The sequence below is a fragment of the Caloenas nicobarica genome, chromosome 3 (assembly GCF_036013445.1).
Source record: "Caloenas nicobarica isolate bCalNic1 chromosome 3, bCalNic1.hap1, whole genome shotgun sequence".
In the NCBI taxonomy this organism is placed as follows: Eukaryota; Metazoa; Chordata; class Aves; order Columbiformes; family Columbidae; genus Caloenas; species Caloenas nicobarica.
In genome coordinates, this window is record NC_088247.1 from 92,292,564 (window position 1) to 92,353,835 (window position 61,272).

At 41.5% G+C, this 61,272-nt stretch overlaps 1 protein-coding gene across 2 annotated transcripts; it reads right to left on the bottom strand.

Annotated features, from left to right (window-relative positions):
* Window positions 1-6,587: 6,587 nt before the first annotated feature.
* Window positions 6,588-43,026, bottom strand: SOCS5 (suppressor of cytokine signaling 5). 2 transcript variants are annotated; one of them, XM_065632207.1, is made up of 3 exons: window positions 42,899-43,026; window positions 17,222-17,325; window positions 6,588-14,762 (listed from the first exon to the last, which is right to left on the bottom strand). In XM_065632207.1, the coding sequence occupies exon 3, from the start codon at window positions 14,748-14,750 to the stop codon at window positions 13,140-13,142; it is 1,611 nt and encodes a 536-aa protein (XP_065488279.1). In that variant the 5' UTR covers window positions 14,751-14,762; window positions 17,222-17,325; window positions 42,899-43,026; the 3' UTR covers window positions 6,588-13,139. The 2 variants fall into 2 exon arrangements, with proteins under 2 accessions (XP_065488279.1, XP_065488281.1); XM_065632209.1 differs by lacking the exon at window positions 17,222-17,325.
* Window positions 43,027-61,272: the final 18,246 nt, after the last annotated feature.

Sequence of the window (61,272 nt, forward strand, 5' to 3'; positions counted from 1 at the left end):
AAATTAATACAACAGTTACCCACGACGTCTCCCAAAGCCCATTTTGCCTGTTGGAAGACGCCAGGCTGAACCTTCGGTCACCTCAGCTCCACGGTAGGAGCTGACTGCTCTTGACAAGCGTGTTCCAGGATGACCACGTGCGTCATCCCCAAAAAGTTTGTTTGGCTGTAAATACCCATAGAAGACCTGGGAGCAACAGGGAATGCCGGAGCACAATCCAAGAGTGAGCGGAGTCAGCCCACAACGTGATAATACGACAGAGGATGAGCACACAGGCCACCGAACAGCACTGGCTCCCAGGCCAGATGTGGTAAGTGAGGAATAATGGGGGCTCAGGCTTTCCTCCAGCAAACGCACAACAAGAAATCTCTTATTTGGACGAGTGACCTAATGCTAACAGGGAACAAAGCACAACTGTGTTCCTGAAGGGCTGTGGCCTCACAGAGAGGGCCTGGGACAGCACGTCTGTGCCGCGACGTTTTGAGGGAAGAGGGGAGCACACGCCTTCCCCATCTCACGGCTTCCATGCAAACAACATAGCAACGCGGAGCCCAAAAGCTGCAATGATTTGACAGGCTGGGTGGCTGAGCGGGGACCTGGGGCTGTGGGGTGCACCCCAGAAGGTAACCCATGAACATTTCACATCCCCACAGGGACAAGCAGTGTCCCCAGTCCACAGTTCTCGAGTCTACTCGGAAGTAGTTACTCAAGTATCCAACATAAATCAATAGATCCTCTCAAAGCTTTCCTTTTAGTCCCCATTGTAAACTCATAGAATTTTTCCCGTCTTAAACAACAGCATTTAATCACTGTAGAATAAGTCATATAATACAAAAATAATTAAAACCCGCAGCTTCCAATTCCATATTTCTAGACCTAAAAGCTACCCTGCAGAAAACTGCAGGCGACACACTGATCCAGGTCTGCCTGGCACTCCCAGAATCTCATACAACTCAGAAGGAATCCCAGTCCTGTCATTTTTCCCCTCAGGTTCCAACACCTGTTGACCCATCACACATCCCGAGCCCGTCTGGCTTCCACCTAATGTGTATGCTGACCAACAACTGCAAAGCTATGGGACGGGAAAGGCAGAGATATACATACACATATATATATGCACAAGTACATTAGATTAAGCAAGCTGTAGAATGAAGATGCAGCTTTGGCAAGTCATTCTGCACATAAAAATATCGTAAGAAAGTTTTAAACTCCTTTTGCATATTTACTGATTAGTTCAAAAAGCTTTAAGTGAAGGCATTTTCTTGAAGTTTTCCAGCCTTTTCCTCATCCGTGTAAAGAGACTGATTTGGCACAGAAAAGCATCCCCTCGTGTATGAGTTCAGTAAGCTTGAAATTTTTCAGAAAATTAATTTAAAAAAAAAAAAGTATAAAACTGTCTGTTAAGGCACATACATGCTACATCCCAGCTGAAATGTATCAGAGTACTCCTGCAACCATCTACACAACACTCAGCCACATACGCTTTGCTTACCTTGTGTCTGGAACAGATGTAGCATACTTATTTTCCCCCTCATTAAAGTCACTCTGATTAAACGTATTTTCAGAACAGGTTACCGGAGTGTCGTTCCTGCAGGAGCGATGTCTGCACCCGTAGAAGACAAGCCTGCTACCCCCTGGACCTGAGCAAGTGATGTGGTGAAGTATTTTGCAGTCCTTAGGGCAGCAGTGGGCAGGGTACCAGTCTGCTGAAACCACACCGTACCTGGAAGCCCCTGCATCAGCACACTCCTCAATGAAGATGCAACCACAGTTCCAGGTAGCTGCTTTCCTCACCCGGTCCATCTGAGTTGTCCAGGCTTTGGTGGGTGGTATTTTAACCACATTTAATATTTCCGTCTGCTCACTTTCATTATGGATGGTGTCACAACCAGCTCTCTGGTACCACAGTCTTTAGATAAAATAGCTGAGCCCTGGACTCCTGTTGTGGAAGGTCCTCCCAACCAGTTTCATGGTGTTCAAACAGAAAACCAAAACATTCCTCAATATCCAAGATAAAATAGGATAATGCAGAAATGAACATCTGCAGTTTTGAAAAGAAAAAAAAGAAGTGTAATTGGCACAAATGAAACTCACCTCAGATAGAAAAGGCAAGTGCAAAAGGTAATTTCGTCAAGACAGAGACAGTACAGAGAGGACCAGCTGTAAGGACACGTTTTGCTCACTCTTTTCATCGATTTGACAGCCATCAGAATGTTTGGCATGGGCTCAGTGATCTGATCTTCATAGATGTCTAAACCAGTTTAAATATCCCCTAAGGAAAGGGATTTTAAAATAACACAGGGAGAGGAAAATTACAAGAGAATGAAGTGAAGGGTTTCTAAATCCTTAAGGTTTCTAATTGTTGCAGGATGAAGGAGAAAAGTTGTGTTTGAGCAGCAAAGATGGTTGTAGACAAACTCTTAACTAAGCAGCTCGGATACCAAACAGCATGCCAGAAGAAAAGGGGAGGAACACATTGCTGGGAAAAGAGATGACTAAACTTCAAGCAGAGAATCTAATTCCTTGGCTTTGGCATGCGTTCTACTGTTAATTACGGTATCTCCCAACAGAAAAGCAAAGCCCTGAATTACCAGAGGACCATGTGACTCACGGACTGAAGGCAACAAATGGAGCTTTGGGTGAAGGTGCCGATGTAAAAATCTGTGAGGTCTGAAACATGATGTTGATCGGTGCCTACTTGATCAATGCTAGTGATTAGTAAATTGCTTAGTTATTTTTGACAAAACTTGCTGTAGCAAAACAAAGACATTATAAGCTATCACTGACTTAAGTTACAATGGACATGATGAGACTAGACATTGTCTTGAGGAAAACAAGAGGAGTCCTCTGAAGGGATCTGAAGGGGACAGTAACGCTGTAGAAATTCTCCTTATGCAAAACTAAAGGCACCTCACTGCTCAGAGTGCAAATTGCTCATGGTATGGGTGCAGTATCTCTGTGCTCCAGAAAAGGCAGCCTGAGGAGAGCCCTGATCAACTATCATGCAGCTGGGCAGAATCTCTTGCTTTGCACATGACAAGGAGGTTGCCCAGACCGGCCCTGTTAGGACAGAAGGACTTGGTTCGCAGGCTCAGGCAGGAGCCAAGCCAGACTTACTCCTGTGAACCCAAGACTTCTGGCTGGAGGAGAGTAGTAAAAGCTCTCCAACTATAAGGGGTGGGAAGGAGGAGTGGCTGCTAAATCCATTCTCTGTCCGGTCTGAGATTGGGATCAACCCTTGTGCCTGGCCCTCTCTTTCCACCTGCAACAGGTCTCCCCAAGAAGCCAAGGAAGGTTGAGCCACGCTCGGAGCCTCAGGCCATCTCAGGTTGTTTCCTTAGGTAGCATCGGTCCCGAGAGGAGCACAAGGATTAGAAATGGGACCTTTGTTAAAATGTCTAAACTGCCAGAAACCAGAACATAGGGCAAGCTCCGGAGGGCACCAGTGTCTACTGAAGTATATAGTGCAGTAAGCGATGACTTGCTGGAAAGTGACTTCCAAGGCATTTACCAAGAGCTGCAGCCAAGTAGTGTTTCAAGGCACTACCCAACTTTTATGGGCAACTATCTCTGGAGCTGGTGCCAGTCTCAAATTCCTGTGAGAGGTACCAGACATCTGAGATATTCAGGAGGTCTTAAAGTGATACAGGTACCAGTCTTGGAAACGGCTCTTTCGAAGTTTGTGCTGGAGTTATTTACAAGTACCTTTTGCCGCCTTCTCCTCTCCAACATAAAAAAATCTAGTTGAGGTGAGCCAGCATAAGCCTTAAGAGTCCTTGAAGCTAAAATCTTCCAGAAAAAAAATAGCTGAAGCTGTTGATGCTTCTTGCAAACTCGTGGCTTAAAGGCCCTGCTCACAGAATGCTTCCCACCAGCTTTTTCCTGAACAGCACAAACACTGGCAGTACTCATCTGATGGTCAGCAGTGGCTCCGGCACAGCTGGAACAGCTTAAAGCCACAGCCTTTATGCAAAGACATGCCCACAAAAGACAAGAAAGCAAATTTTCTGTTAAAAAGACAAGCATCATAGCTGTGGCCCAACTGGACAGTTGGAAGAACAAGGATGAAAGCATCCTCCAACCAAAAGTAGGCAACACGTGCGCTAGACTTGGTAAAGGGGAGTACCCTTACAAACACTGCTAGGGCAGGAAAGTATTTGGCTTAAGTATCAGGCACCCACATGCCCAGGGTATGAATGGTTATACAAGCAATTCCTTGAAGGAAAAGTCTGGCTCTTTTCTTGGCACACAGGGAACTGGAGATAAATGGTTTATAAATACAAGGGGGTGCTTCTGTAGTACAGAATGATAAGAGTCTCAGTAATTCACTGGCTCATGCCAGGAAATTCTCCTTGCACACTGCTTGCAGGTTACCAGCTTTACCAGATCGGATACAAAAAATAAATGCAAGGAGGCAAAAATAGTGTCTCTACAACAGAGCTCACAAGGAGAAAACGCCACTTCACATGGGGAAAACCCAAGCTATGGCTTGGTAAAGGGCTGCGTTAATAAAAGGTGTATGGCCCCCAGTCCCCTACATATCTGTGTGTCATATATATTATGTCCACTTGAGCAAAACCACTGAATTACAAATACTGAGAGTGGACACACACCTACCTCAGGTGAAGGAAGTGCATCAGACAGTCCCAGATAACACAAACTAGTTCTATTATTCTGCTCAGCACTAGAGCGCAAAGTATTTGACAAACAGATCAAGGATCGTCATTCTTCTTCCACTAAAGGGAAACCCAAGCTAGTGAGCAGTAACATGTCCAACTCACCCCACATCTAGCAAGAGCAACTCCAAGCAGCTCTGCATGACCTTCTTACAAAGTCTGTGTCCCAGTTTTGAAATGGAGATGAAGTTACATATTGCTCCTAACGTAACAGACGAGAGCTACAACTAACACTATTCTGGAGATAAAGAGACTCTATAAATAGCAATTTTTATTCATCTGGTAAGTTTTAAGCAGAGGCTACAAAAGCCCTACTGAAGGTTTACAACCTTGACTTCCCAGATGCCACAGGACACCTGATGGGAAACCAGCGAGGACAGTCTCCCAAGCAGGTGATGCCATGGCTATTTCACCCACACCTGAGCTACCCCATTGACTGTTGGGAAGTCCAGATGTGGAACCGCACTCATGCTCCTCACACCACCAACCTTCCTTATGGATTGATTTGTCCAGGTCCTCTAGGTTCAGTGTCAGTGAAGTTGCTTCAGAAACCTCTCAGGTGAGGAAAGCTTTCGTGTTGCTTCTCAGCGTTTGATCTGGGCGGCAAAATAAATGCTTATGCAGACAGAAGCCCAAGAAAAATCACTACAGGTACATATTCTCTTCTGCACAACTTGCATTAGTGCCAGCAGTGTTCATCCTAGGGCCTGTCCTATAATTATTCTGTATACCTATAGATCCTATTCTAGATACCCATGTACTTTTGACAACCTGCAAACCCAGAACACAAAGGGTTTTCCAAGAGAGACTCCCAAAATTCCCTCCACCGGGGCCAAGTGACACAGAAGAGACTGTAGAAATCTCAGCTTCAGATCACCCAATGTTCTGAAACCCTTTGGAAATATTATTGTGCCTGCTTTTTCCTTACCTAAACACTCACAATACTTACTCATGTAATATTATGAAGTATAACCTCTGCTGTAAGTTTAACAGAATTAGAGCTTGATATTTCAAACATGTCATTGATATAGGTAAATTAACTCCCATAACTTTCATTTATTAATCAATTATGGATTTATTTTAGTCAAGTTTAAGACAGCTAACCTTTGGCATGTCTCAATGAAGCTAAAACTACAAAGGCAATCCTCATATAAAACAGCCAAACCCCCACAGTTTTGTTTTGAGGGTTTTGGTATCCTATTACTTCACTAGTGATGAAAGATTAAAAACTCCAAAGGAGCCTAGACTAAATGTATTTTTAGGAGCAGTGCTCTAGAAAATACATAATTAACAAATGAAGAAGCCTGAAATAGTTCCACAGAGCAGCCCACGATACTTTTTCAGCTCGTCACACGGTCACTGTTGTGCCCGGCTGTTATCTCCTCCCCAGCAGCATTTTGCCCAGTCTTCATCATTGACAGAGTTTGCACTAATTTGCTTTAGGAGCAGCTCCCACCAGGCACAAAGGAGAAACTCTCTCAGTTTACAGGATGACAGCTACATCTATTCTTTAGTTTGTGCTCATGGGGGCTGTGCTCTAGAATACACGTATGTATATCACAAAAACATGTACTCAGCCCACAAGCGGGGAGAAACGCTCTTGAGATTTAATTGAAAACTCACTAAATCAAGAGCTTGCTGGAATTTGAGTGTGATAGAACTTCTGAAGACTATAATTATCAGTCTCTGGATCTCTCCACTCAAGTTATTTTAGACGCAACAGAAATTGGCTGGAATAAACATGAGTTACTGATTACTTTGATCAAACTACTCATCCCTTTGACACGTACAACTAAATATTTGTAAAAATATGTATTTACAGTATAGACTTACACTCATTAAAACAACTTTTTGCTCCCAAACAAATATAAAAAGAAAACAATATGGTAGTTTATACCCCTTTTATTAAGACAGAGCCATCTATTACTTAATACACTGGCTGGGTAGGCATAAATCACATCATTTTCTTTACCATATTAAGATGCAAGACAGTTTGGCAACCAGATAACAAAGACAAATCAGGCAGGGGCTGGAGAAACATTGAAGCTGCAGCAGGTTAAAAGCCATCTAAAGGCAGGGAGACCCAAGGCAGCGCAGTTACACAAGGCGCTGGCCTCGGGCGACGCCAGGCAGGGCTGGGCTCGCTTGCCAGCCAACTCCTCGAGTGCCCGGCGGGCCTGCCAGGGCCCCCTCAGCTGGAATGTCGGGAAAAGGTCCAGGGACAGTCTGGGTGCTGCTTTTTTGGACACCTCTCAAAGAGCACAGCACCAAATCTACAGGGGTTTTTTTTCGTGCAGGGATCGCATAGTTTTTCGTAAGAATGAAGGCTTCTGGTAAGAAAGTTAATAGTGCAATCTGAATTAATTTGTGCCCACAGTGTCATTATTCATTCTCCCCAAACAGTTTAAATATAATCGTGTAGGAATCTGCTACCTCTGTAAAGACATTACAAGGTAGTGCTTATACAGTTGATGACTACATAGATTCAATTTTAATAAAGATATCTCTTCATGCTTTTACAGAACTACAAGTATGAAAGCAAGAAGTGACAAAGCAGCCAAGTACTTGTGTATCTCCCAAAAGCTATTAAAATTCTCAGGGCTCTAAAAAGTTAATTTACCTTATTGCACAGGAAGCACACACCATGTTCAATTTTACAGCTGCTCAGAGAAGAGCAAAACCTAATTCTGCTTCCTCTTCGCCAACATGCCACCAAGTTACAACTCCTGCGGAGAAGTCAGAGGGGTTGCTTTGCTCCAGACAAGCAAGTTCTGATATATTTCTGCTTGTCAGTGTAGCTGTGTGCTTAACAAGGAAATTTGCCATATTTGCTACATTACACATACACAGTTATAGTTTCATTTGTTTGGTTTTTTTATATTGAAGACAGAAAAAAAAAAAGGGTCAAGCACCAGGAGCTTCAGCTCATAAATAGGTTGTGTTGGCCCTAAGAAACCTAGCTGATAACAGCTGTAGCTTTAATGCAAATTTACAAAGTGAACATTTATTCAACTTGGAAAGCATATACACAATAGTTACCTTGATAACAATAGAATTAAAGACGGTTATCAGGTTAACACCCTATTGATACACAATTTTTGTAAATGGAATATTTTATAAAAGAAATAGCAATGCTTCATTGAAATAACAGATTTAAAATCTGCTTCTTGAAACAACCACTATTAAATCAGTATGGCAAAATGCAAGCAAAGTAAAAGCACCAGATTTCTTTTCAGTCTTTAAATGATTATAAGGTTAAAGTCATTAACAGGTGGTTTTTTTTCTTTTAAAGAGCCTAGATTTAAGACATAGCAAGAAGAGGAAAACTTCTTTAAAAGCATATTGGATATATCCTTACCTCACTGCAAGACATTTACTCTATGTATCTTGCTGCAAAAACACCAAGCCTTTTTCTTTTCAAAGCCCTCATCAGTAGCATTTTCAATTAAAAATACATTTTTCAAAAGCTTAAAATTCAGAGGTTTTAAGTCAAGTGCATTTGGTAGACACAACCCGCGGTCAAGCTAAGTGATTCTTTGTACATCAATATTGCAAAAAGGGAGAGCAATTAGCAGTGTTATACCATGCTAAGAGTTAACACTTTAAAAGCCAACTGATTTGATTTCTGTCTATTGTAAGATCTTCTTTTGAGCAACTATGAAGAAAATCTCCTTCAGTAACAGTCCATGACAACTGTTTAGGCAAGCGCGGCAATAGCAGGAAAACACATACCAATCAACTGGCTATAATATGTAAATACAGCTGAAGATACAAATAAAATAGTCTTTTTATCTGCAATGCATGCCATGCACAGATAAAGTTAGAGAATGTTTAGAATTCCAATATATTAATGCTCACCATATTGGTGTACTTCAGGTAGCTTCAAAACAGGCCATTAATGCACACATGCTTGGAGGCATCTTATTAACATATATATATATATACACACACACACACAAACACACATATGGGCTACGTAGATTCTTGCAGAATAGGGTTTGGCACATGATCGTTTCACAACAGCGCTTTTGGAAAAAGGAGACTCAAAGCACTTCCATAATTTTAAGCGTGAATGGTTCTAAAATGAGACAAATATTGTTATTTTAGAAAGAATCACAGAAGATTCAGTTCATGTTTTTCCATTAAATACTGTATTTCAAGGTAGGTTTGGAAAAAAAAAAGAAAGAAAAATAAGCACACTCCCTGCAGATTCATTTCTCTGGTACTCAGCAACTCCCAACTTGACAGCTTCAGTCTTACATGTAACTTTGCAGCAGAGACAAGCTTTAAAGCATTCTGCAAATGTTTTGGCTTGCACAGAGAGACTAAAGCAAACTGGGTTTGTACCACAGAAATTCAGAATCTTTGCTTGTTTCTAAATAGTGCAGAACTTTAGAGTCAAATACAGACTTAAGGGCGTGGGTGACTGCCAAGATGACGTCTAGCAAAGGCCTGAATTCATCTTATCAAACACTGTGGATAAACAGACCTTTCCAAAGATTGTCCACTTCTGATTTAAAGACTATTGTTTTGTAAGCAAGAAGTTTTCAAATACATACAAAGTTTAAAGTACATAAATGCAAACCATGGCTTTGTAACTTATTTTCTTAAGAGAAGTCTCATTCTGACACACAAATTATGTGGATAAGTGTCTCCATGCCCTTAAGAGTATTTTCAGGTCTTTAAAACTGGTAAAAAACCCCAACCCGTAGACACTCATATATAGTCAAAATATATTCTAGTTAGTTTACTCCATTTCCATGCGGACATAGATTTCTATAAAGTTTTGGATTTAATGCCCTAATGTTTTTAATTGTAATTCTGTTCTGTGATAACCCAGTTAAAGTAAAAAACCTCCATCCACTCTATGTCAATTAATTAGTGACACCGTTCTACTTACACAGTGATTTTTCCAATGTTAGAAAAAATGTGATGAAAATTAAAATATTTGTGATTTCCATATATCTTTGCAAAGTAGAACTGTTGCTTTCTATTGTGTATTTATGCACAACAAAACCACGAAGTTGTGCTAAGTATTCAAAGATCTTGATTCCCACATAGCACCACCACCCTGTTCTTTTCAAATAGGGTCAAAGATCTTTGTAAGATTTTTTTTGCAAAATAATCCCACCACATAAGCCCTTTCTACAGCCCTTTCTGCAGAAATGAGAATCACCTCGAAATAACACTTTACACGATTGAGGCTCAATACTTATCTGTCATGCAACCACCTTAGATTGGAATTACGCTAGCATACCTGATAACTTTGAATCCTGTCGTTAAAAACATATAAATCAGTGTCCTGTGCAAATCTTTTGAAGACACATATAAGACTTTTCAAACAAAATCAGAATGTTAAAGCACACTCCTCAAACAGAAGCAAGGAATCAACTACTCACAGTGTTAACATCCCAACTTTTTAGTGCCTCTAGAACTGAAAATAAATGTATTCATTAAGAACACTTCGACTTGAGTAGTCAGTGATCAAGTTTACTACAATTAAAAAAGTGATTATGTTTAGCATAACCACACTAGGAAGTTAGTCTGTATATTTCAGTGAAGCAAAGCTTGAAAAAAAGTCATAGAGAAACAGATAATCCTTTTTTGTGTGTTTTAAGGGAGCAATAAGTCATCTCCATAAAGACTATTCACACAAATGCAAGAGCAAGCTTTCTGAGATCAGGGTTTGGGGTTTTTATTTTTTTTTTTTTCTCCAAAGATTCCACCATATGATAAAAAAATTAAATGAATGTGTATTCCTGACCGCATTGATAGTGTCACAGCTAGAATCTCATCAGCTAGTTTATGACAAGCAACTGCAATGGGTGTAAACAAAAAATAGGTCCCTACCTTGGGACAAAGCTTGGCTGTAAGTTGACTCTATGATATGAATATTGAAAGCAAGATTTAAAGTAAACCGATCTGGAATTCAGATCCAATTGAGGGAACAGTGAGAACGACACAGTGAAGGTACACTTAGGTGCAATTTCATGCTGGTGACTTTTTTTTTTTCCTCTTTTTATGCTTAGAGCAGATTTTAACCCAGGAGTTGCATATCCAATGACATATACAATTCAAAACTTAAGTGACCATTAGCACATTTGTACACATACTTACATAAACTTAGTATTTACATATTCTGAACAAAGTTCCATTTTAACAGTTGAAGTCTTGTAACACATGAAAGAAGATAAGTTACCACAAAGACTGCATAACGGGATCACAATTTTTCCACAAGCATATAAACACATGTTTTAAAGTGCTTTCTGGGTGCTTCAGATTAACTCCTTGCAGTACGAGCTTCTCTGTAGTGCTGTTCCAGTCATTACAAAATTATTTAAATCATTCCCCTTCAGGTGCACTGCGAGTTCAAGAAAAATCACGACACCACTGATGGAAAAGTTTTAAGCTCTACCAACATAAACATATACATTACTTAAGTTCAGATGAAATTGTCAAACACTTTGGTTTATCATAGCTTGGGATAAATATTTGATAGAACAGAAACTGCACCTCTCCACTCTACGTTTTTCCACTAAAAAAGTAACCCAACGTAATTTGACAGTATTCTTTGGTAAAAACAGGACATTTGGCCAGTTTGCATGTATATCTATTTATTAAAATAGTCTAGAAGTGAACAAATGCCACTGCTGTACTGTCAATTTACAGGAATAACCATTCCTTACTCAGTGGGGAGTATCAAAACATTAAGCTTAGCAGCTGGCTATATAACAAGCTGAAACACCTTCAGCAACCATTACAGGGGATCAATAAAGTTTTAGAATATTTTCTGCTTAACAGTTGCCCTTAATGTTACAAAAACTGTAAAATGTTCTATGCCTGCAGACAAGTCCATTACTTCGCAGTGACTACAGAAACATTATTCAATGGTGTACACACTGTTAGAGTCCTGATAAGCATGTAACAAAGACCACGAATATGGTGTGCTGACCAACCAATATTCAGCTGCGCAGTATTTGTGCATTACCTATACTAAGTACTAAGAAAAGCCTATTAAAAATTCAGTTAACTGCTACAAGTTACGGGAATATATAAAAACAGAGCAGATATACAAGTATAACACTGAACATACTGTACTTTATTAGCACAAAAAGCCAGAACAAGGCACAGCAAGCAGAAAAATACATCAATTGAAGGGTTAGTGTAGCATACAAGAATAATGTTTATTGTACTTGCAGCCAAAATGTTCCCTACCTCGCACAGGTCACTGCCATAGAGAAGTAAGTAATAACGTACTGTAGCAGCTGGTAAAGAAACTAGGGAGCACTCATAATTGGTACAACACATTAAACAGAGGTCAGGGCATTCCAACAAAGTTTTAGTGCAAAAACGCCTAAGACAGAACTATTTTAAGTTCCATCTCCAATTAAATAAGCAAACAGAACTTAGAATCTTGTTTCCAAGCAATCTGTTGAAACTACAATCAGTGCATATTACTTTAAAACATTTTTAAAAGCGCAGATGGAAAGGTATTTACAAATAAAGTCTAACAGTACCTTTGAAACCTGACATTTATTTCAGATATGTCAGATTTTGTATTCTGATTATAATAATTAAACCACTTGCAATTTTATCCATAAAAATATCAGAGGACTTTAAATAATTAAACCTTTTTTTTTCTTTTTGCTGTTACTTTCCATTTTAAGTTACTAGCAGTCAGGCCACCGAATCCTGTGTTAGGAAAAAAGCGACCTTTTGTTTCATGGCAATAGTCTAACCCTGCATCCTGCCACTGAAATCCGTAATTCACACTGGAAGGTAGTTCACTGTCCAAGACAGTATTATTTTTGCTAACAATGCCACTTAAATCTCCAAGTGTTTAAAATAGAATTACAGTACTGAGCAGGCATATTCAAGTCTTAATGATTAGGAAACATTATACACTGAGAAAAGCACGATTCATCTGTTAGCATCACAACACCATTAACTCCTAATGGACTGCGCTTCTAATGAACTTCTCTTCATTAAAAGAAAATACTCTTCTTCTAGTATTTGGAAACTCGTTTGTGAGCTAAATTAGTAATTTGAGTAGTGGAAAGTTTTCAAGAAGATAATTTTAAAAAATACTTCAAATATTAGCAAAAATGCTCCTCTAATAAAGCCTTTCTTTATTAGCATTTCACAAATGCCCCATGGAAAATGCCTCATAGTTTCTTCATCCAATTACTACAGCTATAAAAGGGAAACAAAATATTTAGAAATTAGCAAAAATATTTTCATTAGGCCTTAATGAAAAACGTGCAGAATTGTGTCTGCTTATTGTTTCCGAGAGGCATCACAACTTAGTTTGATTTACAGCAGGCAGCATCTGACAGGATACTAACACTCAGCTTAAATAGGATATTGCAGAAAAGCCAGACGTCGGTGGTGCGCTCACTGCAGTTAAACTGTAACACACACACACACAAAAAGCATGTTCTATAAGCTTATTCTGGTTTGCGTTTACTTTGTTTTTATAGGTTCCCGCTCCAGCCATCGCACCCTGACTTTTTGTTTATAGTGATACTCCTTTAGAAAGTCTTGCAACATTGAGGGTAGAGGAAGGTCATCGATTCCATCATACGTAGTGCACCTGCAGATGACTGCCCGGCAGATGTACTGCAGGCTGAAGGGGAAAGTCCTGTTCAGAGACACAGTCAGCAATGGTTCAAAGAACATGCAAGAGCTGGGGTCTTTGTAGTGTTCCAGGAGCCCCGTGACAGTGGAGGAGTGAAACACACAGGGATCGTGGGCATCGAAACTGAAGTTGTGATTCCACTGCTCAATGCGTGCGTGTAGCGAGCGGTTGTAACGACGGAAGCTCACAGAGAAGAGGTAGTCCTCCTGCGCAGAATCCCTGAGCAAAAAAGTGCCTTCGGGTTTACCCTCCAGAAGCGCCTCGGCTTCGTAGCGGTCCATCACCCCCCAGTAACAGGGGTTACCTGTGATCTGGAGCAAGTCTGGCACCAGGCAATGGATGTAATCGATCTGAGTGTGCACTTTCCAAGCCCCCTGCCTGCCGATATGGCCGTGGCTCTCTCCAGACATCTGACGTTGCTTCTGCCTGCGCGACTGCAGACAAAGCGTCGTCGTGTCCTCTTCAGAGTCACAGTTTCCTGGAGGTGTGAGGTTTTTGTCCCCGGTCAGCTCAGTCATACCAGGGGCTAACTTTGGTCCCAGTTTATACAATGGATTAACCTGTGCTGTAGCTTCAAAAGTATGTATTTGGGCATTGGGAGGGGGATCAACCCCTTCTTCAATACTAAGTCTGCGTCTCTCTCTGAGCCTGTCTTCTTCATCTTCTGTGGAAACCAAGGAAGGATCAAATGTGTCAAAAAAAGTTGAATGAGGACTCACAGGTGCCGTGTGCTGTTTAATCAGATGCCACTTCTGAGCCAGATCTGAGCCTGCAGGAAAAGGGCATTTCTCAAGCATTAGCTCAGAGAGATGGATCTTTCTTTTGTTAGAAAACAGGGGTTTGGACTGTTTGCTGTAAGTTCTCATGGGAAAACACAGCCCAACAGTATCTTGTAGACGCTGTCGCAGAGAACGGCTACCTACTGTCCTGTTTGATACTGTATCCATATCATGGACAGAGCTCACCCCGTACCTTCTCTCCCTCCTCTGCAAACCACTTCGCGTTCTACCAAATCTTTTTTCAGTATCCAAGGAGCTCTGAGTTTTGGTAGAGCAGGAATGCTTCTTCTTCCCACCCCACGGAGCATGCCGAGAATAAGAGTCCCTTCGAGCAAGTCTAGCTCCCACCGCCACACACGAATCATTCTCTTTCTCAATGCTGATTTCAACAATCTGAGGAATTTCTGTGACACAGTTTTGGTTCCGTCTTGCCGAATTCTTTGAAGGACTTAAACCTAATTGCAAAGCAATGTTTTCTCTCAAAGGGCTGGTCGGTTGTTGTTGAGCCAAATCAGTTACCTGGATTGCTTTCTCTTTAGCAGATGAGCAACTACCGGAGTTCACAACTACATTTTCATTTTGGCTTCCACCCTCATGACTGAAGAGATTCTGGCACCTGTATTTGAAATTGTTCCACATCTTTCCCACTTTATCCATGGATTATGTTATCTAAATTTAAGAGGAAAAGAAACATTAAATATAGTTTTTAAAAAAATAAGGATACATCTTCAGTTATCAAGTTACAGACACAAGAACACTTTGTTAATTGAACACACTACCTTTGAAAAAGTGCCCTAGTGTTTGTACAGTTATGTGCGAGTGACACACATCACGTCATTTTGATATTTAGAAAAATCACCATGAAGTGACTACGTGGGAAACTGCAAACAAACATTATTTACAAGCAGGCCATCCCATTTTTCTATAGCATCATTACAAATGTAGGTAGGACTGCATAGTTGTTTTTAATGGAGAGGAAATTAGCAGTCTCAAATTCTTCATTTTAGGAAGAATTTGGAAGCCATATGTAAGGTATGACTTCATTATAAGCTTCCAATAAGAAGGAGTAAAACAAATCCTGAAAAAAACTATTCAAGTCACTCCAAACCACGAGAGCAGTTAGTGAAATCTAACAAGTGCACTGTAAATGTCCAGATACACCATCTAAAAGCAAAAGCTCCAGTCACAGGCCAGGCAAATTCCAAGCTATAACTGGCAAGATTAAAAAATATAGCACAAAAATAGAAATTTTTGGGGGGGGGAAAAAAGGCATTCTTAGATGAGGCAATCATCAGAAGACAGTGAGGCAGTGAGGTATCAGCAGAACTTTAGAATTATAAAATCTGATATATTAATGAAAGTCATATATACAAAACATCTTAAAAACCCCATTGTCTGGTTTTATTACTTAAGATATGAAAGAATGAAAGAGCCCAAGGAGATTTTCTATCTTTAGTAAAAGCACTTAAAAAGAAAGCAGCTCTGCAACAGAAACATGATGACAGTGGATCATGAACATACAGTAAGAAGATAAAAACATTAGCTGTGTGTATTCTGCAACTGCTTCTTCAGAAACAGAGTTTGATAATTCGAACAAGACTGCCAAAAACACAGGACTGCCCTAGGACAAAGAGAAACAGGCTAATTCCGCACTAAAAAAAGTCTGGCAATGCCAAGCTGAATTAAATCTCATTAAGTTCTGAGAGAAGTGCTAAACTGAAAGGACTAAAAGCTGCCATCTTATCTAATTTAACTCTTAATGGAAACTGCTCTGTTCTTTGGAAACATAATATTTTGAAGCAACTCTCCTCTGTTGCTGCAGTTCTTTTCTGTTCACAGCTAGAAAAGAATCTGAAGCAGTAATTGAATGCACTGGGTCTCACAAAATAATGTGGATGATAAACAAGTAGGCAATACTCTAGTGAGCCAGTCAAGAAGTCCCTTAAGACAGAAGCAAAGCTGCAAGCCCACGACTTTACAGCAGAATCCACTGAGACTGGGGAAAAGCCAGAGGAGAGCTTACTTGAGAATCACAAAAGGATAATAAACGGGAAACACCTAACTGTTATTGGAACAGAAAGCAAAAGGAGTAAAAGCTTTCCTACCCACCCCACCTCCTCAGATACCTAAGCAAAACCAGCAGTCGAGGTGTCTACATCCAACTGCATCAAATTAGACCTCAAGAACTTAGTGTGGATGGGGAAGGGGGAGGGACAACAGGCCTTAACAGTCTCTGTAGATTACTGGCACAAGTCACCTAGAACTCAGTGCTAATGACACCTGAACACTCCCTGAGTAGTTATTAAGGAGGGAGCCACTCGAGAAAAACTTGCAGAGAAATGTTACACATAGAAGATGCTACAGAGTTCTGTGCATACATAAAAAGTTAAAGTGCATAAGCAAATGAGCAAGGAATGTCTTCCTGGTTATAAATAAAACCCAAAATTCCTAAATTTCTTTTTTCCTGGAGTTGTCTGGACCAAGCTGAGGGACTGTGAGAGTTCTAAGAACAGCAGAACCAATTAAGTCAGGTCACGTACAGATTGGTAGGAACCATACAACCATGTATCATCCCATCGCAATAATCATAGCTGTTTGCAGTGTCTCAGAATACCCACACTGACCAAGAGGCAGTATATGTTTGCTGGCTGCCAGCCTGTCATCACTGTATCTGTACATAAAAGGTTGAATTCTACCTACTTTTCTGCCAAGCTGTACATTTCTTTCTCTTTCTAGTCACAGAGACATTTAAAATTTTGGGGAAGGGAAAAGGATGAGAGAGTATATAACCTCTGTTCCCTTGGGAAATCAGGCTAGAAACAGCACACATCTTTTTGACCATGAACCAGAATTACTTTTCTGACCAGTCACATACTACTCAGTGGCGTCTTTTATTCTAAAATTGCTCATTTTTGCTCTTCCTTCACACTATTAGTCTAGAATGTCTTTGGACTGTTAGATGGGTGGTAAGTTATCTATGTTTGCCCGAAAGTCTTCAAAAACAAAGAAAAAAACTCAGACATTTTGTGCTAGCCCCCCCCCCCCCACTGGCTTGACATACTGTACTTTCCAAAAGTTGAATTTAAAAGGTTAACTACTTTTTGTCACACTTAAGAGAATATAGATACCCTTCTTATCCAGAAAAGTGTATGAGTCACTGTATCTTGTCTGGAGAATATACATCAAAACGAACTTGCTAGATTCCTTCTCTGAGTTGTGGGCAACATGATTACTACAAAGAGAAAAACAGTATTTGTTAGTTGTCAGAAAATATTTTTGTTTAGATATTTACAATTAGCCACTGATATCAAAGGAATATTTTACTAATTATATCTTACATGTATGCATGGAACCACCTGCTCCTTATATACTTTTTTTAAAATACAAAACCTTCACAGAATTTTCTTTTTCATCCATTAACAACATTTGTCACATAGACTCCAGGGGAGTACCCTCAAATGAAGCTTTTGAGAGCCAAGAGCGAAGCCACCACATCCGGATCACTGAAGTGCCAGGTACCATGGGCATACTCAGGCCTGTTCAAATTTGGTCTCCCCACATTTTGGTCTCAAGTCCAAAGCAGTGGTTCCCAAGCTGTGGTTGGCAGTGCTGTCAGATCACCTCACACTGCCTCTCCTCCTTGTTTCCAGCTGCTACATCACATCAAAAGGCAGCTAAAAATACACACTTTTCTAATATTACTTTTCCAGGTAAAGTACTGCTGTACTTGCCACAAGGACGTTATATGATTGTGAAGCAAGAGGAATATGAACCATGATTCTAAAAATGGGAAAGTGGAATACAAGACAAGTTCTTTATTAAAAGAGTAAGTCAGCACTTCCCTAAAATAATAATAATTGTTTTTCAGAGATCCAAGAGGAGTCGAGGGATTTAGTATACTCACACTACTGTCAGAAATCTAACAATAACAGGACAGAGGAGAATAATTTGCTGTTCCACACTAGAACCAAGCCCAGGACAGAAGAGTAAATAAAAAACATTGGGAACTTATGTTAAAACTTTACATGCAGAGGAGGAAGAAAAATATTCAAATATGATGCATATTTACTGAAATAAAAACTGGGGGGTTGAGCAATTGCTAGATTAATATTAAAAGTTAATATTTCTAGGCAGAAACTCCAGAGTAATGTCAAAAAAGTACTAAATATTATTAGTTCCCATTCACCTCTGGAAACACTAAAATTGCTGAAATGCTTTTAACTTTAGGCCATACTACTACTGTTCAAAGATTCCATAAAAGTAATCTTTACAGAGAGCAACAGTTACAAGTACTAAATCTTAGTAAAAAGATTAAAGCAAAACCAGAGTTCTTTTGCAATATTAACATTTACAACCATTTCTTTTTTTTCTCCCCCCATTATGCTCCTTGCAAGTCTACAAACACAAGACAGTAAAACCTACAATAATTGCTTCAGAGCAAGACCTTCTCAGAGCAAATGAAGGGTAGGGCTGGTAGAATAGTTGCTAGAATAAGGTCTACACAATTTTTTTAAAAGCCTTACTTAAAACATCAGGTCATGCAGGCCTCAACACAGCTGCATTCCAAATAAAACCAGAAATGCTGTTTTAATGGGCACAGGTGGCAAAGCGGGTTGCATACTAACTACTCTAACTCATTAAAAATCTAAAAAGGATATGGAAGCTTATATTGAAATTTCATGCTTAATGGTACTTAAATATATATATTTCATTATTATTTCTCAGTTCTGCTCAGAAACATGAACAGTCAAGGTACTGCCTGTCACATCACCTTTGCTAGACAGTGGACACAGGATGGGGTGGGTGTTTTGGGAACCATCCTTCACGAAGGGAAAACAGTTCCTTGAATTTGGGTGACCCTCTCAGTTAAATCTCTCAATTTTTTGTTAGAATAAAACTTGAGTCATTGGTCAAGTGTTTAATATTCAATCTAGTGATTTTAAATTAGTTTAATCAATGTGCAACAGATGTGTGGTTTCACAGGCTTCTTGTGGCAGCGCTAAGGTTGATAAAACACAAATCACTTCTGAACGGGCCCTAAAGCCATCCTGGTTTTGGGAAGGAGCACTGCCAGTGGTTATTTTAGCCTAAACAGGAAAGAAATTCAGTTCCACCAAAATCCACAAAGTAAATTCATCAATTTGTAGCTTTTCTAAGAAGAACAAAAGTTCTACTAATGTTCCCAAAACAACCTCTTTTCAACTAAAAATAACTTCTATCTAAATTGGCATAAATTATCTTAAAAAAAATAAGAGGTAGGTAGCACTCCACAGGGATTACACAGTAGTATCAACACTATATTCCCATTTGCAGTAAATTTAGAGACATTCAAAGCCATGAAGTTTGCATGAGTGGAGTCTTCAAGTATTCTGAGTGTACAAATGACGAAACTACAAAAAGAGCTAGGAAAAACATTTACGTAATATGATTTAAATAAAGACAACAGTTACAACCTGTTTGTAATCCCGAAATACCACATATTAATAGATTGCTATGAAAACTCAGACCACTCTCTCCAAAAGTGTCACAAGGTCTAGCCAGAACTTTCCACCTGTGACTTCCTAAGAGGAACATTTAAAGCCAAGGTTGAGCTTTGTCCTAAAGACAATACACTTGTTTCAGTGTCGATATGGTAAATCACATTCAAAATATTAACCCCTAAAAAGTACCATCTTCACAAAAGCTGAAAATGCATAATGTATGACGCCTTATGAAACAGGTATAGTGTGCTTATTTCAAAAACAAGAACCTACAAGCGTCTTTGTTTTGATATTTTCATATGATGATAATATGATGATAAGATAACAAGGACAAACATTGAAGGAAAACAAAACCAGACAATTCTTACACATAAGAAAAAACCCAACCACACGCCCCAAAACACTACACACACACACACAACCCCACACATACCACCAACACACACCACAAAACAAAACACACCCCTGAAACGGGAGGGAAAGAGGGGAGGGAAAAAAAAAAAAAAAAAAAATCACAGTCTCTCTGTTCCTTGCACCCTGTTTAGGTCAATGCTAGCACAAGCACATCCAAGCAAGTGGGCGAACACATTTTGTGACGCTGGTGCACATCACCTTGGACCATGGAGGCAGAAGTAAAAAGGAGAGAGACTACATGTCTGTGTGGATTGTTCCTTAAAATTATTCACTTCGCAGTGATGAGAGACTCCATTATTGAAGACATTTGTTTCCATTAGAGTACGCTTGCTGAAGAGGTTAATGTCCTAGTTGCGCATTGCCAAATGCCTGCTATAGGCTGCTGCTCCCAGGGATGCACCAACCAAGCTGCTCACATAAGCACTCCTCAACCTTATTCAGTCAAAATGAATAAGGTTGGCAAACACCTACCCTTTAAAGTAACACACCTGAGGTAGGAAGAAAGGGCGATACTAAGGATTACAAAGCAGTTTCCTCTCTTCCAATACATGTTCCAGAAATAATGAATTACTACTGTAATACTAGAGACAATATTTCTTAAAAAACAAGGAATATGTTGGCTTAAGTGGAACTGTGAATTCTACTACACACACACACACAAAGATGTGCTCACTGCAGACAGCTTGAAGAACTGATTTGGAGGGCTGGAAGGAAGAGGTGGCTGTTATTTTTTTTAACTAGACAAGGTAAAGAGGTCAAGTGTCTCAAGTGTTCATGAAAGTCGTCTTAGAGCAAAGTACCACCAGTTTTTCCTAGCAGGCTATGATAATTTGGAAGTGCAGCTGCATACAGAGAAGAATCTGGAGGTCTAAATCCCCCAAATCAAAACCTCAAACCTGTCAAGAATAGGTAAAGGATAAAGAGCTCTAATTCCAGCAACACACAAACTTGGCCTAAGTCAGCATCGCAACCAAGAGAAATGGCATCAGCCTCTTCCTGACCACCTGTGCTTGTGCAGGACGTGATCTGCACACCGTATGGCCACTCAGTCGACCAGCTCAAGGAACTGACCCAGACTGTAATGAATTCTCAGAAAAAGTTGCAATCATTACTCCATCTGGTTTACAACTTCTGTATAAACATTCATGTTAACACAAGGGAGGAGCGGATGAGGAGGGAGGAAGCAGCAGCCAGGGTAGACTGCTTCCTTCCACAGCATTACTGATTTGTTCTGCTCATGATATCAAGACCTTAGACAGATACTTTGAAGGGAAATCTCAATTTGAAGCCTACATATTAATCAACTGTGGGGCTGTGGCTGCAAAGAGAGAGATTAGGACTCTATTTAAACTACTGCTTTGAACACTCATGTTGAAAGTTCAGCCACTGAAAACATTTACTTCAAAAATAAAATGCTGAGTTGGCTTGATGCGTCCTGCTAAAACACAGGGAAAGCTACAAGTTCCAAGGACTTAAGCTGGCAGACTGTCAAGTCAAAGAAAAGTAATGATATTGCACCATTGTTCAAACCTGAAACTAAGAAGTAATCTCCTCCCTCTCCTTAGTGTAGATTCACAATGAGCAAAAAGAAGCCTTAGCTCAGATAGCAGACGTTCTGCCAGCTTCTTTCCAAGCAGCTACACATGGGTAACTTCAGTCCAAAAATACTGTTCTGAGATATTTTGAACAGTGGGGTACATCCTTCTAGCCCCTTAGTAGGCTTTAGGGTTGAAAAAGGGCAATGTCAGGATTACATATGCTCACGTTAGATTACAAAATACTGTACAGTTGCCATCCATTTCTGTTCAGAAAAATCTAGGATTCCTGAAACAGAAAAACCATTAATGGAAGAACAGAACGTGAACACCACCAAGCCAAAAATATAAAAAGACAGTTGTTTCTGAGATACTCTTTTCCCTGTACTTACACAAATCTAGTGGATAATAGTATGACTATAATGAACAAAGCTAGTATTTCTGATTATATAAGGATCAGAACTACACACAGGAAGCATAAGTTTCAGGTATTAATACAGAAATAATGCTATACAGATCTATTCAGAACTCCACATATTGGTAGATGGTCTGCAAATTCAAGAAAATGATGCACATTAATCCCAAGTAAAAACACCTTCTAATCATTTAGGCATCATCCTGATGGCCACTCATAACAACATGTAAATCCACACAAGCAACATTAAACTGAAGCAAACCCTAAGCAGGAAACTCAGAACTTCACTTTATCATTTAAAAAAGGTAACAGAAAAAGCATTAAGTTCATTAAGTAAGGTTACCCATTATGGAAGAGAACTCTAGGCAACTCGCTGAAATAATGTTCCCTGTACTGCTATGTTTAACTCTCCTCAAACAGGAGCTGCCAATATACTTTTTTAAATTCATGTGGGCAGAATAAATGGTTCCAGTCAGTGTTCAAGTTAAATACAGCAGCCCTCTTGGTGACCTCTACAAAAGTCCTAAGTACTTTGAGAAAAAGTCATGGAGCTCTCCCCTAGCAGCGCAGAATTTGTTTCTACTTATGAACACTAACGAAACATATCCTTCTTATCAAGTTCTAAAATATCAATACGTCTCAAATCGATATAAAGAGTGATCTAATAGTTATGCATATGTAACTCTTGGGAGTTAAGAAGGAAAGGCATTATGCTTAAGGAAAAGCATATCTTAATAGCTATGCTTCACTAAAAGAAAAGGAAATTGGAAGCAAAGTTGAAAAGATGGGTCAAACATATCCCATATCCTTGACTAGCTCAATAGAAACACCCAATTTAAGATAGTTTTTAAACAGAGCATTTCATTCAATTGCAAATTGGCTATTTTGCAAACAGCTAGCTCCTCTGTTCTGGCATCAATTTATACTGTTTTAACAGTCTTATTTCTTCTCACTTGACACTCTACATTTTTCAAAACCTCGACAGCCCACCTAATGCCTCTCGCACCATAGTACCCTTGCCCCCCACTAGCTTAAAAGCAACTCCTCTACACACAGAGCTCTTTCCATGAATCCAGCTAATTCCCATGTTTCCCTTCTATCTGACCAAGGAAAAGATCATATTCTCTAACTAAAACTAGCTAGCTGCTACTTCTTAAAACTGATACAGTTCTACTTGCCTTTCTCTATTGATGTATTAGATCTACAATGGTGACTACATAGGAAAAAGCAGTGCTGCTATTCATGCAATTTGCAAGACATTAGGATAAGCCACTCTTCTTTTAGATGAGTGAAATGGACCCAAAAGTTCCTAGAACCACAAAAACTGAAAATGACAGCCTAAGCTGTGATTTCCAAGGAACTGCAATTTTAAAAGTTAGCATTAATCTGAAGACTAAATATTGCTACATGCACTTAAAAAAAAAATCTCTTGCACTGTGAGTTGCTCAGTTCATAAATTTGTCATTTCTGATGAAATAAAAAACCCACTGAGGTTTTATGGATAGCATCTGCATTTTTTGTTCACTGCTAACATTACTACAGCAAAGCACTTGATAGTGGAAACGTCATACACACATGTAAAAGACAAGAAAACGTGGGAAAATTCCACAGCTAAAAATGAGCTCTTTGCAGCAACATAAATGACTTGAAATTCTTAAATATATGAAACATCTAATTGTAATTTCTAGTATAATTAATAGATGACCTGTAAATTGGTCAAACTCCCTTGTGCCACTGCAATATTGAAGAGAGATTCAGCTTCAGGCTACTGGGGAGAAAACTGCTGGACCAGTCTGGTGCCTTATCCAGCTACAGCTACACTCTACATGAAGTAGAAGGTGGCCTGGAATGGCCAGTTCTGATAGTATCCACAAATTATAAAGTGACCTTCATAACAACTTAACTCCTAACTTACATTCTTTCATGTCAGAAGTCTGAGAGGCAAACTGTATCACTACAGCACCACTGGCAATTCTAGGTCAGTTTCTGTATGAAACATGTTTTCATAGAAGTATATTTGAGTAACTGCAGAATGAGGGATTGAGCCTGCAAAGCATTTGGCAAGCAAGGAGTTAAAATCCTGCCTAAGACTTGCCCACAGCTGCTGTCAGCAGTCAGGCTTGTCAAGAGAAGCTCTGGGCTGTCTTGACAAGACTAATTGGCAGCAAGCACCTGGTTCCCTAGGCTGGGCCAGGGTAGGTAAAAGAATATAAACCCTGCAAAGAAGGAGCTGGAAGGCTGCCAACAGGTCTAGCCTGTTTCATGTCTTCACTTGGATCCATAGCCAAATTTATCCTAGATTATACCCAGTTAGAGCTACCAGAAACACTTTCTCGCAACTTTCCAGCTGAAAAGAACCTGTACCTTAATGTTCAGTACCTGCAAGCTCTGCCACTCAGCACCCACCAAACCTTGCTATGCAGGTTTCCAAATGCTATCAAAAATTAACACAAGGTGTTATTGTAACTTTAAAATTATGGACTAATATGGCAGAAAATAAAAACCAAGACTGTCCTGGATATTCTGTATATTGGATATATAAAGCATGTGCAGTGACAGTTTATGATACATAGCAAATTACAGAGCCTCTTTAGGGAAAGGAATAAATAAATTTAAAAAGATACCAAACACATACAAAAACCCAACACAAACACAAAACAACTATCCTCACAACACCACAACAGCGTTCTGGAAACTAGCTAAAAGTAGACTGCACAAACTACTTCAAATGAGATTTCCAAAAGTGTGAAAAGACACTTAAAATATATTTTGACCTCTACAAGGAATCATAATTACAGTGAATTTGAAGCTTTCTGAAATTGTCATTTGTTTTTTCACAATATTAAAATTCAAGTAAAAAAATTTAAAGCATTAGCCTTGCAGGTTCGGTCCGAGTAGGAAGATTGTTCCGAGGAGTAAGGAAAGAAATCTATCAGTTTGTTAGCTTAGCAGAGTTTTATATATATAATTAGACACTTGTTGGTTCAATAATATAGGCACATACAAACTATAAACATATATATATATCAAATATAGACAACAATACCTTTCCGATTTTAACGTTTTTGTGCAAGATGGTTTAAGTATAAATATTGAAAAATCAGAACTAAATTTCTTTAAAGCAAAGTGCTTAGCAGAGAGCCTCTGCCAAGTTTCACGTTTCAGACACTTTACTTTTAGCTTGCTAGCCAAGAATCCCAACAACGTACAGTAGCATGAACATCTCCATAACTTCAATAATGGGAGATTTAGAAGTGTTAAAAGGAAAAGTCAGTACTTGTACATAGTCTCTGTATGAAAGACGCTTCAGTCGATAAGTGTCAATGCAGAGCTATGGGAGTTTGTGAAATCAGGAGGCTGTAATGGTAGTCACACCACTGGTATTGCTAGAAAAAACCCACCCTAAGTCATGGAGCATGCTGCTCTGGTTTTAACTAAACAGGTTCTATTAAAAGAAAAAACACTATTGCTTTATCTCATAGAGATGTTAAACAGTACTAATACAAAGATCCATTAGCAATCTTTAAAACGGAAAAAGCTCAGTGTAAAGAGATTATAAATTACTAAGTTTAGAGTTACTGTTCTAACAACAAAGTTTCTCAGAGTGACAGCACAGTGAAGTCAACTCTTTGCAAAACCTGCTCTCCTTTTGTATTCTGCACCTTTACACAAAGAAGGCTAATGAGTAAATTTAGAGGCTCTGTTGGTCTCCACTCACAAGCAAGGAGATTTCTGTGGTTTTAAATGGAATGCCCGTGATTCAAAACATAAAATCAGGATGTACCATAAAAGTGCCACACAAAAAAATTTACCTCTTCACATTGCCAAAAATGTAAGACTAACACTGTACACACAGGATAGGCAGAGAGACTAAGCAATCATTAATAAAAAAGTCAGGTCTGTCTTTCCTCTTCAAAGCATCTATTGCCTCAATCCATTACAACTGAGGTATTGATTATTATATTACTATCTTATCTTTAGGGACCTGGATCCTATTGCATAGTGAGATGCAAAGGAAGTGATTTTTTTTGTCAAGATGTGGCTACATCTCTCTTCTTGCCCTTACATAATGCAATCTGTTACATCAAAACTATTTTAATAAAATGCTTATTCTAGCAAAGCAGCACCAATGTATGTTAAGTAAGTGAGGATGAGAATTTTCTAAGAAAAATGTGTTTGATAAGCTCCTAAATTCTTCTGAAAATAAAAGATATAAATACTTTGCCTTTTGATGTTGTCTATCTAATCCTAAAGCTCGCTCCAATTTTCCCTAAAGATTGTTGCACCAAGACCTAGTCACAGACCAATAACCCACTGGTTAGCTACTGTGCATTCTTATTAATAAATAGGAAACTGGTTTATCTGAAAAAGGCAACTCACTAACCTGTGATACTACTCTAATACCCAAAACACACAACAGCTCATTCAGGATTGGAAAGTTGCTAAGTATCTATGGACTGCTGCCTGATACAGGTAACTGTAAGTTACACGCTGCAGGAACTCCTAGATGATGCAGCAAAGGAACAGTCTAGAAAAATTAATCTTTACAACAGCACTATCAGCTGCATGAGACTAATAAAACTTATCCTCTTTCACCTTTAATCAGATTTATGGAAGCAGAGATTCAGTTTTATGAATGGCTCAAGAGAATGCAGAAGTCTGCAGCACCACATCAAACTCAGCAAACCTAAATCAGACAACAGTGATAACTGGATGATGAACTTGTCAGAGAACAGGTATTTGAAAAAACAAACAAAACCACCAACCAACAGCACCAAAACCATGCCACCACAAAAGCAAACAGACCCCAAAACACAATGGAGACAAAGTGAGTGACTGATGCTATTTCACCATATCAGCTTGAGACAATTTACCATCCCCTGCATGAAAAGAACAGAAGACTACAGGTCTTTATGGGCTGTTTCTCATTAACAGAATTTAGCCATAAGGACATCCTAAGGGTGATAGTCCATAATAACTAACCTATCATCGCTTTGCTGCTATTAAAAGGGATATCCCTGCTTCCCTCCCGTCCCTTTGCATCAGTTCCAACATTCACCTGACCTCTATTTTCACTATACACTAATTAATGGAAGCACCAGACAGCACTTCAGCTAGGAAAAAGAAGGCAGGAGACGAGTCACAGCGCAAGGGTAGGAGAAGCTCTTGGGTCTTATGCCATGAGTGAAAGGTAGAACCATCTCTATCAGCAGCAGTGAGCTGTTAACACCAATTCAGCCATTTCTGTGAAACCCCACTCCTTAAGGTTAAACCAGATTCTCCTTATACCAGGAAACCCGTTTTATTAAATAGAAGTTATAGCTGTGCAGCAAAAAGATAAAACGAAGCCTCGAGAATGACTCATCTAGAAGAACACTGTACATTTCAGAAGATCCAGGAGCCATAACACTGTTAACAGCAAAAACTATCAACATAAAAATACAAGAATTATTCCTCTCCATTTTTTCAAAGACAGTTCAACTTAAGATACATCTACATAAACATTTTCAAGGACAATCTATTCAATAAATTATTTCAGGAAGCTATGACCCTTAAGTACCCTCCATGACAAAAAATAATTTAATTCTTGATGTAGAAATATAAGCTTTCCTCAATTTATCATTGAAGACATGGTAGTTTCCACACCTAGCTACTGTCATATAGTGGCCAGAAGTTCCTGATGGAAAACATGCATGGTGATCACAAGAATTAGAACTCCAAATTCACATTTGTAGATGAAAACTAAGAAATTTTCTTGAGATAAGCCACAGTTTGAGCACCTCCCCAATCATTAGATAAAGCTGGAAGGTCTGAATAACAAAAACCAGCCATGCAACTTCACAGGGATCTCAAACTCTTCTGCTATAGATTGGCAGTCAGCTGGGAGGGAGGGAGGAAGGAAAAAGCAGAGAACACTGTCTTGTGTTTGAGGACAGCAACAAAACTCAGTGAAAGTTCTCTCACACAACTTCAAGTGTCTACATAATTGTCGTGGATTTTGCTGCAGGGGAAATGCATTAAAAAAGGATATTATAGATGTACAGTGCCAACAAGCAAGGCCATCGTTCTTAAAGCTTGAACGAGCCATCTCAGGAGCAGCAGAGAAATTCAGCCTACTTGGTAGGCTTAAAGGCTTCTCCCCAACAAGGAGATGCTTTTGAAAACATTTTTTCCCCTGCCTTTTTTAATAATCTTTTTATTACTATCACCCAATGCTTCCCATTATCAGACCACATTCAGTGGCCTTCTGAAGCTTTCTGATTTGGTCTGAATTTTATAGGTTGGGTAGCTACCTAATATAGTTCTTCAAAGTTGAAATTGTTGTGGGAAAAACGTCCAAAAAGTTACATTTCAGTTGTCTTAAAAAACCCACCTCCTCATCCTATAAATTCAGGAAGTGTGGACCATCTTCTGCTATCCTTATAGAAGTACAGCCAAACTTGGTTCAGTTTGGAACTCCTGACGAAAAAAACCCTTTAAATTCATTGTCTGAGTAAGTCTTCCCAGATTTTACCTATTAAGATCTCTAAAGAATCAGAATGAGCTTTTTTGGATGGCTGTCACAGCAATCGGTACTGACCAAATTCATATAACCCTACTCACGTAAGTGACTGAGTTCATGCCCGCAGTTACACGTTAGCGTGACGAGTGGCATCCTTGTCACGCTCAGAAGTAACGCATCTGTTCGCAGACAGAAGACAAGCTTTAGCCCATTGTGGATACCTCACCTTCTCTAAAAAGAAAATACAGTCAAAGTCGCAGTCAAGAGTACAGGTGTTGGTAGGAGTCTGGAGGTGTTGGGGAGCTGATGGGACAGGAAAGGAGGAGGAATGAGTGCATGATTGTGGAGCTGACGTGTGCCAAGGCTCTCTCACGGAGATTTCCCATCTGGCTTTGTGCCGTAAGACCCCTCTTCAAGCCCTTAATTAACTTGGGACAATTCTAGTTCCCAGGCTCCGCACAGCTTACTGTAGTCCAGAGATGTACTTGAAAGAAAAATCCTGCTAGACAGAGTGCAGTCTCCATGGAATTCCACAAATAAATGTTTCCATGTCCAGATTACAAATTTTCAAAAAGAGAATTGACTCAATTCTGGCAAATTTTCATATAAAATTAAAACATTACATCTCAGCCAGAGGTCACTCGCTGACAAATTTCAAGTAGATACTCCAGTTCAGAGGAACACTACAATACTTCAAAGAATAGATTGCCTTAAAAAAAGGGTACACACTATTATTCTAGTTTTGTTTCTGAAAACAGATGAATAATTTTGGATGAAAGCTTTAAAGAAAATTAAACTCAAGGCAAAGAAAACGCATAAAGTATTTCAGTCCAAAAGATTAGAGTTCAGTGAAGTTATAAACAACTGAATACAGCATCTCAAAAATTTTCTAATACTTCGTATTATCACAGAATCACAGAATGTTAGGGGTTGGAAGGGACCTCGAAAGATCATCTAGTCCAATCCCCCTGCCAGGGCAGGAACACCTAGGTGAGGTTACACAGGAAGGTGTCCAGGTGGGTTTTGAATGTCTCCAGAGAAGGAGAATCCACAACCTCCCTGGGCAGCCTGTTCCAGTGTTCCGTCACCCTCACTGAGAAGAAGTTTCTTCTCAAATTTAAGTGGAACCTCTTGTGTTCCAGCTTGAACCCATTACCCCTTGTCTTACTGTTGGTTGTCACCGAGAAGAGCCTGGCTCCATCCTCGTGACACCCACCCTTTATATATTTATAAATATTAATGAGGTCACCCCTCAGTCTCCTCTTCTCCAAGCTAAAGAGACCCAGCTCCCTCAGCCTTTCCTCATGAGGGAGATGCTCCACTCCCTTAATCATCTTTGTGGCTCTGCGCTGGACTCTCTCCAGCAGTTCCCTGTCCTTCTTGAACTGAGGGGCCCAGAACTGGACACAATATTCCAGATGAGGTCTCACCAGGGCAGAGTAGAGGGGAAGGAGAACCTCTCTCGACCTACTAACCACCCCCCTTCTAATACACCCCAGGATGCCATTGGCCTTCTTGGCCACAAGGGCACAGTGCTGGCTCATGGCCATCCTGCTGTCCACCAGGACCCCCAGGTCCCTTTCCCCTACACTGCTCTCTAATAGGTCATTCCCCAACCTATACTGGAACCTGGGGTTGTTCCTGCCCACATGCAAGACTCTACATTTTCCCTTGTTATATTTCATTAAATTTTTCCCCGCCCAACTCTCTAGCCTGTACAGATCTCGCTGGATGGCAGCACAGCCCTCTGGCGTGTCAGCCACTCCTCCCAGCTTGGTGTCATCAGCAAACTTGCTGATAGTACACTCAATTCCCTCATCCAAGTCATTGATGAATATATTGAATAGTATTGGTCCCAATTATCTGTAGAAGTAAGAGATGAAGGAAGAACACCAGTGGGAACAATGACTCACATGTGAACTCCCATTCTCACTTATGCAGCAGCAATGCACTTCACTACAGAAGTTTACAGCTGTGGAACAAAATAGAACACTTTGTCAATTATTTAGAATCACAACTATTCAAATTGCCCATTAAGAGTCAGAGTTATTTGTGTAATGGACAATGCCAGGGTCAGTGAGACTACAGAACAGGATGATCCAGTAAACACAAACGAAATATAAAATAATCTTCCCCTCTAAAATTCCAACTGTGTGTCTACTCATTGAGATCAGGTAACATTAATACTCTGTGCCATCTTGTTTTCTCCAGAACATATTGTATGAAAGGCAAATCAGAGCGCCCTTTGCAAGCCTCGGAGATATTACGCTGAACTGGAAGACTTAGCAGCCTTGATGTCATACGATGGTACACTCCATCCTAGGAGCACTTGAGTGGAGGAAGCAAATGAGAAAGTGAAGCAACATGAACACACACATAGGACAATATTCTCTTAAATTACTACAGAAAATGGAGGACTTTTAAACCCACAGTAAGAAGGAGCTAAAGTCCACAAGGACCAGATAAGAGCCCTCAAAGAGTCTGAAGAAGGGAAAAACCCAACCGCAACAGTAAGAAAACACAATGACCAGGAGAGATTTTTCTTCACTTCTCTGACTCTCTTCCAAACAGTCCTGGACATCCTGTTTAACCTCAAATCATATATAAATAAAACCAGAAACAGACATGGCCACTAACTCTTTACTTCCAGTCACCATTGCTCATGTTCCACTATGGGCATTTTAAAGCTATTTGAGGTACCACAAGAGGAGCACTACACATAGCCAGCTGAAAGTTGGAGCATCCAGTTCAAAGTTATACGTTTGTTAAAATACTGGCTGTTTGTTGTTGGGAGGTTGGCTGGTTTGTTTTGGAGGTGTTCCCCCAAGAGATTTCCATGGTCATATGTCCTTTCTACCTGACAAGAGGGTAGAAAGATGCAAAAGCAGCAATAATTCTTTTAACACCACCACCTGTTGTGCTGGCACAACATTTCATCCCAGGGATCACACACAGGTTTGGTGTCACCACCACCAGCAGTTGTGCTCTAGTGACACACTACAAGCTTCAGCTCTGCACAGAACAAAACCTCATTTCACCTCCTTCCCATCCCTTACTTTATGACACGCTCCTGTGCTGCTGCTACTCACCATCTATCTTCTTTCTCTGCACTCCCATATGACAAAGCACATGAATAGACAGTTTACTCTTATCTATTTAATTCCTGCACATATAGGATAGGTATGTTTGCAAAGCCTTTTAAGTAGCAATTTTCTACATGCATTTGAGCCCTAAGCGTAGCTCCTGCATAAAGGCATTTAACTACCTCTGCTGCCTTGAATGTTGAAGTACAATCACTTCTCATTAGAGCTAAATAGATGGTCCAATTCCAAGAATAGTAAGACGACTATAAAATAGACATGCAAAGCTACATGAGTAGAAAACAAGGATCAGAAGCACTGGATTCATTTATGCTTAAGGGAGTCGCAAATGGTGCTGTATCAGTAGGCCTACCTAGTAAGATTTTCTAACAGAGAGGTAGCTTTGTACACTGATATTCTTGTCTTGATCTGGCTTCCATTACTGTCCCAAATCAAAGACCAGAATTTTTGCCAACATAGCTGTATCTGTAACACCACAACTCCTGCTTTAAGTGAACCATAAGTGTTTCTGACAGCGTAGTTATGACAGCTAAGATCAAAACTACTTCTCCATGCTAATAACAAGCTCAGCTACATTTGCAAAGTATTTACCTCTAGACTGATCCTTATACCACTACTATGGTGCTTGAATAGAAGAAAAAGTGTATACCGAGCATTAGGAAAAATTAGTGATTAATGAAACCGCAGAACTGAAATATCCTTCAGAAGAGGCATCAGCTGAATGCTACCACACACACCATTCACCAACTAAAGCACGTCACCCTGTCGGTCACAGAGCATTGTTATTGCCCGCTCAGCCCCTCCAGGACACTACAGGAATGTGCATAAACTAGTGAGGCAGGCGAGAATAAATTCTATTAGGAATGTCATCCATGATGTCAGCATATTCTTAAACCAACAACTGTTAACTCACTGTCCTCTCTGAATTCAGAATAACTTGGAAAAAAGACAGGGTACCATGCTTTAGAGATGATGACCTTGCTGTTGGCAGGAAGCTTGGAGGCAGTAGGCTTTAAAAATGCCTCGACATCACTTGTTTCTAAGAGTGAAAATTAAAAAATGTCCAAAAAATTGCTGTCTATTTCACAAGTAAGATGTACCCCAATAACCTTCTTGCTAAATTAAATCAGTTTTGTACTTCCTTGAGCAACAGCTCTAAGTAGATCTATAAATCACCTAGGTAACAGAGTTTGAAAACCTTACTAGCACCTACTCCTACGTTTGCCTTTGGCAGAAAAAAGTTTTTGACTCATTTTTTATGTTCAATTAATTCACAGTCACATTCTTCATAGAAAGACTGCTGGAAAAACTCAACTTGCTGGAAACTGTAACTATAATTACTGACCCACTTCAAATCAGCCAAGATGAAATTGCAAAGTAGATTTTTTTGGCATTAGAGTTATAACTTAATGATACAAAGAAAAGCAAGTGTGCAAGTAACAGAATAAACCAAGCCTAACATTTGTGAGCTCTCAGAAAATGAGATACAAGTGGTGAGTTTACAGGAAAAAACTGAAAACGGACCTTGAACAAGACTCGTCTTTCCTAGATTAGTACTGCACAACAAAAAATGAAAAGAACTATTTCTTTGCACATCTTCACTGTATCAAACTTTTGTCAAACAAAGCATTAATATTCAAAAAGAGGAATACAATTTTTTATCAAATTTCACAGTGATGAACAAATTGTAAAACACAGCTGTATGGTGTTTTATCTCCTTACATAACATTATATTTTCTCCACAATTTTCAGGTTTGCTTCACTCACTGCTCTCTGGGATCATGGGAAAAGAAAATTTAAAAAAAATCTTTGTCTCTGTATTTCTCAGGAAAATGGAAAACGCCATAGCGGGTGTCCCATTAAGAAACTTGTGTGAAATCATACATCTGTAACGATGAAACTGGCAAATCAAAATTCTTTTTGACTTCTTATAGGCTTTAAAGCAAGTACAGGGATGACGTATTCCTCAGCTATGCATAGATACACTCTTAGCATGCCACGTTAACTTTACTAGCATTGAGATGATTGGCTTATGGTACAAAATTGATTCATCTCTCATATTTGACTAAAAAAAATATTATAGAATTCGTGGGCTATGCAGATCTTTTGCAGTCTTTGTTTCTACTGCTACATGGTCAAAATATTGGAATTATTTGCATAACTAAAACAAAATGTGATTTCAAAACACGATAATTTTTGAGCCTATAAGCAAGAGCTTACAGGACTAAGACCAAAGCCATTGATATCTTGAACCATTTACAAACCAGGTATAACTACAAATCTTCAGCTTATCTATTGTCATCTATGATGCTCGGGGAGACTATTTTCTACCCAAATAAACCACCTGTATTGGTGAAAATAGGGCTGCAAAGTTCCTCTGGAACTCACTACCAACAAATATTTCCAAATATCAGTTAAATATAGCCTCAAAAAGACAGCTTACATTACAATGCCATTTTTTTCCATTCTTAAAATCCTGATCAAAACTAGCCGCAAAAAAGCCAAACAGCACTGACCAAAAAAATACAACAGTGACCAAAAGATGTAGGAAAGGGATGAACCAGACAATACACAAAAGCAGGAAGATTTCAAACCACTTAAGAGTTAGCCCCTAGAAGCTGGCTTCCAGACCTAATCCTGGAAACAAGTATATAATTAATTAACAAGAAGTCAGTTTTGCCTGAGTTATATATATTTCTATAGTCTACAGAAGAACAAAATGTTTTTCCAAAACCACATGCCATAATAAATCCAAGTCCAAATCTTAATCTAAAATGCAAGAAGATGACTAGTACTTTTTCAGACATAAAGTACTCTACTGCTCTGGACCTTAAGGCCCCTAATCTCATTTATTCTGTTTACAACTGTTAGACAAATACTAAAATTAAAACCTTGTTCAATACGGTGGTGATCAGTCATCCACATAAGCAACTCTGAGCTATAGTTGAGTGTGGTTACTTGATAGTTTTGAATTTTAGTCACATTCTTCCTGACAAGAACAATAAAAATCCTTCAACAGATGCTTCACTCCCAAAGGAGTTTGAGAGAACAAAACCATGTCATATGCATATAACGACTAACAGTTCTACTGACAAAAATGCTAAATCCTCTAACAGATGCTTCAGACCCCAAGGAATTCGAGAGAACAAAACCGTATCATCCGCACATGAGAATTGACACTGGTCAATCCAGACTCTTGAGGCAAAGCAGTTTTCTTACTTCTTCTAGCACAATTGTATCAGCAATGTAAAAACTAACCCAGATTTTCTCTTTTTAGTTCCAGTAAAGGGAAATAGGAGAACAGCAGACCAATCTGAAAGAGCCCTTGTATTTATTCAAATAAATTTTGTTAGAATACAGTTCAATGGCCAATAAAAATACCTCTAGGATATGGTCTACCTTGTTGATTTACTGAATTCACAAAAAAATTAAATGAGACATGAAAGCACCATAGAAGACCATAAGAGAAGTTACTTTGGAATTGTCATACTAGAGGACTAATTGCTAGGTTATCTTTGTAATAAAGAACAACAAAAAAATCATCCTCAAAGTGAATAGGAATTAGAAACTCAGTATTTCTACCAATTTTGTCAGTGCACAATAAATTAAATTTCCAAAATAAATGTAGATTTTCTCCAAACGTCCATCTCAAACATTCTCTTCTAAAGATAACTAGGTCATTAAAAGAAACCAACAACCACAATGCCATAATTCAAGAAGGGACAGAATTTTGTTAATAGCCAAACCAGGCTACAAACTAATAAAGTCAGCAAATACTAACAGGCAAGTGTTGCACTCCTGAAATACAATAATGGGATATAACATAAGAATAGCCCAGACCATCCAAAGGTACACCTTGTAAAAAACCCGTCAAGCCAATACATGCTGCTCAGCAAAGAACACACAAACACGCACCTGATATCCTCCCCCAGTGTCAGTACTTTGCAGTTCAGGGTCTTAAACCCAGAGGTAGTACCTGTGCATTCTCTAAAATTACATTAAGAGAAATTTTAATCTCTTAATCTAAATTATTACATATAATTTGTCTTACATTGGTAAGAACCAGAGGTCTTGTTGTCAATTTCTTGCTCCCATAAATAAGGCATCCAGATCTTCAGGACAGTAATTAAAAGGAATGTATTTAGCAGACAAAACCATATACGCTTTTAAAGATAAAGCCGGTCTGATACCAAAACTTAAAACTCAGTTTATATCCAAATTTACCCAGCACTGTGACAATCCACATTAATACCTTGACTTACTATAAATAAATAAATAAAAATAAGTCAAAATTAAAGCAGATCATGCTTGTTGCCAAAGTTTTAAAGAATGTCAAATGGACAACACAATACCATCACGCCCCTGCACCCCCTTACCCACCTCAGACCGCTCTCTTAGGCCAGCTCCAGCACTCAGAGTTGGCCTCCCTCCACAAGCTACCACCAACTAACCCAGAAAAAGAAAGGAGCATGAATAACTCCCTTTGCTTAAAGCAACATCATCGATCAAATGAACTGGTTGAATAAAAATTGAGAAACTGTGTCAGAGAATCTTAGGACTCCAAGTACATAATAGCGCAGGTACAATCTAGGACAGGTCAGACAGAAGCTTTATTAACTAGGATCACAGTGAGAGAACATTGACAGCACCTCTCCTGGTTCTCTGCCAAGTGATCAGAGTCCCAGACTATATATTAATACTATTTGAGAAAAAGGTGAAGAAAAACAATAATTTGTTGACAAAGCCAGGTACTCATCCTTGGGAGGGATCGACTCCTGAAGTCTCTTGCTAACAGCCACAATTCTAAGAAGGACCAAGCAGTAAATAACACGACAGCATGGAGAGATGTCTCTTGGTGGAGCTCATAGGAGGGGCACACCCACCTGCTATTACATTATCCTAGCTCAAAAGTGGAGAGTTGGAAACAATCACAGATTGCCAGCTTTTAGTTGAAAGGAATGTTCTTTTAGTGAAGATAACCTCTTAACCAAACATCTCAATCTTAAGTATTAATAATCTTACCACCAAACTGTTTGGCAGCTTAAAAATACATAGCTATTTTCCTCTCCAAAGCCATGAGCAAGATTTACGAAAGAGAAATGAGATCTACTAAGTCTAAAAGACTGCAAGACAAGTGTATAGAAATTTTAACTTACTGAGCAAATTTTAAATTAAAAAAAAATGGTTTTTTGATAAAAATGCTGAGTTTACTACTCACGCAGCTTATCCGAGGCAAAAAACTAAAACCCGATTTTATAATACTATTTGTATATTTCATTGAATTCTACTTGCTATCCAAGTGAGTTTTAACATGTTTTTTTAAAAAGTGTGGAATTCACCATTCCCCAACAGAAATGTGAAAATTCAAGATCTAAGAAAACAAAGCATCAACTAAGCAGTATAAGTGTTTAACCAAAACTATCACACAAAGACTCCAGTCAATTGAAGATTAAAGATAATTTGCAGTCTAAAATTCATTCACTTTATCCATATGCTACTTCAAAAGAATAAGAGACCTCTTATTGCACTAGTGGAATGATTAAAATACTTCCTTCTTCACAGAGGCCAAATGTAAAAGCTCTCCAAAACCAAATTTTAGTAACGGGTACTTTTTTCCATAAGCAAGGCAGTCAGTAAATTAGACTCTGCTGCACAGGTCTCACTGCAAAACCAAAAACCTAAGTTAAAGTGGCAAGTACATAGTTACACATAAAAGCAGATGTATCTAAGCAGACAGAATTCAAGGTATGAGAATTTAGAGACATCTTGGAGATGGAAGTCTGGCGTCCGAGTTCTCTTCAAGAAACAGGGTACTTGCAGATCTGCCCTATTCAACATGTTCATCCTTAGCTAGTCAAGTTCCATAAAGAAAATGACATCGAACTAGAAACTGGCATTAGTAATCATTACAGCTTAAGTTTCTGCTATTAAAGGCTAAATATTCCAAGAGATTATCTTGATCAGTTTTATCAGTCTTGATCAAGCCTAATTAATTCAACTGCAGTCCCCGAGTCTCTACTAGCTTCATGGAAATATGTAAAAAGTGCCAAGTGCCAGAGCTTTTTATCCCAGAATTACAATTCTTAATCCTATGATTGACATTTGGGTCTTGTGCAATGAGGCCCAAATTATTTCATCTGGGTGCTAAGCTGACTTTTGAATTACTATTAAAATTCATTCTGCTGAGGAGGAGCAAAAACGTTATCAGATTTAGAATTGCCGGAAAACTATTTTCAGTTGCTTCTACTGTACTAAAAATTTTAAACAATCCTCCACATTCCACCTCTGTAAATATACGCCAATGAGAAATTGCTGAAACACTTCCAAACACTGAAAAAGCTGCTGCTTATGAGAAACTGCTGTTTGCCGTAAGCATTGCAACATGTATTGCAATACAACGATATTCTAAGAATGCTTCATGCATCTTCAACAACAAGGAGAATATTTACTATAAAAACCTTGAGTTTACAAAGAGAATTTAATGCACTCATTGATTTTTTTCTTATTCTGCTGCACCAAGGAGAGAAGCAAATTCCTGACCTCTTTGATTCTTCAACTACTGTAGAGACTTAAACTTTCACAAGAAAGGACTACTGGTTAAAATACTTCAGCTGACAACACAGTACATAACCAAGTAGTACACAGCCAGCCAGGAACACACCGTATATGGCTACATAAAGAAAATTCTTCAGGCTCCTCAAGAAGCATTACTTATCTGGGCAGCCTCCATCTCCCCCTCCTTCTTATCCCAATCTTTCAAAGATAGGCTTTAAATGTTTTGCAGCTGTCCAGCATTAAGGCTGAAAAATTCAACAACCGCAGCTGTGTAAAAGCACAGGTGAAAAGTAACTACCGTGTTACCCAGGAATTCAGGACCAGGTACAGACCTTGAAGAGGTTCCTGACTTCCAATGTCTTTAACAAAATCTGGATAAGGTTCCAAGAGCAGATAAACTTATAAAATTACTCTTTCTTCTCTTCAGATAATTTTTCAAATGAGTTTCTACCATATAAACTAGTGCAGACTATGCCTAACTACATTGAGCTTTAGCCAACCTCTCTCACAGCCAAAAATATCAACCACCACCACTGCACACATTTTCTTACTAAGATTTTCAGAAGGTCTGCATAATCTTATAACCATGAAGTTAGTGAACCATTTCATATTTCCTGAAACTAAACTGCACATTAGATGATTCACCAATTAGTGTATTCATGAAGCTTTAAAAAGCAATCAAAATTTCATTTTTGTTGAAAAATTTAACAGAGATGTCCAGCTGTATGCACGGAGAGAGCATGTGGGCTTTTCTCCTTTATTTAACTTAACTAACAGCTACGTTAGCTGGTGAAAAATATTCAGTGTGTCAGAGTTAATTTATAGAGCTGACAAAGTATAAGGGCTCCAGAAGGTATAGCATACATTTACTAAACTTTAAATACAGCATTTTAACTAGATACAGCTCAAAGATTAAAAGAAGCTGTCCAACAACCAAACCACACAAGTACATATTGTTTTGGAGCACTTATTCAATGGAGCAATTGCATGTTTGTCTCAAACTAATGCATAGGGTAATAGTATAAGAAAAACTGATAATCCCAAATCCCGTGAGTCAAAATGCATCTTTTTTAACCTAGGTAGACACCTTCAGAAGACAGCAGGCATCTCAACACAGCACAGGCCATGATCAGATGGAGGGGAGGAACCGCACATTGCTCAACACAACCCAGCCTTGTGGCCTTAATGAAGCCTCGAGGCATAAATACCACAACATAAATACTAAGTGCTAATTTCCCCTTAAGGTTGAAGAAACTACCCAGCATATCTCTTGGGAAAACAAGAGGTAAGGAAATCAGCAGAAAATAGACAGCTACTCAAGAATTACTTAACTAGGCAGCCTATTCCAATATTTTGGAATAGGAATCATTATTTTAGGAGTTTATGGTGAAGTTTTTACATCAAAAGTTCTCGCTTTCATTCTACACAGTCAGGAGTGTACATTTTCATGAAGAAAAAAGTACCCTGTTTAGATTTTACATTTGTTTTCCCTAATTGTAACAGTAAATGAAACATCACCACTTTAAATAAATCCTAAGAATAAATAAAACTACTGTATGAAAGTTACATGAAGTGATCTGAATCTCCATGAAGTGTCTACCATAAAAATCAAGCTATTTAGCAGCAGGCTATCAAAGGACAAGGTAATTTGCAACTATTAACAGCAATCACCACTATCCTTCGATTAGATTAAAATACATCTCTTACTTAACATTGAACATGATGAATGAGACAAAGAAAATGCATGTTATACCATCTTGGGTTGTTAGTCCATCAGGGAAACATGTGTGTTACCAAATCAAATTTGATGAACAGTAACCCCTCCAGAACCTTGCCACAGAGTGACAGGTTTCACACCCTTCAAAGAAGATTTAAAACAAACAAACAAAAAACCCCTTTCTAATAGAACACAGGTGATTTCTAATCCCTTCCATGTGCTCTCTCTTTCTTAGATGTATCTGCCATCATTAAAAGACCAATAGAAGAGAAATTCTAGATATTCCTCCAAGGACTGACCAGCCATTTTTCCATTGCTCTCAGACATATGAAGCCACGTCAAGCTATTGCATGCTGCCCAGCTGTCTGAGTTCACTAGCTGGTTGTATGGCCAATGCAATTCTGAAACCAGAGTAGATCCAAGACATTTAGATCAACTGGAAAAATCAGAACAGATTTGAGCAGCTCAGCCCACCTGGTCTCAATATTGTTTTGTTTTCCCTTTTTTTGTCATTTGCTTTGGACTGTCAAAGAGTGCACCCTAAGAGTGTAGCTAACTCCCTCTACCATAGTTGCTATTAGTGTAGAAAATCCACAAAAAGCCAGAATTAAACCTGGTCTGACAGAGACCCTACTTCTAAGATTATTCCTTTGATACCAGGCTCATTTGAATATCTTGGTTTACAGACTGACAACTGAATGTATTAGGAGTATCTCACTGTACCAACCTCATCAACCAGCTGGGGATATTCAAGGTAATGGGGGTCACGTTCAGGCTGAGGGCTGCAGGTCATCTTCAGCAGGAAGCCTTTAATGGCGCAAACCTCTACAAAGTGAGCTCCTGAGGTATGTGAACCACACCTGAAGATTTCTATGGATGTAGCACAATATAACTACAAAATTGTCCTAACGTCATCTGTGTGCACAATGGCCCATGACAGATTTGAACTCAAAAGTTATGAGATCTAAGTAAGACAAATGGCTCCATGATCACTACCTTAGTGACACAACCCCAACTTCCCTTCCTGAAATGGACTTAGGAAAGGACATTCCATCCTCAATAATTCATTGGACTCAAAATTTCTGGCACCCATAAATTACTATGTCAATGTTGCACAAATACACTTCATGGGGAGGAACGGGACTAAAAAGTCTCTTTCGTAAGAGTAGCATATCTTGACGTAACATCTCTAAACTGAAGCTAACCAGGTTTACACAAAAGGAAATTAGGAATTACACCTTTATTGTATAATCCCATAAGAAAAATAAAAGCACTTCTAGAAAGGCTTATTAAGGCACCAGTTCTGTAAAGACATTCACACTAAAGGGTCCAGCAACTGAACATCCTTCTTCCAGTACTGGGTCCTAACTCATATGATATTAACAGGATTATTAAAGTGAAATTACTTTAAAGCTGCATTTTAAATGATAACACACTTAAAGCCTAGTAAAATATTTACTCTAGTACTTGCAACCACAGAAGGGTCTTTTATGTTTAAAAAATAATTACACAAAAGATATTAAAATACAGTAAAAACTCAAGAAAACATTCAAATGTATTTGAATCATTTGAAGTACTTATGTAGCCATGAAAACACAGTTTAGTGTTCTGCACAACGTTTTAAAGCCAGAAAAAAACCTCTTAAAATTTTCACTCATCTTGATATCCAATGCACATACTTACTTCACCTGTCTTCTGAAGGAGGCAGATCAACTTAAAATTAAGTCCAGTCAACCTCAGTGCAGATTACAAAACATTTATTTTTAAATAAGCCTATACAAATGCAAACTTTAGTATTCATATCTTCTCCCTGCAAACAGTTCACTTAGGCCACATCTATCCCCAAAATATTTTCTTGTTATAGAGGTATACTGCACCCACAAAAGCACTCCTGAAGGTGTTGCAATTTATGTGAGAAAAGCCATACTTTTACCAAACTCACAAACCACACTGGAATTAGCTTCAGCAGAAAAGTGCTGTTTGTCCTAAGAGGGTTTTTGCATGGCATGGTCAGGGATCACACCTCACATGATGGAATACTGTACCCCATGTGATGCTTATCTGGTTAGCCTAAAATTTATACCTTACAGTCATAGAAACATTGCAGAAAACTTCAACAAGCTTTGGAGGGGACGGGAGAGGAAAAAAAAAGAAAAAAAGAGAGAAAATAAAAGAGTAGTATTCTGTAAGTATTCAGGGAATGGAAGCGTACCTATTGTACACAGTGTTCATAAGAATACATGATCAGATGATACAAACCTGATGAAACAAACATATCAGAGACAGAAACGTATTCCACAGAATTAAGCTATTGTGATTCAGTGCAAGTATTGAATTACAAAGTTAACAACGGCAGAAATAACGCGATTTACTGCTTCTACAATTCCAAGAAACCATTCATAACTTTGAGTTAGACGCATATAAAGATGACTTCCAAACTTTCGTGAGTGCTCAGGAGGGAAACAGCCTGAGGTTCAACGTAGCCTCCACGGAAGGGGTTAACTGCAGGTTGTTTAATGGCAATTTCGCAAAGGTGATTTCCACACGGACAAACACGCGTGCGAACTCCGCTACCGGAGACCGCCGGCCGACCCCCGCGCCCCCGCTCCGGCTGCAGGATCCCCCGGCAGCCCCGGGGCGCAGCGGCCCGACGCGGGGCAGCCCCGACCGCCTGCCTGCGGGTGCTGACACCGGATCCGGGCCGAGGCAGCTTCAACCCCCAGCGCCGGGCTCCGCTGCTGCCCCAGTCCCGGCTTCCCCGCCTCTCTCAGGAGGGTGGCCGGACCCAGCCGAGCTGCTCCCCCGCTGTCCCCGCTCCCCCGCCCCGGGGCGGCCCTCCCCGCTGCGGGCACCCCGCCGCGCCCCGGCCCGGCCGAGCCCGAGCCCTCCCGCTCGCCCGGCCCTTCCCCCGGCTCCTCCGGGCGCTGGCTGCCCGCGGCCGCTCCCCGCCTCCCTCACGGAGCCGCGGCCTCGGCGGGCAGCAGCGAGGCCGGGACCGCGGCGGGGAGCGGCCGCCTCTCGCCGCCGGGGGGCGAGCGGCGTAGGTCCCGTCCGCCAACCCCGAGCCCCGACCGAGAGGCACCTACCGCTGCGCCGCGGCGGGGACAGCGACGCCTCAGCGCCGTCCCGGCGGCCCCGCCGGCCGCAGCATCCTCCGCCGCCCCGCCCGGGCCCGCCGCCTGCCGCTCGGCGCGGACGGAGCGACCAGCGGAGCCCCCTCCCCGGCCCCCCTCCGCCGAATGGAAAATAGTTCCCCGGGCCCAGGAGCGGAGAGAGCGCGAGCGACACCTCGCTGGCCAATGAGAGCAGGGCTGGCCCCCCGCAGCGCCAATGGGAGCGGCAGGCTGGCTGAGGCGGGGCATCTCCCAGCCTACCGGCCCGCCGCGCTCCCGCTGCCCCGCTAGGATGTCTCCGGCTGGAGTCCATTGACGACCATCTTGGAGTCGGGCACGATGCCCGATCTGGGAAGGGGCTCTCCGGCGGCCATTTTGGGTTCGGGCGAGGGGCGCCGGGGCTGGGTCACGTGGCGGGGCCCGACGGGAGGAAGCGGCGGGGAGGGGCGGCGGCTCCGCTCGGACCGGCCCCGCCCCGGTGCCCGGCGGCACGCCGAGGCCGGGTCGACGTTCCCCCGTGACACTCGGCGTCAGAGCAGGAACAGCGGTGGCCGGCTCCGGCGCTTCTCCGCGCGGCGGAGGTGGAGAGACGCCCCGCGGGAGCCGGTGCAGACGTGCCCAGCCGCGCTGGCCTTGCGGGAGGGCCAGCCGCAGGGAGACAGCGCCGGGCCCGGCCTGCGGAACGCCAGCCAGCCGGGGCCCGGCCTGCGGAACGCCAGCCAGCCCGGGCCCGGCGCTGCTCCCAGCCGCCACTCAGCAGCTGTGCAGAGGGGCTCGGAGCCGCCCCGCGGTTTGTCCCCTTGAAGAGAGGAAGGCCCGGGGGCACGCCTGCTCGTGGAGGCGGCGCCTGCAGCTGCCCTGGCGTTCTCTTTGGAGAGGTGAAACGGTTCCTTGTAAGCGGAAGGGACGCGAAATGCTTAGAAATTGAGACTCTTGAAGAGGGAATAACACCCAGTTCAGAACAGTTTTCCTCTCTTGTCCTCTCCTTTTCTCTCCTCCATATAACGGGGAGCAAACTCATTGCTTGGCTAAAGTACAGATGAAGTACATTTCACAAAATCATAGAATGCCCTGAGTTGGAAGGGACCCACAAGGATCATCGAGTCCAACTCCTGTCCCTGCACAGGACAACCCCAATATTCACACCATGTGTTTGAGGGTGTTGTGCAGTCTCTTCTTGAACACTGTCAGGCTTGGGGCCGTGACACCTCCCTGGGGAGCCTGTTCCAGTGCTCCACCACCCTCTGGGTCAAGAACCTTTTCCTCATGTCCAACCTCAACCTCCCCTGGCACATCCTCCTGCCATTCCCTCGGGTTCTGTCATTGGTCACCAAAGAGAAGAGATCAGCACCTGCCTCTCTTCCTCCCCTTGTGAGGAAGCTGGAGCTGCCATGAGGTCTCCCCTCAGTCTCCTCCAAGCTCAACAAACCCAGTGACTTTAGCCACTCCTCATATGGCTTCCTGTCCAAACCCTTCACCAACTTCATAGCCCTCTTCTGGACACTCCCTAGTAGCTTTATATCCTTTTTATCCTGTGGCGCCCAGAGCTGCACACAGTGCTCCAGGTGAAGCTGTAGGAGTCACTCGTTCCTGCACCAGTACAAAAAGGCAAGCTGCTATTCCAGGTAACAGAGGGCATGTCTTCTTTCTGCATCTACAGACTGGGACACTACATTACAGAAGGTAGACAGTTAGATGGGAAAAAAAATGGTTAGATTGTCAGGCTTGGCAGGTAGGGGTCATTGGGTTGTGCTCTACTGGCAGCCAGTAGCGAACAGAGTACAGCAGGGGCCTGTTCTGTTTGACGTCTTTCTCAGTGACTTTTGCAGAGGAAATGGAGTGTATGCTCATCAAATTTGAAGGGGATGCTGAAGTGGGAGAGTGGAAATGCAGGAGGACAGAGCTGCAATTCAAAGGGATCTAGGCTGGTTGGAAAAATGGCCTGTCAGGAAGTCTGAAATTCTGCAAAGGCAAACGTGAGAAAATTCAACAAGTCGAGCACCTGGGAAGGAAGAGCCCTCTGCAACAGAACAGGCTGGGGACTGGTGAGCTGGGGAGCAGCTTTGCAGGAAAGGACCTGGGGTCTTGGTGGCCACAAGCCAGCACTGTGTCCTGGAAGCAAAGGAGGCCAAGAGCATCCAGGAACAGAGCCAATAGGCCAGGAAAAGGGATTATCTGTTTCTGCTCAGCCACATGTAGAATAGTGTGTCCAGTTTTGGGTCCCCAAATGCTAGGAAAACCTCAACAAACTGTAGCAAGTTCAGTGGAGGCCACCAAGTTGTCCAGGAGAAGCTGCAGCACTTGCTCTTTGAGGAGGGGCTGATAGGACAGGCCTCATTCAGCTTGGAGAGGAAACAGGTTCAGAATACTTCTGCATACAGAACACAGCCTAGCATATACATTACCAGCAAAAAAACCCAAAGATGAAATAATAAACTGTGTAAGCAATCCTGCACCTTGGAAGAGGATGAAAAATATAATGAAACATACATAATTGATGTTAGTTGCATTCAAAATGATACTGATCAGGCCAATGTGTGAATTTATGTTTCTAGAACAGAGTAGCACTCATGAAGGATTCATGATAGATACAGCATAGATGCAGCTAAATTGCCACATGGTAGTCGTACATAAACAGCGCAAGAAAAAAAATGAGCTAACAAGTAGTAACAACAGGCAAAATAAATACAGAGCCAGCATAGCTAGGATCTAGTTAGTCTAACAGTTCCACAAGGGGAAATGCAAAGTCCTGCACCTGGGGAGCAACAACCCCAGGCGCCTGTACACTCTGGAGACTGACGGGCTAGAAAGCGGCTTTGCAGAGAGGGATCTGAAGTTTCTGGTGGGCACCAAGTTGAACGTGAGCCAGTGATGTGCCCTTGCTAAGGGTAAGGCTAAGGGTATCCTGGGCTGCACCAGGAGGACTGTTGCCAGCAGGTCGAGGGACGTGATCCTTCCCCTTGACTCAGCCCTGGTGAGGCCACACCTGGAATGCTGTGTCCAGTCCTGGGCTCCTCAGTTCAGGAGAGGTACAGAGCTACTAGAGAGAGTCCAGTGGAGGGTCAGGAAGGTGATTAGGGGATTGGAGCGTCTCTTCTATGAGGAGAGGCTGGAAGAGCTGGGACTGTAGCCTGGAGAAGGCTCCAGGGATGTCATCAATGTATATAAATATCTGAAGGGAGGATGTAAAGAGAACAGAGCCAGGCTCTTTACAGGGGTGCCCAGTGACGGGACCAGAGGCAATGCGCACAAATTGAAACACAGGATGTTCTGCCTGAACATCAGGAAACACTTCTCACGGTGAGGGTGACCAAGCACTGGAGAGATTGTGGAGTCTTCATCCTTGGAGATATTCCAAAGCCATGTGGATGTGGTCCTGGGCAGCCAGCTCTAGCTGATCCTGCATGACCAGGGGAGGTTGGACAAGATGACCTCCAGAGGTCCCTTCCAACCTCTACCATTCTGTGATTCTGTAACATTTAATGTCACTACATCACCTGAGAGCTTTTGCTTCAAAAGCATTACTTATCTGTGCTGGTTTTGGCTGAGATGGAGTTAATTTTCTTTGTAGTAGCTAGAATGGGGCTGTGCTTTGGGCTTGTACTGATAACACAGGGCTGTTTTAGTTACTGCTGAGCTGTGCTTACACAGAGTCAAGGCCTTTTCTGCTCCTCACACCAACCCAGCAGTGAGTGGGCTGTGGGTGCAGAAGAAGTTGGGAGGGGACACTACCCAGGACAGCTGACCCCAATGGAGCAAAGGGATATTCTATACCACATGGTGTCATGCTGAGTATGTAAAGCTGTAGGAAGAAGAAGGAAAGGGGGGGAATGTTTTGAGTTACAGCATTTGTCTTCCCAAATAACTATGACATGTCATGGAGTCCGGCTTTCCTGGAGGTGGCTGAACACCTACCTGCCCATGGGAAGTATTGAATTAATCCCTTGTTTTGCTTTGCTTGTGCGCATGGCTTTTGCTTTACCTATTAAAGTGCCTTTATCTCAACCCATGAGTTTTCTCACTTTTACCCTTCCAATTCTCTCATCCCACCAGAAGGGTGGGGGGGAGCTGGACAAGCAGCTGAACGAGTTGTCAGCTGGGGTTAAACCATGACAATCTTTTCTGCAGTTACCCAGTACTGACTCCACATGTATAAAAGTTCTCTAAGACAACTTTAACTTCAACTTGTAGGCTGTTGCCCTTTTTAATTACTTCTGTAGCAAACTAGCATTCATTTTTCATTTCTAGTATGTAGTAAATATTTTTATGCTACATACTTACAGACTTCTCAGAAGTATAAAGTTTTAATAACATAAACCCCCAGATCTGCTATATCTGTTCTTATCATGGAGTAAATTCTCTTGGTGTTACCATTTTTGTCAGGACTAGGGTTGAACAACAGTCACCTTCATCTAATGAAAACACCTGCCATTCTGGTCTGCTACTTGGGCAAAGAACTACTAACTGAATAGAGGGAAAAAAATCAACTGCTTTGTTCTTACTACCATATGATTCATTTTAGGGATCTGATGATAGGATAGAGGAAAAGAAAGAAAATAGGCTGCTACTTGTGGAATCATTCAACTATTTAGGTTGGAAAAGACCTTAGGCCACATCTACATGTCTTGCTATAATAGCAGAAGAGCCCAGCAGGATGGAGACTGTGTGTCTTCTGGTTATCGTCTCCAGGCTTCACCAGCCTGATCCACACAGCTGTGGGATCTGCTTAGGTTTTGGGAAGAAATGTTGGTGCAAGGGACCAGCACTAAGACCTCAAAGCATGATGCTGCTTGCTGTAGTACTTCTGTACTTATGTGTTGGTAAGGACATCTTAAAGAGCTGTATCAGTAAGACTCAGAAGGATATGAGAAAGCCACAGACAATTGCGGATGCTCCAGACTATGAGGCTGCAATGATTCTATTGAAAGAAATCAGATCATCACCTTTCTCAGGATGTGCACACACCCTTGAATGCAAAGCAGTTCTCTGGGGAAACATCTGGGCAATCCCTTTTATCAGAAGGCAATTCATTTTCCCAATGGAGGGCAATGATCCATTCATTGTAGGAGGACAAGGGGACACTGTGAGGAAACAGGGCTTAGAAGAAGGTGATCAGAGGCTGGAAACAGAGCAGGCTGCTACCTCCCACATTGGCCTCCTTTCATCTTTCGATGTTTATTTCCCGGGCGTGCTGCCAGCTCCTGCGTGTGCTGCCAACAACGCAGCACAGCGCTGCTGGGCATGGCGTGCACCGTGCCCTGCGCCTGCCGCTCTCAGAGGACGCTGCCCGCTTTCTGTGCTATCAGCCACCGCGGCTGCTTCCCCAGCCCTGAGCTGCCACACTGACGGCGTTTGCCCAGCCCAGCTCTGCTGCATCGTTGCTTCTCAGTGTGTCCCTGACTGATCCTGGTTCTGCATGAAAAATTGCCTGACCCTGGCAAGCTCTGTGGCTCTGGCTCCAAACACTCTGTCCCACTGCCTTCTCCAGAGTTTATCCTCTCTGCAGCCTAGAGCAATTCTGAGAAAGCAAATGCAGGCAGAGGCCTTAAATAAAACTTTTTAATTCCAAGCAGAACTCCATAAAGTTTGATGAAGTTAGTCAAGACGCATGTTCTCCCCTCACTCCTAGCAGCAGCATCAGTTACACACCAAACCTCTGTTAGTGTGTCAGGAGCTGTAAAATCAAATCGTAGTTGAGCACAGCAAAATAGTACCCTTTCAGTTCTGGCTGACATAACAAGCAGCCACCTCTGCAGACCCAGCATCCCTGCCCTGTGCCCAGAAGCCCATGTGTCTGCAAGAACCATGGGACAGCTATCATGGCAGGACTTTCCCCAGCTAGAGTGCTTCTTCTAGGCCATAGTGACCCAGAGCCAGAGGACTGCCCGTGAAAGTCAGAGCAGTCATCAGAAGTGTGATCATTTGTTGCTGCCTCCTTACTTCCAGGCTTTTTCGCTTCAGACTGGAACCAGATGAACACTGTTCTTCAGCCAGGCAGAGAAGAAGAATTAGTGATGGAAAATCTAAGGGAATAGCAAGGAAAGAATGCTGGAGTAAAACAATAACCACTTTTATTATCCTGCCGAGGAAATCTTGGTGTCTGTGAATAAATCCTGTCAGCAAAGGACACCTTGATGTAGAAGGATGCTAAGCACATACTAGATGAGCCACAAGATTTGGGAAGAGAGACTTTCAATAGGGACAGAGACCTCTGCAAAGCAACAGTGGACAATCCTGGGGAAGGTAAAGCAAGCTCACACAAGTGCAGAACCTTGCCTGGTGACTAACCCAGCAAAAATAACCCCAACATAGAACAGATTTAGGATTAAGAACGGAGGAAGCCCTGTCAGCAGGCCAGTCAGCTCCATGCAGCTGGGCACCTTAAGCTACCAAGCGCTGCCCTGCTTTGCCTTCACTGACCTCTGACAGTTTTGCTTGCATGCAAAATTAGCCACAGCACAGTGATCTGGTTGTTTGCAAGCACACTCATCGTTAATTTTACAGGCCCAAAAGTTGCATCTTGCCCAAATAAATAGAAGGCAAATTTGCACTTAAAAATGTGAGAACCTCAGATGTCAGAAGAGAAATATATGTTTGAAATGTTGACCTGAACATCCAGCACACCTGCTCTGGCCAGGGACTGCCCTTCAAAGAAAAGGCAAGGCTGCTTCAACATGATTCCTCCTGCTGGGCAAAGGACAGTCAGGCTCCAGGACACCTTCAGGCAGGTGCAGCACATACAGTGACATTCAAAAGTACTCTGACATGTCCGAGCACCACCCAGGACTGTAGGATGTGGTCTTGATCTTTCTTTTAGTAAGTAATACAAAACGACTGCTAGAACCAGTCCCTAGCCTACTCTCTTTTGCTCACATGCTTGTCCATTAAGTAGCTTCCTTCCAGTCATCCCAAGAGTCTAGAAGTCTGTTCTTGCAGGTGCAAGGAAGGTATCATTTTAAAATATTTTCCTTTGAAATGGATTTGTGATCTACTCTGGTGTTCAATTACTAATTTGTGAGTTGACATACTTTCTTTTGTTACCAGTAAGCAGCATCTACCATGACCTTAAAATGACAGGCTCTGAACGTTTTAAGAGGAAGGTGGATGATTTGCAGAAAGTCAATGCTTAGCATTTTCTGAAAACCAGATCCCTCTTTAAGGTATTTCAAACTGAACACATAAAAGCAAAGAAATCCCACAGCATTAGTTACTTTTGAAAATTTTGGCCAGGGAACAGTTTTTTAATGCTGATTGTGGAGTCATTAATTATCATTGCATAGAATGTAATAACAAACCAGAGCTCCCCAAAGGCCAAAAGCAAACCACGTCTCTTTTAGCCTTTTTTTTTTTCCAGCAGTAATAAAACATTATTATGCACTTCCAACCATGAATGTTCTCCAAAGCAACTTGATATTAAAACCCAAATCATCTGACTGGATGAGTTTTTACAGATTGTTAGAGCATGGCAAGCCAAGAATGTTATTAGAGTGGCCTAAGGCATGCTACTCTTCCATGGAAACTGAAAAAACAGTTAAAAATTGAGTGTTCCAAAATTCATTTCCTCAAAGGGGATTTGTGGCACTGCTGAGTTTAGAGCTGTTCCTATTCAAGCAGCTACATGCCTGAAGAGACCTTCGTTTGTGCCTATTTTGTCTGAACGATCTGGTTTATTTCACCATGGCAGATACCGATGCGAGCTGGCGGTTCTGTTGCCTGGACTTGTTTCATTGTCCTTCCTTTCTTCAGCAGCAAAGCATTTGCATAGTTTTTCAGGCTACAGCAGCAGTAGGAAAAGGTTGGGTTGAAACCTAGTTAGTGCCACCCAAATACATTCCTGGTTTGTATTTTCAGTGCTCAGTTCCTGTAACTGTACACTATCCTGCAAGATTGGCATAGATTAGTAATCAATAGCAATGTAGTAAAAAAAAAGACAGAACGCATCTCAAATTTTCCTAACTCTCCATGAAGAAAAAGAGAAAATACACAATGTGCTTGTTTCTTTGGGGTTGGTTTTGCTTTTTGTTTTCTTTTTTTGTTGTTGAGGTGAAAATACAAGCCATGTACAACTAAAGCCATAATTGAAGAGAGCTATACAAATGAAAATTATAGGCAAATGAGAGTGAAAGGGATGGAATACTAATGAACATACATTTAATCCGAATCCAGTGTTATTTACATAAGGGTAAACCAGGTTTATGTTAAAATTAGTCCCTATTTCCTGTATCATGGCTGTCTGGATTTACTACAGATTGGACATTGTCCACAAAGTACAGACTCAATAAAACTTGAAGCTTTATTTTCTCAAAGCAAATTCACAGAATCACAAAGTCACAGAATGGCTGAGGCTGGAAAGTACCTCTGGAGGTCATCTTGTCCAAGCCTCTGCTCCGGCAGGGCCAGCTAGTGCAGGTTGCCCAGGACTGTCTCCAAATGAGTTTTTAATATCTCCAAAGATGGAGACTCCACAGCCTCTCTGGCCAACCTGTCCCAGTGTTCAATCACCCTCACAGTAAAAAAAAAAGTTCTCTTGTGTTCAGATGGAATTTCATGTGTTTGAATTTGTGCCCATCACCTCTTGTCTTGTCAGGTCTTTGTACACATGAGTAAGATTCAATATTCCCCTGCACTTCCTTTTATCTAGGCTGGACAGACCACCTCTCCTCCTACAAAAAAGGCTCCAGTCCCTTAATCATCTTTGTGGCCCTGTGCTGACTGGCATCTCTCCAGCAAGTCTCTCATGTACCAGGGAGCCCAGAACTGGACACAGCACTCCAGGTGTGGCCTCACGAGGGCTGAGTGGAATGATCACCTCCCTCAACAAATGTCCATCCTGCTGCAGCCCAGGTGTACTGTTTTCTGGGGACAGTGGTGCAGACCTGTGTCCACCAGATCACTTGTGCCCAGGTGTTTTGGCTGCAGGGTGCTGTGCCAGGCGGGTGTCTGCACCAAGGCTAGCATCAGTACAGTGGTCCCCAGGGAGCTCAGGGTCCCCAGGCTGCCTGAGGAGGAGTGAAACAGGCTAGGCTGGAAATCAAGAGGCTCAAAATTCATGGCGATCAACAAATTAAAGATGTTGAGAAAGTTTTACATGTGAATATTAAACCTGGAAGAGAATTAACTTGTCTTAAATGTGCTATATTTTGAAAATATTTAATGATAGCTAGACTTTTTAAATAAAGGGACACTTTTTAGTGCAGGAAAGACATGGACCTGTTAGAGAGTGTCCAGAAGACTGCCACCAAGATGATCAGAGGGCTGGAGCACCTCTCCTACGAGGACAGGCTGAGAGAGTTGGGGTTGTTCAGCCTGGAGAAGGCTCCAGGCTGACCTTATTACAGCCTTTCAGTACTTGAAAGGGGCCTATAAGATGGGGACAGGCTTTTTTAGCAGGGCCTTTTGTAACAGTATAAGGAGTAATGGCTTTAAACTAAAGCAGGGGATATTCAGGCTAGGTGTGAGGAAGAAATTTTTAACAGTGAGGATGCTAAAATACTGGCACAGGTTACCCAGAGAGGTGGTAGATGCCCCATCCCTGGAGACATTCCAGGCCAGGCTGGACGGGGCTCTGAGCAACCTGATCTAGTTGAAGATGTCCCTGCTCATGGCAGGGGGGATGGACTAGATGACCTTTAAAGGTGCCTTCCAACCCAAACTATTCCATGATTCTATGTTCAACTAACTAAACAGTAGCTATTAATTTTCTAAATTAGTTTTCTAAGCTTTATCTCCTAGGTTAGAACAGGACATATTAGCCTACCTACCTTGCCATTGACACAAAGGGGGCATAGGTGACTAGTTTAGGCAAGACACCTGGTGCTCAGTTAACAGAGGTAGGTAAAACAACTCCCTGATCTCCTGCCTCACACACCCACCTCCACATGCATGCACACAGTGATCTGGCAACGTAATTAGCACTGACCCAAGCACATATCTCTTCCCAAGCCTGCAGAGCTGGGCAGCGACACACCACCACTGCGGCTGTACTTGCTCAAAGTAAGGCCAGGCACTGCCTCAGCCACTTCTGTGTCACCCTGTACTGTGGGAGTGACAGGGAAAACAGCAAGCTTTGGGGCATTGTCATCGTTTCCCACAGGCATCCCACACTGCGCAGGAAACTTTTCCAGTTGCTCTTCTGGACTTCAAATGGGTTGTTGGGATCAACTTTGGTTAAGTCACTCAGGTTGCAAAATGGGCTGAACAAACTGTGTGTCTCAGACCTTCACTTCACCAGTGACTATTTCCTTGAGTGCCATGTTTCATTGCCAGCCACACAGACCACTTATGCATCTAGGATGGAGTCTGCTTTTAGGACATGTCTATCAGGACCAACATCAACTCCAGAATTGTAGACCTAGACATGCCTGAGAAAGAAAGCAACAAGTTACGGTTGTTTTCAAGCCTCTTCTGAGGCAAGAGGAAGCCTCAGGGGTACATCTCAAAGTGTAAAACAGTGACCAGATTAAAGGAAACTTAAAGCACAGATTAAAGGAGCCCTTATTAGAGTACACATTAGAAGAAGTAGGACAACTAGAACATTTTCCTCAAGATGTTCTCAGAACCACACAGCATTTCAAAGAGCAGTGGCTCATGACTAAAAGAGACAGTTTGAAGTGCTGTTGGACATCATATGTCTCTCATCTTTACCACAGGTTTAGCCTTGCATGGACAAACAGTCCAATTCCAGCACAAGAGGCATTTATTTACTTATTAAACAATGCTATTTAAATGTTGACAGTTTGAAGCAATGGTGCAATGGCAGATTTTTATGCTCTGACTCTTACAACCCCTCTTCTCCACCCTTGTTGTGTTGAAAGTCCATTGGAGTCAACCTGCACATATTGGCTGGGTGGGAGCACAACCTATTGTCAAATCATGCTACTGTTTCCAGTGCTTAATTTTCTACGCAATCCTATTGTCTCCAGTCAGGCTATTTCCATTGGTAAAGATACTTCTTGTAGTAAAGGAATGCACTACTAGATTTTTTTTTATTTGTAACTGACAAGTATAGGGATACTTCCAGCCAAAAGGCCCTCAAGTGTATGTAGCTATAACACTCAAATAATATTAACTTGAAGAAACTTAAACATTCATGCCAATCCTTAAAACTTAAACAGAGTTCCTGATCTCTGAAATAATTAACTTCCACTGATTCCAGTGAAATAGATACTAATTAACCTTTGAAGACTTGAACCTGGAGCATAATAGAAGGCAAAAATGTAACTCACAGAAATGCATAATAGAAAAATAATTGAGATTAGAAAAATAGCTTACAGTACTGTTGTAATGAATATTCTGCACTTAGATGTTTCCTTTAAAAGGATTTACTAGATTTATAAGTCTGGTTCTACAATGTTTTAGAATTCAAATCTGAGATAGACCATGTCCATTAAATTGCAACAACTGCCTGAATTTACTTTAAATTGGTTCAACTTACAAGAATGAGTATGATTTTTTTCCAACAGGCTGTTTTCTCTTATAAGCATTTGCTAATAGGAGTTATAGAATCACTCAGTTGTTCCTATAAGACTACACTTCTACAAAGTTCTAAAAGCAGGCTCTCAAATTAGTTTATTCCAGGACCTGTTAGAGACAGCAAGCTACATTGTCTGTTATTATGAACAGGATATGTACCAAGCTTTGATGTTAGTTGTCACCTTTGGGAAACATTAAAAGAAGCCAGCAATAGTCAGCATTTAATTCTATATGATAGAAAATGCAAGCTATGAGGCTAGTCCCAAAATCTAGCTGATTTTGGCCTGCTAGATGAAGTTTTCATTTTTAGGCACAAAACACTATAGTTACGAACGGCCAGTTTATATCTGCAGACAGACATTGAATTATCCAGTTGCCTAGATGACACACAATTTTTGGTGTGCTTTTGAGCGAGATGTTTTCAGATGTACTGAATCTGGATATCCTTAGCTTGGGTTCAACAGAACATAACAGGTTTTCAGGTGCCTTGTGGTTTCACTTTGTGAAGTAAAAGCATTCAGGTAGTTTTCCGTACTCTTCTTCATCATATGTATTATATCACTTATCAACCTGCTCAAGGCTTTATATTATAATCCTTGGAAAGACTGCTATGTTTTTTATTCCTCAGAATCTCCCCAGGCCATCCAGGTAAAGTTTAGATGGTAAATCTGAGCTGGACCTGCGTCCATCTTTCCCTGGGCTTGGCCTTTGCTTTTTGAGTAAAAATTACTGTAGTGACATCTAGTGCTACTCTGCCGATTCTTGCATTCGCTGTACAATATTTCCAAGGACGTTGTTCTGGATTCATTACTTCTAGCTCTAAACACCCTGAGATCTTGAAAATGCAATTAATTTCCTTGGGAATGTTCCCATCTTGCACCTGCCCATCCTTTCCTATTTTTTCCTCAGGGAAGTCATAATATAGATTATGTACATTTCTATAACAAACCTTCCAGCAACGCTATACATTAAAATTGGCTCTGAGCAGTGTAACTGTGTGGAATGGGGAAGGAACTGGAGATTATCTTGCAAAAAGGATGTGTTTCCATATCTTAAAAATGTGCAGCTGTTAAAAAAAGGAATGCAGGAATTGCTCAGTAAAGTACACCTAGAGAAGGGTCTGACACCTTCCAGCACAGCCAGTCTGGCTGTGGGACTGGAGAGCACCAGCAAGGAGAAGGGAGGTATCCTTACTTGCAAGGATGACTTTGAAGCACCAGACCCAGCCCAAGTGGTGAAGAAACTATTCTTTTCCCTGTATATATGGAATTTCTGTCTGTTGTAAAATGCATAGGGATTACCACACACCAGGGAGTGGAAAAGACTTCCAAGACTTTCTGTGCAATTCTCTTAACTAAAACATACCTGCATCATGTAGCAATTGTCCCCGTTACCTCACCCAGGTCTCCTGCATTCCCAGACTAGGAACCTTAGATGATTTTGGTACAGGCATGGACCAGCTGCCCTAAAAGTAACTGCGGTTGAAAATCAGTTATCCACCCAGCAGCTTCTGGCTTTCTGCAGCCTGAAGCAACGCAGTGTGCCCTCAGCACCTAATGCCGTATTTCTCAATCATTTTTCAAGTATTACAACAAAGACAGTCCTAGTGAGAAACCAATGGGAAATAAGCACTTAGGGGCTTGTGAAGATCCTGCTGGGTTCCTATCTCCATCTGCAGAAGCTTTTAAATCTGACCTCAAGGCACCTGGTGGTCACATAAACGTGCTTTGCTAAATGTGACACTGATTTTGTGAGCTATGGTACAACGTGACCTGTAGCCTGTGTGATTAAAAGTCGCTGCTGTCGCCAGATGTTCCACGTGTCTGCCTAGGCTGCTTATTTAAAGCGCTGGCAGCATCTACCACCAAGCAGTCCAGCACCCAGTGGGCCAAGTGACTATTTCTGTTTCCTTGAAGAGCTATGTCAAAGCATTTATCTGAACTAGTGTGAGGTTATGCCCATCATAACCACTGGGGGGTGAATAATTTCAGGTTCCACTTAAACTCCACTCAACTTGCCTGCAGAGTAAATAAAGTTCTGCAGATGATCACAGACTTGCCTTTTGGCTGCAGTAACAGGCAAACCCAGAGACATCAGCTGCTGGGTACAGGAGAGCTGAGGAGAGGGGACAGAAGAAACTTCAGCCATTGCATAAATCTGCTTCTGGGTCTTCTGCCAGTTGGTAGAGAGTGTAGCAGCCTCATTAAGTTTCATTTGCTGCACTGCTCCCTTCTATGTTGGGAAGGGGAGACTAAGAGCACCTTCTTCCACTCAACCTGGGAAAGAAAAAAAATTAAAAAAAAAAATCAAAGGGCAGGAGGAGGAGGAAACTGTCACAGTTTCTTCCCCTGCCCACTTGAATTAAAAAAAAAAAAAAAAAAAAGATGGTGTTTCCCACTAGGAATAGTACATGCTGAAGCCTGTATCCCACATTCTGGGCATTTTCCTCTCCTTTTGTTAAGCCTGAATCCCAACTACTTTCCAGGCCTCCAGTTTCCCAAAGCATTGCTGTAATAGTTTTATTCAGAAAATCACCCTTCAAAATGTCCATTCAGAATAGGTTACAGAATTTTTACATGAGATCTTAATTCCTGTAACTCATTCCTTGCTTTGATTAAGTCTAGTTCTGATGGGTCTCAGTTTCCCCATTGCCTTCTGCTATTTTTTGCCTTCATGAAAGTAAATTCAAATTGTCAGGATGCAAACTATGCAGAGTTGAATAATCCTTGTCCTTCTGCATCTAGGCCTGGCCCATGAAGTCCTAATGTCTGAAGAGGGAATAACCAGCAATTTTTGTTTCTTTGCGATAGACAGAAGCTTTTCTAGTGTCTGACATTATCTGTTCATTCTTTCTATTTAAGACAAAGAAAACCTATGTAATAGCCATGAAACATCAATGATAGGATATTGCACATTGCTCCACACCTAACAAATCTTTTTTTTCATTTTGCTTAGCAATCTGAGACCTCTAGTTTTCTGCTTGCCCATCACTGAAATAATTTAAAAGTTCTGTATAATGTTTGTAAATATGTATCAACTAGACACAGGAAAATAAAGCACAGTGAGAACAACAGCGATCTGTCCCAACTTACTCAAGGCAATGGCAAAAGTCACAGAAAAAACTAGGAACCTCAAACTCCCATTCCCCTGCTTGTCTTCATCATTTATACAAAAAGCTGTTCCTGTCCGTAAAGCTCCTGCCAAAGAGATGGCTGCACCTGGGCCATTTCATACTGAAGCAAGCAGGGACCTTGACTGCCTCCAGTGTCCCCAGACCATTTGCATTCTTCTCATGGCTTCACCTAGTGCCAAGCTACCAAAACCTGCTTGTGACTGAAAGCTCAGGAATCTCAGAGTCAGCTCACAGAATCACAGAGTGTTAGGGATTGGAAGGGACCTCAAAAGATCATCTAGTCCAATCCCCCTGCCAGAGCAGGAACACCTAGATGAAGCTGCACAGGAAGGTGTCCAGGCGGGTTTTGAATGTCTCCAGAGAAGGAGACTCCACAGCCGCCCTGGGCAGCCTGTTCCAGTGTTCCGTCACCCTCACTGAGAAGAAGTTTCTTCTCACATTTAAGTGGAACCTCTTGTGTTCCAGCTTGAACCCATTACCCCTTGTCTTACTGTTGGTTGTCACCGAGAAGAGCCTGGCTCCATCCTTGTGACACCCACCCTTTATATATTTATAAACATTAATGAGGTCACTCCTCAGTCTCCTCTTCTCCAAGCTAAAGAGCCCCAGCTCCCTCACCCTCTCCTTATAAGGGAGATGCTCCACTCCCTTCATCATCTTTGTGGCTCTGCGCTGGACTCTCTCCAGCAGTTCCCTGTCCTTCTTGAACTGAGGGGCCCAGAACTGGACACAATATTCCAGATGAGGTCTCACCAGGGCAGAGTAGCGGGGCAGGAGAACCTCTCTTGACCTACTAACCACCCCCCTTCTAATATACCCCAGGATGCCATTGGCCTTCTTGGCCACAAGGGCACAGTGCTGGCTCATGGTCATCCTGCTGTCCACCAGGACCCCCAGGTCCCTTTCCCCTACACTGCTCTCTAATAGGTCATTCCCCAACCTATACTGGAACCTGGGGTTGTTCCTGCCCACATGCAAGACTCTACATTTTCCCTTGTTATATTTCATTAAATTTTTCCCCACCCAACTCTCCAGCCTGTCCAGATCTCGCTGGATGGCAGCACAGCCTTCTGGCGTGTCAGCCACTCCTCCCAGCTTGGTGTCATCAGCAAACTTGCTGATAGTACACTCAATTCCCTCATCCAAGTCATTGATGAATATATTGAATAGTACTGGTCCCAGTACCGACCCTTGAGGGACTCCACTAGATACAGGCCTCCAACCAGACTCCACCCCATTGACCACAACTCTCTGGCTTCTTTCCTTCAGCCAGTTTGCGGTCCACCTCACTACCCGATCACTACTCACTTCTGCTTAGCTTAACAGTCACATCAGGATCTGCAGGCTCTGCCTTCCAAACTAGTGCCTGTATCTATTTGAATATGGAATTAAATGCAGAGGTCCTGTTAGGAAAAAATCCTGGCCTGTCATATTCATGGGATAACCTGTCTACCCTGGGAGGAAAGCATTCAGTAAAGAGCGCTTTGTAGATATTCAATAGTTTTAAGCCTCAGTGGTGATGCAAAAGTCAAGGCTGTGTATTGGATGCATCTGCTTCAAACCACCTCACTTAGTCCCACAGGCTGCAGTTGCAGACAGGTAGATGAGCACAGACAGGATGCAGCACAGAAAAAGAACATGAGAAAGAAATCAAACATGATCTAAGATCTGCTTAAAGCCATCAAAACTTCTCTCTAAGCACTCTCAGTCTGGAAGAAAAGATGACCTGGGAGGGATATAATACATAAATCAAGAGTGACATGAAGAAGGTGGATTAAGGCTGAATGCTCCTAATTTCTTCCACCACAAGAACTAGCAGACAAACAGGGATCCTAGTAGCCATGTTCAAAGTAAACACAAAGACGTGGCTCACTACAGGTGGCAGATCTTGGAATTACTGGACAAAGGGAGCTAAACTGATGCTAGACTTTTATTTGTGCTAAATGGAGAGGAACTGTTAAAAAAAAAGATACATCTTTAAGGTTTAGGACATGCACAAAAAAATTGGAGTCCTGTTGTAAAGGTAATCAGAGGTTTGGAAAGAAACAGGGATAAGAAGTGTTAAATATGTTCATCCTGTTCTTGCTCCTTCATAGCTACCCTATACAGCTACAGCTGCTTAGTTACAGCTAAACAGTCTTGTGTCTGAACCTTTTGTTAAACCAGTATGGCCATTCTGTTTCATTCTTATCACAACTAAAGTTTTCCTACCCAAGCCTGCCAAAAACTGTTCAGAAATAGTTTTTCTGTAACAGGACAAGCCCTGTTGGTCAGGTCTGCAACTGGTATAAAAAGGAGAGCATCACTTTCACAAGTTGCAGTGCAGAACACTGAGACCTCACATTTTGTTAACCTGAATATTTGTCTCTGTGTGGTCTCCTCACCCACATTGACCACAAGACTCCAGGACCTGCCCCACTGCTCAGGCATTTGGACAGACAGACACACACCATTTGTGCTTGATCTTGATCCACCACCATTCAGTTATGCCCAATAACTAGTTCTCTTCCACAGAAAAATAAATATATTTATTTAATGTAGGACTCCTGTAGGCAAACTAGTCTGACAAATCAAGAGATCAATATTGACTGTTGATGTAAATGCAACAATGATCTAGGCTTTTGCATTCCTACATACACCTATTTCCTAGCTAATGTGCCTTAACGGGATTGTTACTAGCAAAGGAGAGCAATTCATTTTTCATAGGCTACCTCACCTCTTGGCCTCTCTACTGAGTTTGACAACCAAGGAAGACAATTAGCAGCTATGGCAAGGTGGATGCATATTTTATGAGTTCAGTGGCAGAGAAGACACAGTCAATTTTCTTTAATGTGTTTAGACAATGAGCTGGGTTGGACTTGAACTGCTGACCCTGTGCGATAAACCACTGTGTAGTATTACCACCCTCTTGAGTCAGCTACTGCCTTAGGAGATTATTTTTAAAATGTGACTAATAGAAGTTCTTTAAGAACATGGCTGCTACTGTATCATTAACACATGTTTAATCTCTTTTTCAATGATCTGGATGAGAGGATTGAGTGTGCCCTTAGTAAGTTTGCAGACAACACCAAATTGTGTGGGAGTGTGGATCTGCTGGAGGGTAGGAAGGCCATACAGAGGGATCTGGACCAGCTGTATCACTTGGCTGAGGCCAATTGTATGAGGTTTAACAAGACCAAGTGCCAGGTCCTGCACTTGGGTCACAACAATCCCAGGCAGCGCTAGAGGCTCAGGGAAGAGTGGCTGGAAAGCTGCCTGGCAGAAAAGGACCTGGGGGTGTTGATTGATGGCCAGCTGGATATGAGCCAGCAGTGTGCCCAGGTGGCCAAGAAGGCCAACAGCATCCTGGCTTGTGTCAGGAATAGTATGGCCAGCAGGACTAGAGAAGTGATCATGCCACTGTACTTGGTGCTGGTGAGGGCACACCTTAAATTCTGTGTTTAGTTTTGGGCCCCTCACTACAAGACAGACATTGAGGTGCTGGAGAGAGTGCAGAGGAGGGCAACGAAGCTGGTGAGGGGCCTGGAGCACAAGTCTGATGAGGAGCAGCTGAGGGACCTGGGGCTGTTTAGCCTGGAGAAAGGGAGGCTGAGGGGAGACCTTACCACTGAAAGGAGGTTGTAGCATGGAGGGTGTTGGTCTCTTCTCCCAAGCAGAAAGTGATAGGACAAGAGGAAATGGCCTCAAGTTGCACCGGGGAGGTTTAGATCAGATATTAGGAAAAAATTCATCACAGGAAGGG

Coding starts and splice junctions, on each gene's coding strand:
- SOCS5 (XM_065632209.1), bottom strand. CDS start 14,750: ATGGATAAAGTGGGAAAGATGTGGAACAATTTCAAATACAGGTGCCAG.